This window comes from Canis lupus, chromosome 3 (assembly GCF_003254725.2).
Source record: "Canis lupus dingo isolate Sandy chromosome 3, ASM325472v2, whole genome shotgun sequence".
In the NCBI taxonomy this organism is placed as follows: domain Eukaryota; kingdom Metazoa; phylum Chordata; class Mammalia; order Carnivora; family Canidae; genus Canis; species Canis lupus.
This window is the reverse complement of record NC_064245.1, coordinates 67,093,227-67,165,315: the sequence shown is the minus strand read 5'-3', so window position 1 is coordinate 67,165,315 and position 72,089 is coordinate 67,093,227. Positions and strand designations below refer to the sequence as shown.

Below are 72,089 nucleotides of genomic sequence, written 5' to 3'. Positions count from 1 at the left end.
CTTCAAATTTTTTCTTGGAAATTTCTTCAGTTAATTATCCAATTTTATTGGACTCAAGATCTACCTTTCATAAAATACTAGAACACAAACAATTCACTCAAGTTGTTTGCTGCTTTATGACAAGAATCTCTTTTTTGTTTCATTGTCCAGTAATATGCTCCTCGTTCCCATCCTAAGAACTCACCAGAATGGCCTTGACCATCCGAACTTCTATAAACATTCGGTTCATACTCATCCGTGCATTCTCTCAGGAGACAAAAGCTTTCTTGAAGCTATCCTTTTTCCTTGTTAAATTCCTGTAGGAATCTCTTTTCACAGTCCTTTATGACAACCTGCCTTTCTCTAGCATGCTCCACAAAACCCTTCCAGCTGCTACCTCTCAACCAGTCCCAAAGCTGTTTCCACAATTTTAGATGTTTGTTACAGCAGCACCCCATTCTCAGTACCAATTACTATCTTGGGTCATCTTGGGCTGCCATGGCAATTACTATAGATCATAGTACTGGAGACTAGAAAGTCTGAGGTCAGAGTGCCAGGAAATTCAGTGTCTGATAGCTCTCTTCCTGGTTTGCAGATAATCACCTTCTTTCTGTATCATCACATGGATGAGAGAGAGAGAGAGAGAGAGAGAGAGAAATCATCTCTTTTGTCTCTTCCTATAAGGCCTCCACCCTCATGACCTAATCACCTCTTAAAGGCCCACCTCCAAATACCACCACATTGGGGATTAGGGCTTGAATATATGAATTAGTCCATAGCAGAAGAATTAAGAGAAATGATTGATCTCCACAGTTTGGTTTATATTTATTATTCTCTTAAAAGGTTTCTTCCTGTACACATACTTACACATACATGTGCATATATATTAACATGTAAATATATCTATAGTTATATATTTTTCTTATATTTATTTATTTATTTATTTTTAATTTATTTTCTTACCAAATGTCATGGTTGCTAATATGTTCTATGGTAGTACTGGAAAACCTCGAGATGTATAGAAAATTATTTATCTCAGGTGAACATCAAGATTTTCCCATATTGAATAAGCCACTTTCTGTCACTCCTTATTTGTCAGATTTGCCTGCATAACAATGAGTTGACTATATTTAACACAGCCACCAGAAATATCATTGCTGTATCTCAAATTCAGTAATTTTTATTTCTTCCAGAAGAATATCTGACACAGTAACTCAAGGACATAAAGAAGTGGAGATCTTTTCTCGTCTATTGTACACACAAAAAAATAAAGTCACATAAAGATAAAGTGGGTCAGGGTCTTCAGAGGCAAGTTATATTGACTGTCTTGTTCACCTCTCTTCCCTCCATCCAATACTGGTGTATAATAATTGCTTAATTACTAAATAATGAGTGATTAATTTGTCAATCTACTGATTAATTGTGGAAGACACATCATCCTTTACTGTCACAACTGCTCCTCTAGTTTCTGGTCTGTAAACATACAACTCTATGCTAAGTGCTTTGGTCACAAGCAAACATTGCGTGAATACCGTCACTTAAAGATTTTGAAAATGTTTAAAAAGTATCATAATCATTATCATGAGAAAGATAACTTTGATGTTTTAAAAATTATCATATGTCTTTGAGTTGTCTATAGGTTATGTATGAGAGGAAGGGAATGGGGCCCCATAGTGCTTTGCTATTGTGGCCTCTGAAATTCTTACTTTAGCCATCTCTCCATGTTCTTTCTTCACCAGTTCCTGCTTCCTTTGCCCTTTGAATTGGAGTGTTTGGACTCTTTGATGCCTACCAAAAGGAGTTTTCATGGCCTGGAAAATCTCTGTAAGAACCACCTCTAAGATACCCACTCAAAAACGCAGAAGCTAGTCTGGTCTCAAGTAAGAGGCAGACCTTCACCACAGAGTGTTTATTTTTCTTATAATCAATTAGTGAAGCAACACAGACATTACAGAAATGCTGAGGGCCCTCTCCCAAAGGACCAGCAAGATGAGGTTAGAGAAGCCGGGAGGATCCCCCGGTAAGTCTGGGCAAACTTAAAGACAGCCCTGGGCTTTCTCAACTCTGATTTGAAACCTCAATGGCCCACCATGAGGCCTTCCTAGTGAACTTTGTCCCATTGATGGTGGGCATTACCGGAAGAGACAACAACCGGCTTTAGTACCCTCTATGGCCTGGGAAAGATAGGTAAGTATGTGAGCTACCCAAGGTTGCAAGGACAATGAGCCCCTGCACTAGATGGTCTCAGAATAGACTCATAGAATGCAAGAGGTAAAATGGCAAATGAACCATTTCTATAATCTTTTTCAGTGGTAGTTTTTATCTACTGCTAAATGACTCCTGTGATGTGTCTTACCACTTTCTAATGTTGGAATTATTAAATCAAGTCATTTTAATTGCTAGATATGCCTACTAAAATATAACACAAGGTGACCTTGCATTATTCATTGTTTTGCTCTGTGAAGGAAAAATAAATGGGAACTTTTTCCTACTTTCTGTAAGAAGTCTTAAAATATTTGAAGATAGGAGGCTTACAACCATAATTCTTCTTTTGTCTGGGCTAAATAACTCCATTTCTCATCCTGCTCCAGCCTGGTTTCTACCCTAACTGAAATTTCTCACCATGGCTACCAGTGAACTCGTAAATAATGAATCCTATGAACAGATTTCAGTTCCTACCTTACTGCACTCCTCAGGTACATTTGACAAGCATAATTACTTCCTCCTTAGAATATTTATCTTGATACACCTTTCTCTGTTTGCCAGCCCAATGGCATGTATTATTAGTCATCCTTCTGCACTGGTTTTCTCTGCTTTAACCACCACCTAAGTGTTGACATTCTTTGGGTTCTTGTCTTTTTCTTCTTATCACTGTAGGAACCAGCCCTCAGTGAATGCATCCATACCTGTTCCTCAACTCTTATCTAAATATTGATGATACCCAAATTATACTTCCTTTTTGAACATCACATAACTATATTCAGCTTCACCAAAAAACATCCCGTTGGGATCTCAAACTCAGTAAGTGCATAACTATGATAATTACATTCCTTACAAGAATGAATTCCTCCTCTTCTGTGTCCTTGCTTTCCTCCTCTAGAGCTCCCCAACTTAATAAACTGCCCTGCCATCTATATCCTCAATGACACAGTGAAAAAAACTACAAGTTATCTGTGGCGTAAATTACTTATCTGAAATTTTCCAACAAATGAGAAATCAAAGGTGGAATTTAAATCCAAGATTCCTGCCTTCTTGATTCAAAGTCAAATGGTTTTTCTTCATATATTTATGTTTGTATACCTATTTTGTAATGTATATTACTCAGGTAAATATATGCAAATACAACTTCTCAGACAAAATTTACTATTATATGATGAAATTAATTTCAATGACAAATACAATATATATTTCCAGGGTACCTGGGTGGCACAATTAAGTGGCTGGCACTTGATATCAGCTGAGGTCATGATCTCAGGGTCCTAAGCTTGCAATGGGCTCCACACTCGGCGGGGGGGGGTCTGCTTGATATTCTTTCTTTCTCTCTCCCTCCCTCCTCCCCCCACATGTGCTCTCTCTCTTTAAAATAAATAAATCTTAAAATACACACACACACACACACACACATATATATTTCCATTCCATTTCATATCATCTCCATATAAATACAGAACTTTGATACATCCTACAATTTGCTATGAAGTCTATTTCTGTCAAGGAAAGGTGAGGCAACAAGGCAAAGTTCGTAGCTGAGGCCAGGCACACTTTGCCAACAGTTAACTTCAACAAGGAGAACTTTGACATTTGTAGTAAGGGGAAACCTTTCCGTGAATTGCTGCTTTATTAAAACCTTGCCCAGCAGATGCAGTGTAAGTGGAAAGGGAATTTCTGCTGCTGTTTATAGGACTGTGGGGTCAGATGTCAACCAGGGTCTTCTCAAGCTGGACTGGAATAGCTCGTCTCTTCTATGTCAGCCTCCATGCTTTGACTGATGACAAATATTTAAGAATTAAATACTTCTATTAAGGAAGGCATGACACCTCTCATAGCCTGCACGCCTAAGGGTCACCATGGATGTGAATTTCAGTGTTTCTACACCATTTCTAAATATTTGCAGAGAACCATTTCCTGCTTCAAGAATTACAAAAGTCTAACTTGGAGATTAAACATTTTAGGGTTAGTCAATTATTTCAGAAGAGTTGTACTTTGTTGAAATCAACACTCAAATACGCTCCAGTAACATTGGAGGGTGGCAAGCTTGCCTAATCTAGGAAGATCAAAATAAAGGCTGCATGCTCCATCCTTAGAGCTCTGGGTTCAGGTCAGACAGCACAGTGGGCTGTTACATAGGAGGCCATTCTCTTGAAAGCGAGTGGTGGAAATTGGGCATGAAATCCTCTATTCAGGAGAATACAACTTGGTATTATCCTAAAATGTGCATGATTAGGTGAACACATTCAGATAGAATAACATTTCTTCCCCAACCCACCCTGTTAACCTTCATTCGCCTCTCAAATGATTTCATTATCGAGATTATAAAATTTCACTTATTTGCCTGCTCTTGCTGCCAAAAATTTGCAAACTGTTGCTGGGATCTGCTAGATATTCTGAGGATGAATTGTCTAGTGTCTCACAATATCATATATATTCACTGTGCAGAAGAAAAATAGTTGCTGCCATTTACCAAATGCCTGTCATATGATGTATTCTATATGAGGCTCTTTGTTAACCTTATCTCTTTTAATTTTTATAAGTATTTTATGAGGCAGGAATTATTTTAAACATGTGTACATTATTCCTTAATCCTAAAAGAACTCAAGGCAGAAAAGATGATAGCAAACTTATTCCTTCAAAGAGTGATTACTTAGGTCACATTCTAAGGGGTATAGAGCTAAGGAGCAGCAGAATTGGGGATTATACTCCAATAGGAAGAATTGGGGATTATATTCCAGTTGCAAGGATGATGCATTGCCCACCACACCATCAACAGGCACTACAATGATGAGCAAAATGACTGGTGACCCACAGTAGGACTGAGGGTGACAGGACAGGGCAAAGCACAAGATGGGAGAAGCAGCTATTAGATGGAAAAATGCAAAACCAGGAGTGAGAAAAAACTTCTTTTAAAATATCTGTGGCATTTAGTATCTCACGATGGGAAGACGGTAGGCTTTGGGGATGGGATAGATATTTCTTTATCAGAATTCTCCCCACATTGTAGGATGGTGCCAATCCTCTCTCCAGATACTTAATGCCAGTAGCATCCCTTGTCACTGAGATAAACAAAAACACCCTCTGCATTCCAAATGCCTTTTGGGGTGGGGGTGGGGGTACTGTTCCCAGTTAAGAACCACAGCTTAGAGGAAGGGGGAACTATAATCCTATTACAGATATTATTATTCTCATTTTTCTAGAAGTGGAAACTCTAAGTTCCAGTTCATACCTTTGGAATGGAACCTATCACTGAATGGTGCTAAATGTTATTCTCTTAACCCAATAATACCACTGTCATAATTGCCTGGATATTTCTTTTCTTGCAAAAATCATAATATTTTGGCTAAAGGGTCATTTTGTAAATACATATATGCAGATCATTTCCTAAAGCAGGACACGGTCTTCTACAATCTCCAGAGTGTTCTTCTTATGATATATACTTAAATACTCTGCTTAACTTAATTTTCTACTTACTTTATTAAAGATGAGATCCTAATAAACATAAGTCAACTCTTTTTTAAAATTCCAGTATAGTCAACATTCAGTGTAATATTAGTTTCAGGTGTGCATTTTAGTGATCCAACACTGGCATACATCACCCAGTGCTTATCACGACAAATGCATTCCTTAATCCTCATCACCTATATCACCACGCCCCACTCCCCTCTCTCTGGTAATCATGTTTGTTCTCTATAGTTAAGAGTCTCTTTCTTGGTTTGTCTCTCTTTCTCTGTTTTCCATTCCTTTTGTTCATTTGTTTTATTTCTTAAATTCCACCTATGAATGAACTCATATGGTTTTTCTTTCTTTGACTTTCACTTAGCATTATACTCTCTAGCTCCACACGTGTCATTGCAAATGGCAAGATTTCATTGTTTTTATGGCTTAATAATATTGCATGGTGTATATACACCACATCTTCTTTACCTATTCATCTGTCAATGAGCATTCGGGCTGAATCCATATTTTGCCTATTGCAAATAATGCTGCAATAAACATAGGGATCCATTTATCTCTTTGAATTACTGTTTTTGCATTTTGGGGGTAAATACCCAGTGGCAAGATTACTGGGTCATAGGGTAGTTCTATTTTTAACTTTCTAGGGAATCTCCATACTATTATCAACAGTGGCTGCACCAGAAGGCAAAACAACTTTTGATCCATTACTGCTTGGGAATATGAACAAGAAAGGTTTAATGAAATAAGTGGTAATCTGGTAATACTAATTCAATACTCAATATTAACTTAATATTTATTTAAGATTTAAAGGATGTTCATAGATAGGAAGAGACATTGTGATTGAGAACATAGTAAAGTCTGTGACATGGCAAAGCATTCATAATGTGGTTACACTTAGCTGGACCAAGAGTTCAGATTATTTCCAAGTAGGAGAGTAACTTAGAGTTTCTTCAGAACTTTTGAATAGGAGACATCTCTCTCTAACCAGTGTAGTCTCATCTTTGTCCATTCTTGTCCTTGTCCATAAGTGCCAGAAAATGACCATGTCTTACCTCCAAAACTTTCACTATAGCACATGTTTCTAATGAGCACCCCAAAAAGCATGAACTCCCAGTAAACATATCACAAAAATGCAAACTTCTCAGAATGAGCCAGGTTTCATTAAGGCAAGGAAAGGAATGCTTTTATAGCCTCTCTAGGACCTTTAGTACAAACTGCAAGCATATAATCTGCCATCCAACTTTAACTCAGTCCTTCATTAACACCCAGACCCTGATTTCCAGTCTTTTCCATGCATCCCTTCTTTAATAAAGTCCTCCTTTTTTCTCTCAACTAGCTAGCTTATATCCACCTATTACCACCACCCTGAATGTGTGTATTACCCTTCTTTGTCCCATGTTTCTTCTGAAATCGAACTTCCATGATGGATCTCTCTGACTTTCAACTGGGTACGACAATTGGGAGGGGAGATCCCAATTGCAGAAAAACAGGATAAGTGGAGAGAGTGCTGGAGCATTTATCTCCCATCCTCCTCCTCACTGCCTCCCTGACTTGCTGATGTGGTTCTGGCAGTGGTTGTATTCCTCCTAGACCACTTTCCATAAGCATTTATTCCTCTATGGTCTGGTGCTTAGTGGGCTTTTGAATACTGTTTCCTCTGTTTGGCCCTTTAGACCAAGGGGTAGTAATGACTGGCCATGATTACCAGTCACTGGGTACCTTAAATTTCCTTGCTTATTCCCTGAACCCTGCCCACATCTTGACGAATGGTTCCCTTTATTAAAGTCTCCAAAGTTGAACCATCTGAGTGGAATTCACTTCTGTTAGGACTCCAACCAATGTGTCCTCCCTCCATTGCTATCCATCATGCCCTGGAACTCCCCTCCTGTAATGAGCAAGCTCCTCTTGATCCCTGGGCCCTTCACAGAATATTCACTCTCCCATCTTGCCTAGAAATCTAGCTGGGACTCTTTCCAAGTTCACTTTCTCTATAGCTTTGCAAGTGGAAGATCTGTTATCTCATACCTTTTGTGGCTTAGGAGCAGGACTGGCTCATCATCCAGTTTTCTGGCCATTATCCATTACACACACACACCAAAAGCAAAGGAGCTCCTATAGCTTAAAACAGTCTTGCCATTCTGTTTTATTTTATTTTATTTTATTTATTGTTTTTTTAATAAATTTATTTTTTATTGGTGTTCAATTTACCAACATACAGAATAACACCCAGTGCTCATCCCGTCAAGTGCCCCCCTCAGTGCCCGTCACCCATTCACCCCCACCACCCGCCCTCCTCCCCTTCCACCACCCCTAGTTCGTTTCCCAGAGTTAGGAGTCTTTATGTTCTGTCTCCCTTTCTGATATTTCCCACACATTTCTTCTCCCTTCCCTTATATTCCCTTTCACTATTATTTATATTCCCCAAATGAATGAGAACATATACTGTTTGTCCTTCTCCGATTGACTTACTTCTCTCAGCATAATACCCTCCAGTTCCATCCATGTTGAAGCAAATGGTGGGTATTTGTCATTTCTAATGGCTGAGTAATATTCCATTGTATACATAAACCACATCTTCTTTATCCATTCATCTTTCGATGGACCCCGAGGCTCCTTCCACAGTTTGGTCATTTACAATTGCACCCAAAAGCATAAGATACCTAGGAATAAACCTAACCAAAGAGGTAAAGGATCTATACCCTAAAAACTATAGAACACTTCTGAAAGAAATTGAGGAAGACACAAAGAGATGGAAAAATATTCCATGCTCATGGATTGGTAGAATTAATATTGTGAAAATGTCAATGTTACCCAGGGCAATTTACACGTTTAATGCAATCCCTATCAAAATACCATGGACTTTCTTCAGAGAGTTAGAACAAATTATTTTAAGATTTGTGTGGAATCAGAAAAGACCCCGAATAGCCAGGGGAATTTTAAAAAAGAAAACCATAGCTGGGGGCATCACAATGCCAGATTTCAGGTTGTACTACAAAGCTGTGGTCATCAAGACAGTGTGGTACTGGCACAAAAACAGACACATAGATCAATGGAACAGAATAGAGAACCTAGAAGTGGACCCTGAACTTTATGGTCAACTAATATTCGATAAAGGAGGAAAGACTATCCATTGGAAGACAGTCTCTTCAATAAATGGTGCTGGGAAAATTGGACATCCACATGCAGAAGAATGAAACTAGACCACTCTCTTTCACCATAAACAAAGATAAACTCAAAATGGATGAAAGATCTAAATGTGAGACGAGATTCCATCAAAATCCTAAAGGAGAACACTGTCATTCATTGATCTTCAAGTCACTTCTACTCATTCATTTAAGTCATTAGCTGTTAATTCATCCTTCACAGCAATATTTTTGTTTTTTAGTGACATCAGCATTTATTCACTTATTCAACAGATATTTATGGAGCAGCTATTAATAGACCATGCTGTAGTTACTAGATATACAGTGTTGAGTAAGACAGCAGTATCTCCTACTCTCACATACTAATGTGTGGGAACAAGGGAGAAAATCTATGTGAATTAATCATTTAAACCTTAGCCTAACCAGTGTCACAGATGACTATTGAATGGGGTCAATAGGAATAGGAATTATCCAAGATAGTAGCCCTGTTAGCCCTTTTTTCCTCACTTTCCTTATCTCCAAAGACTTTTCAGTCTGACTTTACCTACTCACTCCCATGTGTCACACACATTGTCACCACTAGAACCTGCATTGCCTACAAAATCTCAAATTTTTTAATTTTTTAAAGATTTTATTTATGTATTCATGAGAGGCAAAGAGAGAGAGAGAGAGAGAGGCAGAGACAGCCAGAGGGAGAAGCAGGCTCCATGCAGGGAGCCCAACGTGGGACTCAATCCCAGGTCTCCAGGATCACGCCCTGGGCCAAAGACAGCGCTAAGCCACCCAGGTTGCCCTAAAATCTCAAACTTAAATATGGAATTCTCTGATCCTCATCTTCCATTCTGGGGTCGCTTTCTCTAGTGCCCCTCCTATACGTTGTTTTGCCTCACTAGACCCTCAGTCTATTGATACTACTTTTTTCTCACTATTCCTTAGTTGTTTTTTTTTTTTTTTCTATTGTTAGGACAAATGGGAGAGCTGAAGTGAGACTACATATTAATACAGAGATTCTCAAGGACACTGACTGGTCCCAGCTAACGGGGACTGATAATACAATACCTTCTCCTTGTCCACCAGACCAAGAGTGGTAGTGTTTTGTGATGTGGTTAGTCTCTGTGCAACCTCTCTTAAACTTGGCAAGTCCACAACCTACATAACCAAAGCCCCGTAATAATATTCCTCTGTTTAAATTCTTTTTTTAAGGTTTTATTTATTTATTCATGAGAGACACAGAGAGAGGAAGAGACACAGGCAGAGGGAGAAGCAAGCTCCATGCAGGGAGTTTGATGTGGGACTGGATCCTGGGACTCCAGGATCATGCTCTGGGCCAAAGGCAGGCACCAAACCGCTGAGCCACCCAGGCGCCCCTCTGTTTAAATTCTTTTTTTTTTTTTAATTTTTACTTATTTATGATAGTCAGAGCGAGAGAGAGAGAGAGGCAGAGACACAGGCAAAGGGAGAAGCAGGCTCCATGCACCGGGAGCCCGACGTGGGATTCGATCCCGGATCTCCAGGATTGCGCCCTGGGCCAAAGGCAGGCGCCAAACCGCTGCACCACCCAGGGATCCCTCTGTTTAAATTCTTAAAGTTGTTTTTGTACTCTTCTTTAGACCCTGACTAAAATACAAAAGGCCAATAACATCCAACTCAATTGTATCAGGAGGAAATCAAAATTAAGACAATATATCAACCAAATTGACAATAAATAAAAAGCTTCTGCATGGCAAAGAAAACAACAAAATTGAAAGGCAACCAGTGGAATAGGAGAAATGTAAATGACATTTCTATAAAGGGTAAGTATCCAAAATATATTAAGAACTTTTAAAAGTCAACACCCAAAAAATAAATAATCCAATTAAAAAGTGGGTAGAAGACATGAATAGACATTTTTTCAAAGAAGAAACACATTAAAAGATACTCTACATCACTCATCATCAGAGAAATGTATCAAAACTGCAATGAGATATCACCTCATACCATTCACAATGGCTAAAATCAACAACACAAGAAACAACAGATGTTGATGATAATAACAAGAAAGGGAAATCCTCTTGCACTGTTGATAGGGATGCAAACTGATGCAGCTACTCTGAAAACCGGTATGAAGTTTTCTCAGAAAGTTTAAAATAGAACTACCCTAGGGATCCCTGGGTGGCGCAGCGGTTTGGCGCCTGCCTTTGGCCCAGGGAGCGATCCTGGAGACCCGGGATCGAATCCCACGTCGGGCTCCCGGTGCATGGAGCCTGCTTCTCCCTCTGCCTGTGTCTCTGCCTCTCTCTCTCTCTCTGTGACTATCATTAATAAAATTATCATTAATAAAATAAAAAAAAAAGAACTACCCTACAATCCAGCAGTTATACTACTGGATATTTACCCAAAGAATATAAAAATACTAATCCAAAGGGACACATGTACTCCAATGTTTATAGCAGCATTATCTACAGAATTATGGAAACAGCCCAAGTGTCCCTCAGCTGATGAATGGATAAAGAAGACGTGATATATATTGACAAAATGGAATATTACTTAGCCATGAAAAGAATGAAATCTTGTCATTTGCAACAACATGGATGGAGCTGAAGCGTATTATGCTAAGCAATAGAAGTCAGAGAAAAACAAATACCATATGATTTCATTTATATGTGGAATTCAAGATCCAAAACAAACAAGCAGAGAGAGAGAGACGGAGAGAAATCAAGAAAAGGACTTTTAACTATAGAGATAAACTAAGGGTTACCAGAGGGAAGGTGGGTGGGGGATGGGTGAAATAGGTGATGGGGATTAAGGAGTGCACTTGTTGTGATAAGCCCCAGGTATTGTATGGAAATGCTGAATTGCTATATTTTACACCTGAAACTAATATCACACTGTATGTTAACTAGCTAGAATTTAAATAAAAACTTTTAATAAGAGAAAAACACCTATATCTTAAAGAAAAGTAGTTGACATGGTTATAGAATTAAGAAATAAATACATTTCTACTGGGTCTGTAAATTAAAATAACAAATTGAAATCGAAAACAATTTACATTACCTTACATTAGTAGACATTTACATATATAGAATTTCTAATTCCTAATAATTAGAGAAACTCTTGCGCTTTATACTCTTATGCAAAGGCTTGCGTAGTATTAACATATTTTTTAAACGTTAGTAATAATTAGAAAGAAAGAACTCCAAATGGCCATTAACAATGGTATGGATGATAAATTTTGAAATATAAATATATACATATGATAAATCATGAAATGTATACAAAAATGGAAAAATCTACCTTAGAGAGTTTTAGTGGTGGCGGTGGCGGTTGTTGTTATTATTATTACTTGGAGAGCGCGTATGTCCATGCACATGCTCATTCATGAATAGACAGGAGGAGCAGAGGGAATGGGAGACAGAAACTTAAGCAGGCTCCAGGCTCAGCATAGAGCCTGACCCAGGGCTAGATCTCACCACCCTGAGATCATGACCTGAGCTGAAATCAAGAGTAAAAATCAAGATGCTTAACTGACTGAGCACCCAGGTGCCCCTCTATTGGTTATTATTTAACTGTTCTATGCCTCAGTATCTTCATTGGAAGAATGAAGAGCTGACACTGCTCTCCTGGGGACTTTTGTGAGGATGAAATCAAATAATTTAAGCAAAGCATTTAACAGTTTGTGGCACAAAGAAACATTCAAAAATGATATTTCCTCTTATTTTATTATCAATAAAATTAATGATATTCTCACATAAAAAGTAAGTCATAGAAAGCATAGTACAGAGATGGTTGGTTGTAGTGCAAACATGACAGAGTTTTTCTGAGATAGCTCCACTCTATGAGAAGGAACACTCATTCATGTATTCAACATCTCAGATAAGCTACCCAAAGGGCATTAATAAGACTTTTTACTGCACAATCATGACCTTTTCCAAAGAATGTCCAAAATGCAAGCAGAGTGACCAGAAGGAAATAGTCCTGTGGTCAGAAATAAAGTTTAAACAGAAATAAATTATATGACATTAATGAAGTTCCATCTCTACCTCCAAAAAGCTGGGCATTAGCTTAGTCTCACTATATCTTAATTTCCAAGTTTTATAATAACGTTAAAAGACTGGTCTCTGCAATGAAACTGCTAGAGATTTAGTCTTAAATCCACTGCTAACCAACTATATGACTTGACTCAGTAAACTCTCTAGGTGTCAGTTTTCTTATATATAAAATAAGGATAATAATACATAAATTGGTCAAGAAGATAACATGAAGTAATGTTTATAAAAGACTTCACCCAGTAGCAGGCATATTCAAAGTGCTCAATAAATGTTTTGGCTGCCATTTATCTGTCTCCATCATGGCAGCTATTTAAATCGTGGGCGTCACTTCCCATTTATCTGTATCACTCTACATCCCCTAAAATCCAATACATAGTGTATGTTCAATCGGTATTTGTTGACTTGCATTCTTGTTGATCACAGAAAACCCAATTAGGTCTTTAGCATCCATGTGAAGCTTATTTGGAAAACCCTTCAGAGTTAATTGGTGCTGTGCTCTCAGTAAAGCATGGCTTCCTTGGTAGCAAGAGGGGAAAAGTCTATATTTTAAAAGGTTTCATGGACTGCCAAGAACTGTTATAAAACAATATTTTGATGAGTTATACAGTAAATGAATCAGAAACATATGAGCTTAATTTCCCTGAAAATACATGTGGGTTTAAAAATGAAAGGAAAGGAATCTTGGCACACTTTGCTATGCCAAACCCAAAATGTTAGAAAAACATTTTAAGATGTTAGGATGCACAAATCCTAAATGCAGCTCAATTTGCTCATCCTTAAGTGGCCTGCTCCCAATGTACCTGTTGAGTCTGGTCTGCCATAGTCATAATGAGGAAAACCTAAAAAAGAAAAAAAAAAAAAAAGCACATTGGCATAAGACAGGAAACCAGGAGTTCCAAGTCTAGGCCTGGGCCTGCCACTGGCTAGCTGTGGGACTCTAGATTAATCACTTAGCCTTCCTGGACCTCAGCTCAGGAAAATAGTCCATGACTTGCAGACCTCACAGAGTTGTTAGAAGCTGTTAGAATGGCAGTTTAAAAATGTGCTAAGCCCCGAATGGTAGGGACCAGGCAAAAAAGTGAGCTGGTGTCCTCAGGGCGGGACAAGTGTCCAGATGAGTCCAGATCAACATGCCAGAATAAAACAGGCATGAACAAGATGAATACGTGACCAGCTACAGATAACTCTTCAGCAAAATTAAGCAAGCATCCATGGCAAATTATCTGAACCATTCATGTCACCAGTCTCCTCAAACCTCTTGCATCTCCTGCCTTTGCAGAGCAAAACGCCACCATCAAGGTAGCTGGAAACCTCAAATGTAAGGTCTTCGACATAAGTTGGACCCACAGCGATCTTTCTCAACTCTTCTACTTCCATTATTTCTATTCTATTTCCAGCTCTGCTCTTTTCCATTATGCTAGCCCCAGACTGATAAGTGAATTCAAACTCTCTTCTAAAACTACCATCCTCTTATTTGCAGCAAATTTGGAGTCAATAAGCATTAATGAATCAATATTATTCTCATCTCTCTATTTATTCTTGTCCATATGCACCTATATTAGATAACTATTGCAGTGTAACATATTACCCCATAACTTAGCCCCTTAAAAAGTGCATTATCCCACAGAGTTGCAGATGGTGGGAATTGAGGAGTATCATAACTAGATACTACTAGCTCAGGATCCATCACATTTTTGTACTCAAGTTGTCAACAGGGACTACAGTTGAGGGAAGACTTGGAGTGGGGGGATCTATTTACAAGTTCCCTTAGGTGGTGGTTGGCAAGTCTCAGTTTTTGTTGGCCCAGGGGCCTCTGTTTTTCATTGCACAAGCCTCTCCATAGGGTTTCTGACAGGTTCTCAGGAATGGCAGTTGGCTTTCCCCAAAACAAGTGACCAGGAGAAAAAGAATACACCTAAGACATAAGTCAATCTTTTATGAACTAATCAAGAATGTGACACACTGTCTTCCCATATACTACTGGCCACACAGATCAATCCTAGTGTAATATAGACAGGGAACAACAACAAGGTGCAAATATCAAGAAGTGGCAATCACTGGGGCCACCTTGGAGGTGGCTTCCACACCACCGACACTCTCATCTGGATGTTTCCTTCAGCCGAGATCTTGGCCCATCAAGTCCCACCTCCTCTGGGCTATATTGTTCTCTGTCATTCTCCTGGTGCTCTACCTGCCCTTGAAATTATTCTCTCCCTGTTTATGGATTCCCATTTCCAGCCTTAAAATGTATTTATAAGTCAATCGGAAAAGGACATACATTATATGGTCTCACTCATTTGCAGAATATAAAAATTAGTGAAAGGGAATAAAGGGAAAAGGAGAGAAAATGAGTGAAAATATCAGTGAGGGTGACAAAACATGAGAGACTCCTAACTCTGGGAAGCAAACAAGGGGTAGTGGAAAGGGAGGTGGGTGGGAGGTTGGGGTGACTGGGTGATGGGCACTGAGGGAGGCACTTGGCGGGATGAGCACTGGGTGTTATGCTATATGTTGGCAAATTGAACCCCAATAAAAAAACTGAGCTATAAAGGTCAAAAAAAGTGTATATATACATATATATATTATACTTGTACTTGACTAGCTACAGAAAAACCCTATGGCACCTCAGGAGATTACTATACCTAAACATCCCCCCTTTTTAAAAACAGTATAAGTTTAACTCTTTTGATAGTTTTAAGGCTTATGTCATTTGTTTAGTAGAAGAATTATGCCACTGTGTTCACAAGTGATTAAAGTAGTAAGTGAACTACACATTCCTGGGTAGGGACTAAACAAGACTGAGGTCAGCCCTATCTGAAATGGCTTGGTGCCAATGTCATCCCAAGGGCCTCCATACTGGTCAGTAGCAAACCTGTGCAAATAAATCAGTCCTTATTCAAAAAATAAGTATTAAATAAATGAAGAGAAGTCAAGTTACCTGGATACAGGGCATAGACCAAATAATGGAAACATGATGTGTCAGTTCCTCATATTTTTCATATATTCAAATCTGCAAACAGGGAACCCAAAGCTTCTGAAGAGCTAAAAAGATAACTTCCCTTGTTTCTCTCATATTCTTATTTCTTATAATTAGTATCCCATTGTCAAAGGGAATCTATGCAAACATAAAGTGCCTGATTTTCCCATTCCAATAAATAAAAAAGTACCAGTAGTTTTTCCTATTGCAGCATTCCAACCATACCTCTACTACCTTCTTCTTTAGTCAAGATGAACTAAAGAAACTATTTCAGCCTCTGGACCTAGACTACCCCCTTCCAACCCTTCTTTGTGTAGAACTACCCTGTGACCCATCAGTGTTCATATCTTCTCTACTTACTCATACCCTATTAGTTTTGTTCCCGGATTATTTACAATGATGTCTCCATGCAACACAGGATGAGTGACATGTTGGGGGAAAATATAAGCCATGGTGACTTAGCCAAATATAGACTTTGACTTTTGCACACACAAAAAAAGAAGATAGGTCTTCCATGGCCAACTGGCTAATTTAGTACCTTTCTGTGTAAGCATCATTGAGTGTAGTTTTTGTCCTCATGCTTGTGAGTGCAAAAGATTGTAACTGATTGCTTCAAGTCCAATATTGCATCAGTGTCCTAGGCAGTAACAAGAAATGCAAGGGTAAAAGGCATGTGGCATCTGTGTCTACCCTATTTAAAGAGTTCTCCTGGAATCTTCACTTAATGACCTTAGTTACATTTCATTGACGAGAACTCATTGCCATCACTACTGATTACCAATCCCAGCCACCTGTAAAGGAGTTAGGATATATATTTTTGAACAGGGAACATTACCTCTCTGAACAAAATCAGGCCTCAGTTGGTACAGATGAAAGAGAAAAATAGATATTGAGGGATTTCTCCAGTTTCCATTTCAAAGAATCCAGAGCAAGACAGGCACCATGGTGATTTCTATCGTGTCAATTTACCGAAGCAGCAACCGAGTATCCCAGAATCTCCTTTCCTGTAAGGTTCTGGGCGAAAAAGGACAATTTGAATCAGATTACAAGGTAGGAGTGACACAACAACCATACTCTTTTTATGCCTGTGTGGTCAGTACAAAACACCAGGAGCTGTCGTGATCATGCATGTTGTTGATCTGCTGGCTTGTCTTGTGACCATGAGGCAGCAGCTGGGCACACAGCTCCTCTTTCTTCATGTCCTACAGATTTTATTTGCAGCACCAAACACAGAAGGAAAGGCACACATCAATGTTTGACCTACTTACAGAATTATATTAGTTCAAGTCCTTGTGATAAAGTTCATATTTTGAATCGTTCTTAGAGGTTCTATTTCTCTTATCAAATAATGGCTGATTAAAAAAAATTCTCCATTTGGTAGATGAAGAAACTGAATTATCTGATGACTTCCCAACATTGAAGCACGTAGAAAGCATCCTACTCGTAGTAGAAAAAAATCTTCTGTTACTGATCAGCATGGTGAAGAACAAAGTGCCATGGATACCAAAGTCAGAGAGTCATTGGTTTATGTCCCAGATATGCAACTTCCTGGAGGTTTGACCTTAGGCAATGCAACCTCTTGAAGACTTGGTTTTCTTATTTGTAAGACAAAGCTAATTGTATACCTATCTTTCAGGATTTTTGTAAGTTTTATGAATAATATACATAAAAGCCCAGCACATTATTTAATAAAAAGTAGATGTTTCTAGAAATCCTGGCTGCTAATGAACAGTTTCCATTATACCAATGGAAAATAAATAAAAATATCTTTTAAGTGTTGTAACAGAAGGAGCCACACATCATAAATGCAGGAAATCAACAATGAATTGTATTAGATAATATAAACAGGAAATTTGTCTGATGATTGATCATTTAAGACAGAATTGATGCCTTCTTTCCCTCTCTCCCCCCCACCACTATCCCACTGCCATCTCAGTGTGGAGATTTAGCAAATAACTTGCATCTTTTCCAGTGCCATTTAACTGCCTTAAATATAATTTAAAAAATGTTTTGATCCATTAATAAACAGACAAATATCTAGGTAGAAAAACAAACAAAGAGCATTAGTGAAAAATTGTCAGGAGAATGAATGGTAATGGCAAAGTCATATATTAAAATATATTCATTCTGGGCAGGAAATATACAAGATGAGCCTTGCAGAGCACTGGTTTGCAGAGCCCAAGTAAGGGAATGCTTGAACGAGAATAAGAAAGAGTTGCAATGATAAGGATATGTCACAGTGACACAGGAGCCACTAAAAGTGCTCCCAAAGGTCAAAGCTGGAACAATCTGAGAAATCAAACAAATAAAGCAGTAATGTACTATATCCCAAAATATTAAATAAATATCCATGAGGTCATACTGATATAAATAAATGAGTGGATGATACATAGGTAGATAGATGATAGATAGATAGATAAATAGATAGATGATAGATAAATGTATAATAGAACAATCTCCCATGCAGAAAAATTCCAAATAATTTGTGTAGTTAACTGACCTAAAGGAGGTGAAGGATAACTTTGCTCCTTGAGTGCAGGACACACAAAGTGACTTTCTTCCAATGAGTACAGTATGGAAAAGGAGAACAAAAGAGAACTTTCTAGCAGAGGAACTGACAAACACTACTTCAGCCAAGTGATCAGGTCAACATCAGCATTTATAAGTCATTTGATAGCATATACCATAGACATAATGTAATAAAAATGGCACTTCACCTCTGTTATCTTCCACATAACTAGAAGTATAATCATGAAAGATATCTCAGGAAAACCTCAATAGAGGAATATTCTACAAATACCTGACGAGTACTCCTCAAAATCATCAAGGTCATCAAAAACTGAGAAAGTATGAGAAACTGCTGCAGCCATAGAATGTTATAGAGGCTATGTAATACAATATCGTGAATAGGATTCTGAAAAGAAAAAGAACATTAGGTCAAAACTAAGTAAATCCCAATAAAGCACTTACTTTGGTAATAATAATGTATCAATACTAGTTCATTGATTATAACAAATGTATCACACTAATGTCATATATTAATAATAGAGGTAAAGGTGTATAGGAGTTCTCTACTACCTTCACAATTTTTCTGTAAATGTAAAACTATTCTTTTGAAAAAAGTTCTAAAGAGATGCTCATTATCATTTTAAGAAATTAATAACTTTTGAAGGGTACCATTTTTTCATATGTTTTACTGGCAAAGAAATTCGGTGTCAACCAGAAAATAGATACTCAAACTCTGGAAGTATAAACTTATACAACTTTTCTAGAAAGCAATTTGTGTTATAAAACAGTTAAAAGCAGAATACACTTTGATTTAGCAATCTCATTTCTAAAGTGTATTCCTATGATGCTCACTTACTGTATAAGTGGGCAATTGTACAAGGATGCTTCTTGAAGCTAAATGCTTATCAGTATGAAACTAGTTAAGTAAATAGTGCTGCTAGTTACTAGTTAAATAAATAGTGCTTATCCAGCCACTAAAATTATGCACTTGGAAAAATTATGCTCGTATCCAAGTTTTGATTAAAATTTTGCAGTATGGCCCTACTTCTATGAGTGTAGTACAATATTACATGTGTAAATTTACACACAGACACACCCACACACACACACAGAGGTTAAAATATTAGCAGCAGTTAATGGAGAATGTGGTATATAGAGATATCATTTTTCTATTTTTCTGTTTCTTATTGATGTTTGTAAAGTATAATAAATCTATTTTATATGGTAAAGCCATATGATATCTGTTTGTTTTTAATTTTTAGACACCTAAGGAACACCTTACCTTGGTGAATGAGTCCGTAACTATGAGCCCCCTTCTGCCCTAAGTTGATGCTCAGAAAAAGAGGTTCTCAACTCCCAGTCCCACTTTCTAAGTGAAGCTCTTTGGATCTTAACCAGCTAGGGGAGTGGAGAGGGCTGGAAATGTGAACAAAAGGAAACTGAAGTCTTCAGTGGTTCAAAAACTTGACCAAGGTCCCACTGTTAGCGAGAAGCCTCAGCAGTATGCATATACTGATCTGTTTCATTCCAGAACTAGTCTTACAACCAATTTCCAGAAATTGTTTCAATTTTGACTCTACTATGTCTTAGCTGTGTCAATACTGAACAATTTAAGTAATTTCTCAGACCTTTTCATTTATCATCTGTAAAACTGAGGTGGCTACACCCAGTTTGCAAAGTAATGTGAGAAAAGGATGATATTGCCAAAGTAGGTACTAAATAAATATTTCTTGAATGAATAGATGAATGAATGTCAGGACAATAAATATTAGCTAAACAGAGTATAATGACCATTTTTGTCGACATACTAGTAGAATAAGAGGTTCCTAATTATAAAACATCCTCTACAGGAATTATTCATCATAAGATACAAAACTGTGTATACTTTATTCACCACTAAGTAGTTTTTATCACTTTGATCTCCTTCAGAAGTGTCCATTCTTTCTCAAATGTATACTATGAACTCTTTTAAAAGGTGTTTATTTTTAATTTGGAAAAAATACTACTTGCCAAAATAATAAATATGTTATATATACATAGGTTTTTAAAACTATTGTATTATATTATATTAAAATAATTTTATTAATTTAATAATTGGAATATAATACATTAACAATAAGGATGTTTTGACATTAAGAATCTGTCAACATGATATCTAGAAAGATATTATAGATATATAATATATATATAGCTGGAAAATTTCTATAAAATCTAGAAAATATAGAAAAATTTGGAAGTGAAGCTATAGTCCAAACATTGATGCCTCTCATCAGCTAATTGAAATTGATATATATCAAGAATTACCTCACCATCAGGGTTATGTTCCCCCATTTTTTGTCAGTATTGGTCAATTATATGATGGCAGCATAAATACACATATGAAAGTTGATCTTCATAGGTTTTTTAAAAAATATGAATGTAATTTTTCTTTGACAATTGCTTCTAAAGGTACATTTCTTAGAAAAAAATAAACTCCAGTTTGTTCTCTGTATTTAAGAGTCTGGTTTTTTTGTTTGTCTCTTTTTATTTATACATTTCCTCATTTGTTATTTCTTAAATTCCATTATATGACATATAATATTATATAGTGCATATAATTGTATAATATTTATGCACATGTGATATTGTATAATGTACTTAATTGTATATTATGATATACACATATAAACATATAATTTATTATATGTAAATATAAATTATGTAAAGTAACATACAAAATATTGTAAAATACATAAAAATGTACAACATAATCTAAAGAAAAAATAAATGAATAAATAAAATTCACACTATAAAGTAAATGGCATCTTTAACCCCTTAAAAATAAATAAAAATAGAAAGATACTAAATAAAATAAATAAGTCCTCTTTTGAAAAAGAACACAAAGCTGAGAGACAAGAAACTGAATTAAAACTCCTTAGCATTTAAACTTGCCTAACCCAAGAATTTCCACAGGCCTGATAGGGATGAGCTCAAGCTCTGTGGTAGGAACAGTGCTGTGGGTTTATCGGCAACAACGATGGTTAAAATCCAGGACCTTTATGACCTGCTCAGTGGTGGGTTTACATTGAAACTGTTATAAATTATTACAGAGGTGAAGCCAAGCCAAACAGTCCAACATAAATATATCTGCAGACACACTGGCTACTATATATTCTAAACACTGTCAGTAAATGAATAAACAGAGGTTTCTAAATCATTTAAGAAAATATATTTATTCATAAAATCAATAGTTTTTACTTTTCAGCTTGAACCCCCATCAAAAAAAAAAAGACCTATTATATCAAATATTTTGGAATCTGTAAATCTCACGGACTCCCAGGTGGCTCCTTTCCTGCAATAATGGCCAGAACTTCATGTGTCTCTGAGCGATGTGTGAATGTTTTTCAGTTTGTATACTTGACTAATCACTACCTGTTAAAATTGTTCCACTGCATTACACAAATTAAATATTTGATCTCCACAATTTCAGCAGACTGACTCTTCATCTGTGTAAAGGGACAAAGAAGTATAACATGACAGTCTGATTTTCCTGGGGTTTTGGGGAAAGCAGCAAGACTGCTGGCTTGCCCATGTGGGTGAATCATAGCCAACCAGAGGAGACCAAATTTTGTGGTCTGCTTTTATTTGCCTAGTCATATAACTCAGGGCTTTAAGTCTGCACATTGTTGACCAAAACATTAATTGTGGCAAAATAGTTTGTGTCTGTACCGACAGAGTAAAACCAAAGTAACCCACATGTACGACCATGAATTAGCTTAAACAAGGGGAAAAAAGCTCCAAACCTCTGAAGTTAAAGTCATTGAGAGGTCTGCTGTTTTCAACAGCTTCAACAGAAATGAGGAACTTTTGGGGGCCGGGGGGAGGGGAACAGGGTTCGGGAGCTGCCTGTGGAAGCAGTAGGGATTGGAAGTCAAAGCCTTCTGGTTAATATTTCTTTCTCTCTGTGCTCCAGTATTAATCAATGTAATTGTCTTTCTCTGTCATCTGAATTTCCTTATCTATTAAACAGAGCCAACTTGTGATAGTCTGCAGCCCACTTTTCCTAAGAGTAATTTGCTTTTCCCTTTAGTGATAGGTGGTATCTATGAAATTTTGATGTAATCAACAGAAGTTGGACACTGGGGAGAAAAGCAAAACCAAAAATGTCAAACCGGATGTCATAGGATGTGAATGGTTTCTAAGGAAACTATGAAAGGAGATCCCCTAAAACAAACACATTTGAGTTTAGGATACAGGTCTGAGGGTGAGAATGAAAATTAATGCTAATTTTTTTTTTTGTCATTCTACCCTAAGAATGTCCACTTTGAAGCTAAGCTGGAGACAAAACATACCCTATTCCCAATGTCTTCATTCCATACCAGGCCAGCCTCCAGACATCAATGCAGTAGTCTAAGTTCCTATGAGTGAGAGATTTTTATCTTCTCTTAAACAGCTCCAGGACCCCATAGGGTGAAACTGTTTGCCAGGGACCTGGCAACAATAACATCTGATAGTGGAAGATTATAAGAACTCCTGACTGATGGGTGATGGGAATAAACTTCCAGATCTCTAAATGCCATCCATCATAATGGGGCGGGAGAGGCTTTATTTGTTGGTTGGTTGGTTTGTCTTTGACAGAAAGTTCTTTAACATAGGAGAACCACCTTTATAATAGCATTTACAATAGAAATTGATGTCTATCCCACCCATGTGTCTTTCGAACAAGCTTGTTACGTTTCCTAGGGCTGCCATAGCAAAGCACCACAAAGTGGGTGGTTCAAACAGCAGAATCTGTTCCATGCTTCTCTTCTAGCTTCTGGTGACAACAGGCAAGTCTTTGCATGGTAAAGCACTTCAGCCTCTGCCTCTGCTGTCACATGCTTCTCCCTGTTTGTCTCTCCCCATTTCTAATAAGGACACCACCCAATTCCCAGATGATCTCCTCTTAACTAATTACATCTGCAATAACCCTGTTTCCAAATAAGGTTACATTCTGTGGTACTAGAGGTTAGGACTTCAACATGTGCTGGGGGAAACAATTCAACTCATAACACCAATCTATTTATATATCATACTTCTTCCAGTTTATAAAAATATTTCAGCCTTAAATGCTCATAACTAGCAGTTCTCAAAGTGTGGTCCTACAATCTGTAAGACATTCTCAAGGAATCTGCAGGACCTTCTTAAGGAACCTGTAAGGTGAAAACTATTTTCCTGATAATACTAACAGTTATTTCCCTTTTATACTCTTTTTTTTTTCATGACTATACAGCGGACTTTTCCAGATTCTTTACAATATGTGATGACATCATCCATCTGATGACTAATAGAATGAGTGTGTATTATCATGTTTTTCTAGAATTTTCTAATGTTATAGTTTTAGAGAATAAATGTGTACATTTTCTGAGATTAACTTAGGCTTATTCCTAGTACTTCTACTGTACTTGTAGCTTTCTTTGGAAATATCTGCTTTAATCTCTGTATTCCATTTTTATCTAAAAATCATTTGTTTGAAATTCTAAAATTTCCCTGTACCAAGGGGAAGAAGAAATAAGAAACAAAAAGAAATAAGCACACTTGTACTTATTTTTACACTTGTGTCTTAGGCTTAAAAAGGGAGAATGGAACACTTGTTCTAGCCCTACATATGTCACCTTTTACATTTGAATATGTAACAGGGGCACCTGGGTGGCTCAGGAGCATCTGGGTGGCTCAGTGGTTGAGTGCCTTCAGCTCAGGTCATGATCCCAGGGTTCTAGGATCAAGCCCAACATCCGGCTCCCTGTGGGGAGCATACTTCTCCCTCTGCCTAAATCTCTCTCTCTCTCTCTCTCATCCGGCTCCCTGTGGGGAGCCTGCTTCTCCCTCTGCCTAAATCTCTCTCTCTCTCTCTCTCTCTCCCTCTCTCTCTCTCATGAATAAATACATAAAATATATTTTTTTAAAATAAATAAATATGCTGAACAATTTGCTGAAAAAATATGCTGAAAACTGTAATATGAGGAAATTACATGGAAAATTTTAAAAATGAGAGTGAAAAAATATTTTACTTGATCACATCTCATGCAATACAACATTCTTTAACAGTATTATGGTGCTGGGATGCCTGGGTGCCTCAGAGGTTGAGCATCTGCCTTCAGATCAGGGCACAATCCCGGGATCTGGGATAGAGTCCCACATCAGGCTCCTTGCACAGAGCCTGCTTCTCCCTCTGCCTGTGTTTCTACCTCTCTCTCTCTCTCTCTCTCTTTCTCTGTGTGTGTCTCTCATGAATAAATAAATAAAATCTTTAAAAAATAGTGTTATGGTGCCAGTTAAATTGAGATGTTATTCTGAAATTAAACATTCAGAGTTTGAGAAAAAGAAATTGAATATTTTAAATAAAGGCATAATGAACCCTTTAAGCCAACAATTGTTTGGTACAATTTTTCAAACTTAAAAAGCCATTGAAGCATGTTGTAGGGCATGTTACATATTGCCTTGGCTAAAGAAGAGCAATCAATAGCTAAGAGCTTAATAAAACCTTGCCTAGGGATGCCTGGGTGTCTCAGTCTGTTGAGCATCCAACTCTTGGTTTCAGCTCAGGTCACAACCTCAGGGTCCTGGGGTGGAGTTCTGGGTTTGGCTCCGCACAGGCGGAATCTTCTTGTTCCTCTCCCTCTGCTTTTGCCCTTCCCCTTATTTATGCGTGTTCTCTCTCTCTCTCTCTCTCTCTCAATCTGTCTCAAATAAATAAAATCTTTTTTTAAAAACTTAAAAGTAAATAAATAATAAAAATTAAAATTAAATCTTGCCAAATTGACATTTCCCAATGTCTGCTGAATGAAGTCAGTAAAAGAAATCACAGCACTGCCAGTTTTCAATGACACAGTAACTTGTCAAATGAAAGATGTAGCTGTAAATATGAAGACCTCCACTGAAGAATTGAACTTAAGTTGTTTTTCACCATTGTAGATTTGCAGGAAATTTTTTTAAGTGAACAGGAAAAGTCAGTATTACTTAAGAACATCTTTAGTAAAGAACTATAAGTTACTAATGTTATTAAATATCACCTCTTGATGACAAGTCATGTTTTAATATTTCATGTGGTGAAATGGGACATATCTATAATAGTGCCTCTGCTTCAGAGTTAAGTCTGATGGTTATCTCCAGGACAAACACTGATGCAATCAATTGAATTAAAAGTTAACCTACTATTGGTGGGTTTGTTTTTTGGGGGTTTTGGTTTTGCTTTTGTTTTTGCTTTTTCATGAAATACCATTTTTATTTAAAAGAATGACTGACAAACTATGTTTGTTCAAACTTGATTATTAAACAAACATTTCCTTGAACACTAATGAAGTGAGACTGTCTAGTCAAGAAAAACAACATACTGCAGTTTTTGCTGCCAAGGATAAAATTCAAACTTAAAAGTGAAAATTAGGGTTTTGGAAATCTTGCATCCTTCTCTGTGAGATTGACAGTTCTCGATTCACAAACTTTTCTGTTAAGATTGGTGGTGATATTAACAAATGCAAATATCAGTATTACTTTAGATCTAGATAATTCAGTGACCTAATATTTTTTCAAATGACCATTACGCCATGTTACAAAATAGGTCAAGATGGACCAATGGATTTTAGTGTAATAGAAAACCCAGTTTATTAATATGGTTTCAGATTACACATTGCAACCAGCCTGTTAGAAACTGCTACTTAGCAGTTCTATCGCAGTGTCTAGGAAGAAATCCACAATTATCTGAAAAGCTGATTACAGTGCTCTTTCTTTGCTCGTACACCTGTGTGAGACTGGATTATCTACATATATTTCAACCTAAACAATATATTATAAGAACTGAATGCAGAAGCTGATAGGAGAGGACTTGTCTTCTAGTAAACCAAACATTAGAAATGACAAATACCCACCATTTGCTTCAACGTGGATGGAACTGGAGGGTATTATGCTGAGTGAAGTAAGTCAGTCGGAGAAGGACAAACATTATATGTTCTCATTCATTTGGGGAATATAAATAATAGTGAAAGGGAATATAAGGGAAGGGAGAAGAAATGTGTGGGAAATATCAGAAAGGGAGACAGAACGTAAAGACTGCTAACTCTGGGAAACGAACTAGGGGTGGTAGAAGGGGAGGAGGGCGGGGGGTGGGAGTGAATGCGTGACGGGCACTGGGGGTTATTCTGTATGTTAGTAAATTGAACACCAATAAAAAATAAATTAAGGGATCCCTGGGTGGCGCAGCGGTTTGGCGCCTGCCTTTGGCCCAGGGCGCGATCCTGGAGACCCGGGATCGAATCCCACATCGGGCTCTCGGTGCATGGAGCCTGCTTCTCCCTCTGCCTGTGTCTCTGCCTCTCTCTCTCTCTCTCTGTGTGACTATCACAAATAAATAAAAATTAAAAAAAAATAAAATAAAATAAATTAAAAAAAATAAAAAAAATAAAAAGTTTTGCAAAACAATAAAACAATGACAATCTTCTCACGAGTAGATTTTGTTTCCAATATAATATTTTTGCACAAAGTATGTAGGTTAGCACTTCATAATTCATTATTACTTTTAAATGAATTAATAAGAGTGAATGGGTGACGGGCACTGGGTGTTATTCTGTATGTTAGTAAATTGAACACCAATAAAAAATAAATTAAAAAAACAAAACAAAACAAAAAACAAAACAAAATCACCATCATTAAAATAATAACAAATCTGAGTAAATGATGGTGGCATTAATGAGTCAAACAAGTTTCAATTCTTATTGATTAATTGGTGAAATGTATATCATAAGCACTGCAAATCTACCTTAAATAAATGTAAGAGTGGAGAAGGGAGCTGTGGTTTTTATAAAAAAAAAAAAAAAAAAACATTTAAATAAATGTAAATAAATAATTAACATCTCTTTGGGGTTCTCAATATTGTTAATACTAAAAGAGATCCTAAGATCATAAAGTTTGAGAACTGCTGATCTAAATAATCACTGAGGGGCATCTTGGTAGCTCAGTCGATTGAGCATTGACTCTTGATTTCAAGTCAAGTCATGATCTCAGGGTCCTGAGATCCAGCTCTGCATTGGCTGTGGCTCAGTGGGGAGTCTGTTCTCTCTCTCCCTCTGCCCTTCCCCTGACTCCACCCCCCCAAATACATACATACATATATACATCTTTAAATAAATAGAAAAATTAACAATCACTGATAATCCTTCTTTACCTATCTCCTTGCTCTTTGAATCCAATTTGCTTTAATTCAGTTCTGTATTCTTTATCTCAAAATCATAACTCTAAGCCCTTGCTGGTATAACCCTGTGAGGGAGAATCACTGTCTCACTCTCCAGAACACTATATTAAAAAGAAAGGGGAGAAGAACAAAGGAAAGAGAAGAAAGAGGAAGGGGAGTAGAGGGGTATGGCTGGAGAGGTAAACATCCTGTCTCATCCTCGCTCTATAACACAATCCAGAAACTAAGGTGTTAATACCTGGGCAGCAAGGAGCTTCCAGGACCCAGACCCAACACTAAAGCATCATCTGTTCTCACCTACTGATGCTGTGTTCTACTTGCTATTAAATGTTTTTAATCATTCTGACACAAAACTGCTAAAAGGATTAAGTAATACAACATATGTAGAGGGTTAGCACAGTGCCTGAAACATAATTTGCTCAGTCAGTGTTAGATGTTGTTATAATTAAAATCTCTTCACCCTACTCCTAACACTGCCTGTTCCTTGACTTGTCTCTTGAGCTACAACTATATTTTGCCCTATCTTTCCACAATAGGGCATCATCAGCCTTAAATTATTCAATAAGGATTGAAAGAATCTCCAGAATATTCCAAAACAATGTTTGCTTTGGGATGCAACCCAACACCTTTCAAAGGAGCCTGAACAAAGTGTTCAGGGCATATGCATACCTTCTAAGCATTGGCTTTAGCTGCCCTTTGACAGTTGCTAAAGGAAAAAGAGCAAACTTGCAAAAATACCCCTGAGAGACTTCTTGGTATTTGAGCCTGGCTCAAGGCAGAAAATATGAAAAGCCCTGTGTGAAAACCTGTCTCTGGTTAGAGACCTCTGGCCAGCAAAGACTGACCCCAATACTCTTCATAAAGCAAACAAGCCTCTGCAAACCTGGCCATTCACTCCCAAAGCAATTCAAATTCCAGCACTGGGAATCTAACTTATTACTAATACAATTTCCTTCATAAGGAGATGTTGGACACAGAGTATATCCCAACTAGGGCAATTCTGACCCCCAATCCTTCCTATTTTACTTAAGCTGTAGGTGTATTTACACAAAAGTCTGGGCAGCATTAAACCACAACTAGTCAGAGAGGTCCTGGACGCATGGACTAACTCATCCTTCCCCACTTGAAAGGCATCTTTTGGCCCTGGAATTAGCCAAAGGAGTTTCCGGTTCACTGGGAATCCAGGACTCTAGCACAACATGGCTTTTGGTTTTGTTTTGTTTTGTTTTCCTTTCCCTACCTGTTCAACCAACAAGCAAGCTAAGACATTAAGTATTTTTCCATGGCTCTCCACAAATGCAAATGCTGCTTCTGCTCACATATAAATGAAGCCTTACAGTTTATAAAGTGCTCTCTTACCTGTTTCCTCATTTTATCCTCACAGAAGCCCTGAAAGTGAGGCATTGGAAGTGCCAGTCATTGTGGGGTAAAATAAAAACAACTGCATCTGGAGTCAAGACAATTGAGCGGAAAGTTCAGTGCTGTTAGTAACTGGCCATGTGATCTTATATCAGTTAAGGTTTATATGAACCTTGAGAGACCAAAAAAAACACTAAAATAATAGTGGTTCAGGTCTGTTTGTCATATAACAGAATCCAGAATTTTACAGTCCAAGGCTGGTAGGGTGAAGCCTAAACTTTTATTATTCCACCATTCTTAACATGTGGTTTCCACCTCATACTTTAGGACAGCTGCTTTGACTTCATCCATCCAGCTCACAATCCAGCCATCACAAGGGAAGAGAAGATGAAGAAGGGAGCACAGGGTACATAACATCTATCTCCATGCTGCCATATCCATCTTCTACTTATCTCTCATTGGTTAGAACTTGGTCATATGACACAGGGACCTACCAGCAAAGAAGACTGGGAAATGTAGTCTTATCTTATTTCAGATCGTGTGGCCAACTAAAAATCTCATTGGCAAAGAATAATGAGAAAATGAATTTTGGAGGACAACCAGCAGGTTCTGCTATTACCTTAAGCAAGTTATGTGTATTCTCTGAACCTATTTCTTCATCTGAGAAACATAGAAACCCTTAATTCACAGGCTTGTCCTTAAGCAAAGCTGCAGCAGCTTCCTGGTCATGATTCACCAGCTTTGAAATAGATGATGCCAGAGTCAGAGACTTTATTCCTATGATATGTGAGCTTCCACAACACTAGTGTGGATTCAACAAGAACGTGGCAGGAGAGTGGAGATCTCAGTCCAAGCACAGAGAAAGAGATATTTTTGGGTGGGATGGAGATGGAAGCAAAAGTCAGCACTAAGGAGTGCTTTGGTTGAATTTATTTAGTATGTGTCAAATTGCTTTATTCAGTCATATCTATGGTGTTTGATTTGCAAGCAACTCAAAACAAAGGTAATGTGATGAAGTGGGAAGGAGAAGAGCTTATGTGATTACTCAGAACTACAGCTTTTTAGTAGCATTGGATATATTTTATATGTGTATATTAGGTGTTTATAGGGGTATGTTTCTAGAAGAATTAATTCAGTTTTAAGGACTATGGTCAGTGTAGACAATGATAAGGGTTACATGAGAATACATGCCAAACAGTTTTGTGAACTATTTATTATCACTCGAATGTAATAAATGCTAGTAATATTATAAATAACCAATACTATCTTATCATATTTTTGTGATTTTAAGCTACCATGAATCTTCAGTGTCCAAAATGAATGGTTCTGAAAATGAGATTTAGGGCCACTATAGGCCAAGGACCAAAGAAACTTACCCTTTGGTTGAGAATACAGTTCTCAGCTACTCCCCAATCTTAACCAAGAGATAGCTTTAGAATGGAGTAGAGGAGACCTGGTTTCCTGATCCAGTTCCACTATTTACTAGTTTTGTGAGCTTTGGAGGTAATTTTGCCAAACTGAGCCTCAGCATACCCACAAAATGAAGTGATATGTGAAGCAATACGTGTTTATCCCAGAGATAAAGTTCCATATAGATCCTGTATCCACATATTAAGCAAATATTAACAGAATAATTTCTCTGTGTCACAAGCTTTGCTAGAAGCTAATCAGCTCTAATGCACTAAAGTAAAGCAGTATTAGGCTATGATTAGGAGTGTAAGTATGGGAGGCAGACTACCTAGGATTGTTCTGCTTCTTGCTGGATGCATGATTCTGGGCAAGGCACTTACCCTCTCTGTGCTGAAGTGTTCTCATCTGCAAAAGGAAGATGATAGCAATGCGTTCTTTACAGTACATGCATGCAGATGCATGTAAAGTGCTTCTAGAGTAGTTTCTTTTTTTATTTTAAAATATTTTATTTATTTATTCATGAGAGAGAGAGAGAGAGAGAGAGAGGCAGAGGGAGAAGCAGGCTCCATGCAGGGAGCTCGATGTGGGACTCGATCCCAGGTCTCCAGGATCACACCCTTGGCTGAAGGCGGCACTAAACCACTGAGCCACTGGGGCTGCCCTAGAGTAGTTTCTGTATATAACAAATGTTCAATATATATTAACTAGTATTATTATTGATGTTGTTGTTGTTCTAGCAAAAGCAACTGCTTAGTCCATTCACATGTACTTCTTATCCTTGGCTTCACTATCCAGATCCTTCAATGGATGTCATTTTGGGCAACTTCTACAGGACCAGCAATTGACAATGACTTGGAGATCCACTATCTATTTCTTACAGGCAGCCCTAGAATTGTTCCTGTTGTTATCAGAAGAAACTCATGCTTTGTCTAAGCTCACACTATTGGTAAGTAGTAGACCTGGGATCTGAATGAGGTTTTTCTAGTTCCAATGACTGTGTTTTTTCAACCTCAACCTATTTTATTTTTATTTTTCTTCTCGATATTTTCTAATTATTTGTTTATTCCACCTCTCTGATTAGAAGGAAAAGGAATTCTGCTGAGTTCACCCCTGGATGCTACCTACAGCATAAGGGCCCTGCTGTTTGGCATAACACTCAAGGCCTCCAAGGCCTGATCCTTACCTACTTCTCTAATCTCTCTTCTCATTCCCCTTCACTGCTCTGTCATTGATATACTTCCTTCCTCTTATTGAATTTTCTGCAGCTCTTTGGAGAAGGTTTCCCTCCAATAACCCATGTCTTTGATCTTGCCACATATTCTACTTTCCATGCTCCTCTTTCCTCTGCTCGTGCTATGTGATAACTCAGCCTTCTTCTTTAAAATTCACCTCATAAAAGGCACATCAGGGGTGCCTAAGTGGCTCAGTTGGTTAGGTGTCCAACTGGTGATTTTAGATCAGGTCACATAGGAGTCCGTTTGGGATTCTCTCTCTCCCTTTCCCTATGACTCTCTCTCTCTCTCTCTCTCTCTCTCTCTCTGTCTTTAAAAAAATAAATAAATAAGTTTTTAAAAAAGAAAAGGCACATCATAACTTATAGAGGGAAGGGATAGTAAGAGAAGGCTTCATTGAAATCCATTGCAACTGAATATTTATAGCATCCCTCTACTTCTGTAGAATAGGGGTAAGATATGCATTTCCTTCATTTCCTCTAAGATGTAAGCTTTCCCCTAAATTTCCAACTGAAGTCTCATTCTTTTAGACATTTATTGACCTCAGACTCTATGACAAACTCACTTAGAGAGAAGCTGACCCTCTGAAGGTGCAGTGTACACTAACCACATCCCTAAATATATGCAATTATCCCTGCTCCCCAAATGTAGCCGGGTATTTATCAAGATAATTTGCAATTTGAATCAACGCCATAGATATGACTGAATAAAGCAATTTGACACATACTAAATAAATTCAGCCAAAGACTTTCTGTGCATCCTAATTCCTAGTTTGAGCTCAGTTTTCTCCAACTGCTCTTGAAAGCATCAGTTCAGCTGCATTGCATCTCTTGGGGCTGAACTGTATACATGTGCACATAATTATTATGTTCTAGTTTATGACACATCTACTCCAAATAATCACACATGCCTGACCTCATGCCCACTCTGGGAAAATGGGACAATGGCAGTCAGTGTATTTGCATTATATGTCCTGGGAGTGAAACAGACAAGAGAAGACAATTTTGTTAATTCTCTGACAAAGACTAACTCTTCAAACTCTTGAAGAACAATAATTTTTAAAATACCACATTAGAGTAATACCTTATCAGAGCTGTACAAAGAACTTTGTGAAAAAAGGGTTTGTATTTTAGTTGTAGGAATTATCCTACCAGCTAGACATGTAAATGGGCTCTAAATAAAATACAAGCTTTGTTGGTATTGCAGAAAGAGCACAAGGATGGAGTTGGAACTCAAGACAAATTCCAGCTCTGTTACATGTCATGTAACTTTGAGCAATAACCTTAAACTCCACTAAACCTTGATTATTTCGGCTATAAAATTAAAATAGTAATAATTTCTAGTGCCTGGAAGTGCCATAATCATTAGTAGATTATCTATGCTACTACTTGTCTTGGAAACTAGAGCCTTAGGGATGAATGCAGGCATAAATATAAGGACTTCTTACAGAGAGAAGAAAGCCTGTGCTGTGACTGAAAGTCCAGCTAAAGCTGAGTAACCTCCATTCCTGAGTCTAAGTTTCTGCTCTGAAATCTCAGCGATCTAGTCACAGCAGCCCCAGAGATGATCAGTTTTAGAGAAACCAACCAAAATGCACAGCAGATGATGAAGGTAGATCACAGAATGTTACTATAACTGGAAATCTGAATTTGAACCCTATCTTAAAACTACATTAAGAAGTTACATAGCTATTTATCCAAAAATGGAAGTAAGCCCACATCGGTAGTTATTGCAAAGCTTAACTGAATTATGAATAGGCACTAGAGAAAGCTGAGATCTCCTAAAACTAAAATAGGAAAGTGTGTGTATGTGTGTGTGCATGCGTCCTGGTAGATCTCAGAAGGAAAGAGTGGGGAATGAGGAAGAAGGATGGCAAAGAGAGAACTGACTAGAGAAATGACTTTTCAATGACTTGTTGGAAGAAAACAACTATAAGGTTTATCTTAAAGTTATTTGTGCTGATCTAATATGCTGTTATCTCAAAACTGCAGAGATTGTTTCCAGGCCTACTCTGGCCTTGTGCATATTGTATATTTTATGTTGTTATGAAAGAGAGTTTGAGTTTCCTGGATCAATGGCAGATGAAAGATAAAGGAATAGTCACAAAACCCCAATGAGCAAAGATAGCAAATTAGGGCTAAAAGTGACCCCAAGAATGTGAACATGCCTCCTCTGCCCCACCATGGAAAACTCTCAGAAATATTGGGAAGAATATTGAACTCTTCCACAATGACATGGAATGGGGGATTGCGATGATCTTACCTAGAACTTAAGGAGTAGACATACATGCCATGTTTTCAAAGAGGAAAAAGAATGAATCCGAAGAATGAGATTATATGAAATCTTTACGAGTGTCTGCTCTCTCTGCCGTTATGCTCCTTAAGAATCTGTTTTAATCAGAAGTATACTTAGAGGAGTGGAAAGTCAAAATATAAAAATGTAATGATTTTTTTTAAGTAGGTTCCACATGCAATGTGGATCCCAGTGCTGGGCTTGAACTCACAACCCTGAGATCAAGACCTGAGCTGAGGTTAAGAGTCAAACTTTCAACCAATTGAACCACCCAGGTACCCCATTAATGTAATGTCCTTAAGTAACATTCTTTTGTAAGATTCTGGATTTTTCACAAAATAGGGGTGATCTCTGAAAATTAAGAATAGCCTCCCCAACTTCTATTGACCAAGATGCCCTCTCTCCCAGGCAATGTTGGGACATATTGACCATGTCTTCATTTACTTCTCTCTTGGATGTACTTTTCTGATTAACTTCAGCTGGTGTTTTTTCTCTCTCTTCTTTTCATTAATAGTATTGTCTACAACTCAACTTTATCATGTTCTTATAGCCCAAACATTGCTAGCTACCTCCAGAATGGAATAACCTCTTGAATGATTCACACTGCCATTTTAGGCTTCTTCTTTCAGGATTGGTTAATTTTCCCCCACCATGTGCTGCCTTTGCAATTTAGATTTTGGAAAGTAATCTTATTGTTTTTGTTCCCAACTCCTTAATAAATAAGGAAATGTAACCTTGTGTAAGGAAAACTAGTGTCATGAACTTAGCGCCCAGTCAATGTTCAATACATATCAATCTCCTTTTTTTCCTGTGGGGGATAGAAGACCATCACAATCTATTAATGAAAAAGCACTTCATAAGAGCTAAAAAGAGTTGTGAGTTAATGACAGAAGCTGCCGTGAAAAAATATATTGGCAAAGTCAGTTAACAACTGTAATGTCTTTCACACAGGAAACTAGTAAAGTGGATTATAACTTAGTTCCAATGGTATGGTCGAGATTGAATGAGATTATTGATTACCATTTCAATAAAACTGGGCAAAAGAGTTTTGATTCTAAATTTGTCTGGAAGTTCACACAAGTCAGTATAGACTAATAAAATTAAAAAAATCGTTAAAAGTGCTCATGCCACTAATATAACATATATCTGGCAAGCTTATCTTTATATATCTGTTTTCTCTCCTAGTTTGTGAAATCCTTTAAGGTAACACCTGTGCCTAATTAATCTTCTAACCCCTAGTAATGCCTACTACACAATAGTATATAGATATTTACAGAATGTGCATTGATTCCACAACTGATCTTTCCACTTATGAAATAACCTTGTCCATGGAATAACCATATGTACTTTAATGTAATACTTTGTAAACATTCAACCCTTTTGCTGCATTTCTTTCCAAGGGCTAATATTTCTTCTCTATCAGTGTAGAGCTTTTGTAAAAGAACGAGAAAATAAGAATGGAAGATTGGGGTGAGGCAGAAGTTTTTCTTTGGGGTTTGGGTTTTTGGTTTGTTTCATTTTGGCAGGACTACTCAAAATTTTAATACTGAAATATTTGCCACTTATCAAAACAACCCCTCCAAAGATGGGATGGAAAGAACAAAATAAGCAAATATGTTTGACTGCTACAGAACTCAGAGAATCTTCACTTCTCTCATTGTGCATGCTGATGCTGCCTGAACCTCTTGGCCACTGAAGGAAAAAAAGCATATCTCCCCATGAGTCATGGACTGGCTCTAATCTGCTAACAGATGAAGGAAAATAGAAAACAAATATTGGGTTCCTGGAAGGGGATGAGTGGAAGAAAAATGAATTGAAAATGTGTTGTGGGTCTACTTTGCACCACATGTTATGGGTAGAATGATTTTCTATGGTTTGTACAGTCTCATAAGAAAGACAGAATATGGTTACCATTCTAAAGATATGGGAACTGATGCACTCACAGTTATATAGCTAGTAAGTGGCTGGGATGCTTAAGTAGGTCTTTTGGGTTCAAAGCTTCTATTTCTACTAAACCGGTATTTTCTTTGTACTTTTGAGTAAGAGAATCACTTGGAGCACTTGATATGATATATGTTTCCAGGTGTCCATCTGGACATCTTGACTTGGTAACTCTGGGATGAGGGTAAGCGAGTGAAATGTGTCAGTTACACGACCTAGCAAGCCTTGTGCCACCTGCGGCATCACAATATCTTCCCATAGACACCCAAAATATCAAAATATCCCAGAGTGTCAGAATAGCCCAAGATGGATAAGAAGCTAAAGGGCTTTAAGTATCTCCATCATCCCCCTTCCCTTCCAGTCTTTGTCTATCCATTCCATTTAATGAACAAGAAAAATATATTCATGTCATGTCACCTCAGCTTAAATCACCGCTTTCCACAGATTGATCCTGCTAAAACTATCCTATACAAAAATTTAGAAGTCCACTCTGGGAGGGCACTTAGTTTGGACAATGTCATTCTAGAAAGTCTAGGCAAAAAGGAGTAAGTCAAATGATTGTTCACGTTAATGTAGTTTAAAGGGAAATTTCTCTCTCTTTCTCATCTCTGTTTTTCTGTCTCTGCATCTGTTTCTGCATCTCTGTGTCTCTGAAACATGGATGGATCATCTGTGAATGCCTACCTCTTGCCACTAAGCTTTGAAGTATTTATAAGCTCTCATTTATTAAATGAGGTTTCTATAACCCTCTCTACAACATTATTTCAAAGGAATAAACAATTAAGCTGGTGTTTGTGAAACATTTCCTTTGAAGTGCCCCAAATGATAGAGAAAAGTTACTTGGGCTCCTGGGAGCTGTGAACAAAACCACATCATCCTACAAAAAGTGTGAAACTCATTTAAAGTTTCCCCTTTTCTTAAACTTTCATATGCACTGAGCTTTCCAATATTTAAGAAAAAGCACTTCATACTTAAATGTTAAATATCTTAACTAAATATTAAATGGATTTAATGAAAATTTAATTACTTTAATTGAATAATAAAATTATTTAATAAAAATTAATGAAATAAAGTAAACTTTAAATATTTAGATTTAAATATGGGCTTTCCATATTCAAGATACATTTCTATTTGCTTTCATTAAAAACTATATTTTCCCAGTATGAATAAAATTGAATCTTCATGCATATTATATGTAACACATTTAGATATATGTATATATTTTTATATTTGTCTTATCTAAAGGCTTTGTCATCCCCGTGCACAGATGAAGACACATGATATTTATCTGTGACTATGTATTAACACTTCAGCTTACTAGATCAGCTAACTTTCCCAAGACAGTGTGATTCAAGATGGTAATCCCTTAAATAGGAAGTGAGAAAGACAAGCCACAAGCAGTGGTATGAGTTTACCCTGATGTTGAGTGTTAAGTAAAAGATAATCTATTAGTCAGTAGGAGTAGAGGTATGCCTTGGCGTTAGTCAGACCTGCTTTCCAAGTCCTCTCTCCCTTGACCCCAGACTAAGTAGTAGTGCCTAAATTATTTTCCAGATTACATGTTGCTTCCCCATACACCATCACATTCAATCTTTGTATTAATTTTACAGAACTCACAAACCAGAAACTGCAATAAGAAGCAGCAAGATTATGACTTGCCCAGAAACATAAATAGTCTAGTCTCTCTTCACTCTTCTACAGTTCTTTCACTCCCAGCAATATCTTAGACCTTGTCATAAACATAAGACAGATTTAGTCAATCATGATGGAACTGAATTTGTTATCCCTATTTAACAAGACTGTGAGTGCAAAACTTAGAATTACAGCTCAATCTTTCCATACTTCTGAATCTGGGGTCATTAAAAACCTCATGCTGTTTGCAAAAATGCTAATGATAATTTGACTCATATTTGTGCACCTCCCCACAAACCAACTTTTAGATTATAAATATGGAACTGTGCACTGCCCAACCAAAATGTCTCCTTCTGAGTTATTGCCGGAAAATCAAGGGACTATATTTTAAGTTCCAAAGGGCTAGACTGAAGTCAATATTTGTAAATATTATCTAGTGTATTTTTTCTTCTTAGTGGTCCAATCTTAGTGGATAACAAATAATCCAAATTGGATTGGGATCTGCACTAAATAAAACCCTCCATTTACATGAAATGTGGTCTTTAGCAGAATGGTGGTGGTATAAAAAAGAGGCACAGTTCATCTCAGAAGCTTTGACTCTTTATCATCCATCAGTCAAGGTGAAAAACTCTCTAAAACTCTAATGAGATTAGATTTAACATAAACTTCCTGAGCTGAATTTCATTATTGCCAAAACAAATAGAAGGAAACTATTTAAATATTTTCCAGAATGCCAATATTGGGACCTACTCAGCTTTTGACTAACAGAATTTTCAAGAGTTTATCCTCTCTCAAAGTATCAATAGTCACTTAAGTTTTATATCTAATAAGGACATTAGGGACACCTGGGTGGCTTGTTCAGTTGGTTAAGCATCCGACTCTTGATTTTAGCTCAGGTCATGATCTGAGGGTCATGAGATTCAGCTCCAGGTTGACCTCTGTGCTCATCAGGGAGTCTGCTTAAGATTTTCCCTCTCCCTCTGCCTCCTTCCCTCTCTCAAATAATAAATACATCTTTAAAAATAATTTAAAATAATAAAAAGGACATTAAATAAGTGTAATTGCAACTTCTCCACTAATGAAAGATATCCTGTTAGAACTGAACCAAACATTGCTCCAAATGTCCAGTAATTGGTACCGTTACTTCCCAAGGAACATCATTCCACTGTTGAACATAAAATTATGTCATTGGATACAACCAAAGTGAAATGAAATAACTGTAAGCCCATACCGTAGCCCCCAGACAAGGAAACGAAATAGTGATAAATTTATTGTATTCTTACAGCCAGGCTTGATATGGTTATGATGAAAATAGTTAATAGTTGAAACATCTGCTAGAAATCTCATTCAGTTAAAAGAAAACATGCAATAAGTTCTTAACTCACTAGTGATTATTTCCATTTTCAGGATCTAGAGAAAAAGAAATACATGTGGAGATTTTTTTTGTAAGAAGTAATTACTAGTTATATGGAAATGATTTAAACTTAAAAAAAGGATTAGTACATTATATTAAATTTCACATAATTGAGAAAATCAACTTGGTACAAAATTGGACATGAAGCAACTATCAAAAGGCCAAAAATAAAAACTCGTTCAATCTCATGATATCCATTCACTTACCTATTACTTTTCCACTATTTGGCATTTATTGTGCATCTACTGTGTGCCATTCTCCGTGAGCAATAAAGGGAATAAAGATGGAAGGAGCTGGCAATCTAGAAGATAGCTGACTGAAGGAGCTGGCAATCTAGAAGACAAAACAAATAATTCCAGGATGCAGGCCTATGATCATAACTTTAAGAGAAAAAGTTGTGTTCTCCCAGGTCTCCAGGATCATGCCCTAGGCCAAAGGCAGACTCCAAACCACTGAGCCACCCAGGGATTCCCCTGAACAAGGAGCTTTTTGAGTCTCCTTATAGATGTGAGCACTTAGATCATTAGTGAGAGAGTTTGTTCCTATCCTTATCTTAAACGGTTTTAAAACACCTCTAATGACATTCTAGGAATAAGGTAGGGTAAGAAGGAGAAAAGTAAGGCAACTAACACTTTTAAGTGCCTAATAATATTAGTCATCATTACACTAGGTGTTTTATTTTTTTATTTTTTATTTTTATTTTTTTTTTAATTTTTATTTATTTATGATAGTCACACACAGAGAGAGAGAGGGGCAGAGACACAGGCAGAGGGAGAAGCAGGCTCCATGCACTGGGAGCCCGACATGGGATTGGATCCCGGGTCTCCAGGATCGCGCCCTGGGCCAAAGGCAGGCGCCAAACCGCTGCGCCACCCAGGGATCCCTTATTTTTATTTTTTTAAAGATTTTATTTATTCATTCATGAAAGATACATAGAGAGAGAGGCAGAGGAAGAAGCAGGCTCTCTGCAGGGAACCCGATGTGGGACTCGATCCCGGGTCTCCAGGATCATGCCCTGAGTCAAAGGCAGGCGCTCAACCACTGAGCCATCCAGGGGACCCTACACTAGGTGTTTTAGATTCAATATCTAACTTCACCAGAAGAAAAATAACAGGGAGCTAAGTGTTACTTTATCAATTTTTATGGCTCAGGGAATTAAAGCAGATTCTATCACATGCCTAAAATCACATTGGCTTGGGTGAGCCATGGTGAGATCAGATATAGATCAAGAGAGGGAAACTGTAAAGGGTGTTTCAGGTTTGATACCAATAGTTCCCGTCAGCATGTGATGCAGGGCCACACAGGTAAGCATTGAGGTCTGCCATGAAGAAGGTAGAACTGTGGGTGGTGCCTTTATGTACTTTCCATGAGAAAAAGTGGGCAAGGCACAGTTAGCAAACTTAGGATTGGATAGTTTGAACAACTCCAGCAGGTTCTAGGCCACGGGCTGTTCCTGGTTGTCTGGCACCTGACCCTGGGAGTTTTAGGGGAGGTATACTAGTTATCTAGATTATGAAAGCCCAGAACAGAGGCAGATAGGGATTGGATTTTATCAGCTAATCAAGAAGGAGAAATAACTGGCCTATAGTGAGGGTCCCAAAACTGGGTCAAAAGAAAGATTTTTAAAAATTATTGCACTGTGTGTCATCTCAGACACCCCAGACAACTCCAACCATGACATGCATGTGGTGTTGTAATTAATTGTTGTTTATTGAGTTTATCTTTCCCACTTGATTAATCTGGCTCTGTGAGGGCAAGAACAAGCCTAGCATCCTAGATTTAGGAGATGTCTGATACATGGTTTGAATGAACGGTAATCGCATTTCAGTTGTGTTTTGAAGGATTAATAGGAGATCTCTAGGAGCAAGTTGAATTGGGTAGAAAACTTTGACAAAGGAAAGAGTAGACCAAAAGCTTCAAGATACACCAGGAAGTGTTTACTGAGAATGACAAATGGTGTTAGGTTTTTTAGGTTAACATTCAGGGAGAAATATCAATATGTAATGAGAATAGAAAAAATGACTTTAGGTCTGATTAAGAAAAGCTTTCTAGGGGCACTTGGGTGGCTCAGTCACTTAAAGCATCTGCTTTTGTCTCAGGTCATGATCCCAGGACCCTGGGATCAAGCCCCACATTGGGCTCCTTGGGATCCTACTTCCCCCTCTCCCCCTGCCTCTCTCAAATAAATAAGTAAAATCTTTTTTTAAAAAAGAAGCTTCCTATATTAGGCTAAGAAATTGTGATTTTATTTTCTATGCAAAGGGAAATCAGCAAGCCCTAGCACTAGAAGATGACCAGATCAGCAAGTATCATGGGTAATTTCTCAGTACAGAAAAGAAATAGGAAAGATAAAATGTGTCCTACTACAATAGATGTCCAGAGTTCAACTGTTTTAAATAGAAATGCTTTTATCTCTATGGTCAGCCTCCCCATTCAGTTCACAGCAGGGTCCGTGATGAGATATAGTGTCATGTGTTGATGAACCCCAAAATGAGCTACAAAGAAATCCCTTAGCTCCTATTACCAATAGATTACATCTTGTTTTTCACCTCTTTTCCCAGTGTGGTGTGAATAGATGAAAAAGAAGCCTACGGAAGTATAGATAGTGCATATTTCCAAGTAATATGTAATGTGTAATACATAATTGCTAAAGTTCTAAAAGATCTGATCTCTAGGCAAGTTATATTTATCTAATGACTGTCCAACTATCTTTAAATTACTGTTTAATAACTATCCTGCTCTCTTATTAAGGGAAAACCATACTTGGTGTGATATTGTGCTATCGTTTATTATTTTTATTCAGACACAGACATGACACCATAACATTAAGAAGTCATGTCTTTGGCCATATTCAAATAAATAAAATACACTAAAAGCCGCAATCTGTGAAAGATCGCAGAGTTTCCATGAGAACATGAAAATGTAGATGCAGACATCTGATTTGCTCAGTTTCTTCATGAACCCTTTGCAGCCTGCTCCATGTGAGACACAAAGGGCTTTTGTGACGCATATGCTGTGCATCACAAATGGAGAGCCCCAGCCAAAGAAAATATACAGTTACCAGAAGAATAAACCCAGGATGAAAAGCACAGAAGTAGCATCAATAGACGTCTACTACGCCATTGGCCCCATCTGGTTAGAATCACATCATCAAAATTAGAGCTGGAGTAGACCTTCCAGGTCATCCCCGGAACACCTTGCCAACACAACAATCATCTTTTTGAGGACCAGGTCCAGTTCAATTTCATATGTCTCAAGAGACAAGAATTCCACAGATTCTGTGGGCAAGATATTTACCATATTTAAAGAGGCAAATATAGACATAGTAGAGATTTCAGTCAGTAACATAATTTCAGTCAGCCTTTGAAACATAGGCATTGGCTCTTTTTAAAGTAGGTATTTTCCTCCATAGAAGACAAAGAGTTTGGTGCCTGGAGAATCACAATTGGGAAAGAAAAAGGAATTGCTGTAAGCAGTCAAGGTTTTAAGGTAGCCTCAGAGCCACGTGAAGGGATCTCCTAGAATCAATCCAAAGAAATTTTGTCAATGTTCAGTCCTTTTGTCCATGATACAGAAAGGACTGGCACAGTTGTGACCAGGAACCAGCTAAGGTGATGCAAAAAGACATAATCAGAGTTATAGGTTCTGACTGTAGATAATAGAGGATACCTGGTCTTTTTTAGGAGATGGTGGGAGAAAGGAGGGTGATTGCATATTAAGAGAAATCCTATGTGAAAAGCCAAGAGGTAGAGTCAGAACATATGTCCAATTTTCAAAGATCTGAAGGTAGGATCAAAGATGTAGCCTGTGGAGTCAAGAGTTTGAAAGTAGGGAGATAAGATCTAGTACAAACAGTTTGGGATCAGAAGGAATGAGGTGGTCTCCTAAGTGATTATATTTGAGTCATTTAAAAATTATTTTTAAGTAGTGAAAACCTTTGTTCAAAAGAAGTGTTATGTGGCAGCTCGATATGTGCAGCACATATACAACATAGAAACACCAGCCTTTCTCAGTGAAACATGACATGATGTCGGATAAGCAGAGAATGCTGGGGTCTTCATGCCCAAACCTACCTTTTCCAGTGGAGAACCTTGCTGTAGAACCCCTGGGATTGATTTAGAACACGAAGTTGCAACAGTAGAGTTAATAATTGTGTTGAATATTCTGTGGTGGGAAACACTAAAAAGGAGGAGGTATAACTCTTTAATAAAGAATTCTACTGGGGGATCCCTGGGTGGCTCAGTGGTTTAGTTCCTGCCTTTGGCCCAGGTCTGCTTCTCCCTCTGCCTGTGTCTCTGCCTCTCTCTCTCTCTCTCTCTCTCTCTCTCTCTCTCTGTCTCTCATGAATAAATAAAAATCTAAAAATAAATAAAAATTAAAAATAAATAAAAATAAAGAATTCTACCCATGGAGCTTAGAGCTTGTTTTATTTAAGGCAATATCCTATTACCTCACACATGCAGAGTAACATGGGCTGATTTTGTAAGGTGAAGCCACACTTTTATCACAGAGTTCAAGTCAACAGCTTAAATGTTTATGCGTATTGGACTGACAGGGACCAAGTGGAAGAAAGAAAAACTTTTGGAAAAACCAAGGAAAATAAATCAATTTGCCTGTGATCTCCTTGAAGACAAGCACCACATTTTCTCTATTGTTGGGTATCCAGTACTTAGCAACATGCCTGGCATTTGGTAAGTTCTTTATAAAAGCAGAATTAAGTAATTAAATGAGACTAGGGATCTGGTAAATAATATCTATTGTTAGTTTCATCTAGGCATTTTCCAGTTGCTTAGGGCATATCTGAGTAGATAAGACTAAGCTGGTACCAAGAACTAAATCTTTTAAGAAGCAAGTGTGCTGTCTTGATACTCTCCATTAACTGTTCTGCTTATGGTATATTTGAGTAGATAAGACTGGGCTAGTACCAAAACCAAAACTTTTAAGAAGCAAACGTGCTGACTTCATTTTCTACATTCACTGTTCTTCCAACTAGATGGGGATGGCAATGAAACTCTAAAGAACTCCAGTCACAAGCTGGTAGGTACCTGGGTCTGTGAATTACTGTGATGAAAGATTAATGCCAGCCAATAATAATCTCCAGTTGAGATTGCTTTATTACATATTATGCCATCTTTTTGTTACTATAGTTTAGCCTACTTTAAATCATGTAATTTGTCCACACCCATTTGGCTCAAAAGCACAATACCAGCTTTGTCAACATCTCAGGATGATAAGGGAGAACTATGTTTTAAAAAGTTTTCAGTGAAAATGGATGTGCTTTATAGTTTATAATGCTTTGATATACATTGGTTTGTATGATCCTCCCAACAACCCCATAAAATAGGCAGAGTAGATATTCTTTTCTCATCTAAGTAGTAAGAAACTCAATGATCAAGAAGATTAAACAATTTGTCTAAATATACTGAGTGCTAGGTTTAGAACTCAAGAGTAAATCCTTTTATTTCAAAGTCTTTGCTTTTCTCATTGTAAATATGCTGAATGTCTGCCTCTGTACAAAATATTTTTTTGATGGATAACTTTATGCAGAAATTCTCCCAGGGGATTAGAGATTATTTTAGGAGATTCAGCTCACTTGAATTCTAAATGTGGAATTTAAATATGGAAGGATTTATAATTCCAGAGGATTTAGCAATGAGGTTGGCTCTACCGCAGACTATTTTTCTTTGTAGATTCTCTCACTGCCTCAGATTTGGACTAACTCCCATCGAGGTTATTGACTCATTCTCCTTCCCAAAAAACAAAAGCTTCTCTGGCACATCACTGAGAACAGGTCAGCCTCACTACTTGATCATCTCTAATGATAGAGTACACATTGCTTCAAAAGCTTTCTCAACCTACTGTTAGAATGGCCAGCTTGTCCTCTTTTCCAAGAACATTTCTGGCTTCACAAGTGAAAGTCCTACATCTTGGGAACCCCTCAGTTTTGACCAAACTGGGAAGGCTAGTCACCCTATTATTGCTGAACGATGGAAATTATTAATTTCCAACTTAAATGAAATGACATGTGCCTTACTATAACTTCCAACTAGTTTCTATTATTCAACCAAAATTGGTTTCTTGGTGATATTTGATTGTCTCTGGTTTTCTACAGCTACCAAAGTCTGAGGCAAAATACTACCATAAACTATGAGATCAATAGATCATAGACCTAAACTTTTCATCTTTGGGTTAGACAGGGTCTGATGACACTAGCAACAATTCATATCCCCTAAATACATTATTTTAATAATAAAATATAAGTATATAGTGTTAGCCTTTTGAGATTGTTTTCCTGGTTTCCCCAAGTTGAGTTTTATGATAGAATTAATAACAATAAAAATAAAAGTACTATTATAATATTTAATGAGTAAAGACAATTTATTAATTAATGATAATTGATTCTTTTTTTGATAATTGATTCTTAACAGAAATTATTTTCCCACTTAATGATCTTGAGATCATTTCACCATTGAGCGTAATGTGTCTCTGAGAATTGACTTTTTTTTTTTTTAAATATGAGTGAGTGCACCACTTACTCTTTGGGAAAAAGAACAGCCTCTGTTATTGGATACTGAGGGAACACCAAAACCAGGAAATTCATGCTTTATTAGTTTTCCACAAATCAAAGCAACAAGGTTATGGTCAACATCATCCAAGGACCCCAATGGGTACTTCCAGAGAGGTGCCTTTGGGGGGCAAACGAAACTTTCTGCAGTGAAAAGCATATCCACTTCATTGCTTTCTTTCCTGCTGAAAATCAAGACTGGGTTCCTAAGAGCCCATAAGGCTCTGCACCAAGCCAGACAGGTCTCTTTCAGCTGTCTTGACTTTTTTGCTACTTATGATATCTGTCACCCGATAAAACACTTCATAAACCTAGTTCGTGACTGTATACTTTCTATACATAGCAAAATAAAAGCTAAAAATATGAATATTATCATAACTACCATGATGAATCTGAGAATTCTGAGAAGTAAATATTTCTAGAGAAGATTTAGGTTGACAATACTTTGGGAAGGTTATAATAATATAAAGTGATAAGGTTAAAATAATGTAGTCCTATAAGTAGGATAGGATTTATAAGGGCTAATTTTTTTAGTTATAGGATGATAGAATGAAATGGGACTTGGGATATCATTTAATTAAACCATACCCATTTTGCTGATGGGAAAATTGAAGTCCAGAGAGCAAGATCATCATGCTTATGGTCCATGGTGGATTCTGCAGACAACCAGTCTGACTTCCATTCTAATTCAACAAGTTCAACAGTGGTTCTCTAGGGTAGTGATGAAGCCCTTTGAGAACTGGATTAATGTTATGGAACCTGCCAAAATGCACAGTCACTCAAGATTTCTCATGTAATTTCAGGAGATTTATATACCTTATGAAGTTTGTCTTGGATCCCCTTGGATCGTGCTCTTAGGCCATGGAAGATTTTCCAAGGGAACAAATCAGAGAATTCCTGAATGGCCTGTATATTTAATGGACACTTAGAATTAAGAATTTAATTATTTGAAATTCAATACATTTTTAAGAGAAATAAATTTTTAGTCATTTTTTTACATTCAAGTTAAGGCTTTATGCAAGGTTTCTCTGAAAGAATTGTTTAGATGTTAGAATTAAAAATCAGAAATTTACCTCAAGGATTAGTAGGGCAGAACCTGGCACTGTTACTCAAATGAACACCTTAGACTATATAGATATGGTTTTTCTAAATCTGTGATTCAAGCTTTTTATAAAAATTTAGGGAAAACAACTTACACGTTTTTCCCCCAATTTTAGTATGACCTACCTCTACACTCCAACTATACTTACTCTTTGATAAATAAACAATGATAAATAACTAATACTAGCAACTAATATTTATTGTCCTCTCACTTTATACCAAGTGTATTCTAATGAGTTTATGTTATATCTTTTCATAACCATATAAGTTGGGTTCTTCATACATATTTTTAACAGTTAAAAAGAATTCCACAGAGGTTTAAATATTCTCTAACGTCACTGTTAGTGCCATGGTTCTCTTCCCAGGGCAATTACCTCCCTTTCTATTCCATTCTGTTCTCAAGCCAAGAGATAGTTGGCAATATCTGGAGGCATTTTTAATCATCATGACTGAGAAAGTGATACTCATATCTAGTAATTCAGGCTAGCAATGCCACTAAACATCCAACAATGTAGGACAACCCTCCCACACACAACAAAGAATCACTTGGCCCAAAATTTCAATGCAACTGAGGTTAGGAAACCCTAAACTGGGATACCTGGGTGGCTCAGTGGCTGAGCATCTGCCTTTGGCTCAGGTCATGATCCCAGGGTCCTGGGATCAATTTCCACATCAGGCTCTTGAAGGAGACTTGCTTCTCCCTCTGCCTGTGTCTCTACTTCTCTCTGTCTCTCATAAATAAATAAAATCTTTTTTAAAAAAGGAAACCCTAAACTATTAAATATCAAATTGAGGATTTATGCCAAAAGAATATGATTCCAGAATGAACCCTCAATATTTGCTCTCAAAATACAGTTTAGTATTGTATACTTTTTTCAAAATAATATCTTTCATTTTGAAAAATGTTGTGCTCACCTGAAAGTTTATAAGTCCCAGTAATTTTTAAGATGTAAAACTGGGGAATTCGGGGTAGACTATGACAACATCATTTGCATATGTGTACCACAGGAGTTGGTGAGAAGGATGGAACCTAAGACAATCTCAGTGGCAGGTCCACCCTAATAGGGTGTTAATACTTAAAGAATTATTTTGAAGATCACATTTGGGTCACATTTCATTGAGGGAGATGCTTTGTAGAAATTGACAGAACTAAAATTGAGGAAATCTGTGTGCTCGATATTAAAGTATTTCCCCAAGCATCTTTTGTACAGAAAGTTGGAACTGGTACAGTTCTTAAAGTTATAACTCAGGGTCTGCACCCAGAAGGATGTCATCCAGGCTGGCTGAGCTCAGGTCTTCAGCTCCAAGCTGTATCCTGAGCAGAGAGCAAACTGCTGCATCCTGTCCTCATCCAACACTCCTCTGGGAGGTACATGTCATACATGCCCTCAGAGGCCAGTGGAGAAATTATGACTTTGTGAAGCCAAAGCAGACTGTGGACAGAACACTCATTTATCTTGGTGCAAATATGCAGCCTTTGGTCCTAGGCTAATTCCTTTCGGTGCAATCAGTGATAACCTTTAATCAGAAAGGAAATCCTGAGGATCAGGATCTGCTAGCACACAGCCAGTCATGGATCCCAGACCTCACTTACCATTTGCATTAAGCCAGTAGAGCATTAGGGTATGTATGGCTCTACTGGGATATAGAAACAACTCCTTTGTGCAACATATTCAGTCTACATTAATTTCCTATGTATTTCATGAGTATTTGGTGTTAACCATACAACTTTTTCACAGTACACACACTGGTGAAACCAATAAGGGTATAAGACCATTATTATGCTCTTGGAACTTTTAGTCTAATTAGAAAAATAAAGAAAAATATTGTTAGGAATAATAAATGCACTTTCCAGACACTTAAAAAACATCACACATGAGAAGACAGTCCTTTCTCTGATTACATTATTATTAGTGTGTCAATCTGTCTGGATAGTGTGACACACCACCCCTGCCTCCAACATGTCCAATCTCTGGGAATCCCACCTCTTATTTCTTAACTTTGGCCACCATTCACACACCAAATCCTGTCCATCCAATTTTTCTTAGTATTTCTCAATCCTTCGCACTTTCCTTTCTCCATTTATACCACCCTAGTTCAAGCCTTCATCATCTCAATTTCTAATTTTGGAAGCCTGTTTTATTTATTTTAATAGGAAGATGAAATTAAATATTAAGGTGAAAAAACAAAAACGAAAGGTGGGAGCTAGCATGTAAAACAAGTACATGTAAACCTTGTGCCAGGGTCTTCATACATTACCTAATTTTTGTCCTGACAACAATCTCATGAATTCAGCTGACACATCAGAGCACTCTATAGAGAGAAGCTAAGATGATCAACAATTATTTTTAACGTTACATAGCTAATAAATGACTAAGCATATTCTTGAATATAGTATCCTTTCTACAATCAAAGATTTTAAGAATTTTCACAGTAATTACCAGTTCATCCTTTAAATGGCTAATCTGCATTCCAACTGCTTTACATAAATCTCTTTTCATCGTTTTCTTTGCCTGATCGACACAGGGATGAACTGTTCCCTGTCACTCATCTATTACACTTTTATACAGTTGAAGCTTGAGAACCTCTCCTAATTTTCTAATTAATCAATCAATCTTTCACACACTGAGTTCAGTTTCCATTGAAGCAGTAGCCACAGATTGCTTCACCATCCTTGGCACGGGGGTCAGGAGGGAGGGAAATGACAAGTTCACTGCCATTGGAGTACTTAAGTCCAATAGAAGTTTGACAGATGACAACCAGGCAAACCAGTTAAGTGCATTCTCTGAAGTCAAGTCCTGAAATAAATAGGAAGGCTGTGTGTGAAATGAGGCAATAGTCCAGCAGCCCTCTTACTCAACTGAGCAACCTCTTAGAGAAATAAACAGCATCCTTTTAACCATCCAGACAGGCTCATGGTTGAGTCGATTTATCTGTATCATCTACAAACAATATTTAACTTAATCTAAGGCAGAACAGGAGCACAAACATTGAGGTCTGGGTCTGTAATCATTCCTCCAGCACCGCAATGTTTATGGGAACATTCAAGGCCAAGAAAGAATATGTAAGTTCTCAGCAGACATTGCCCTCCTTGCTGGATGCCGATTTCTTACTTATTCATATAGCATGTGCTTCAGAAGACCTACATTATCCAACAGTCCTTTGGGACAGGGGAGAGGGGTGTGAAGTCAAGAGTTTGTGGTTCTGGGCTGAGCTGTGCTTCTCGCTAGTTATGTAATGGTTAGGAAAGTCACTTAGTTCACTCAATCTCAGTTTGGTCAAAAGTCCAAAAAGAGAGTTGGGCTAGATTTCTCTAAAGAGCTTTTCCAGCTTCACAATTCAAGAGTTTCATCTAAATGAGGATTTTTAAGAGAAAATGGGATCAATCCTTCTTATCTGGTGAGATATAGAAGTAATCTAAATAAAAAGAGGGTCTTCAGTCTCCTTCAATCTCTAAGTCTCCTGTGTGTGTGATTGCCATTGTCCATCAATGCCAGCTAGGAGTAGACTGCCGCTTTCTCTTAATCCTACATGTCTGTCATGTGCACATTCCCACTAACCGACCTGCTATAGATCTGTCTTAGGCTTAGCACACTATCATTTCCAGGTATCACACTGTGTGTCAGAGAGGGGGTATCAGGCAGCACTATGCCAAAATATAATCTATGGAGTCCACCTGTGAGATGAGAAGGGGAAATTTGGATAAAGGCCATATAAGGAAGCAACTTGAATGACTTCCTCAAATAAATTTGGGTCTTCAAAGGATGTATTTTTGTTGTTTTTACCAGGCCACCATTCATACCCCTCCCTTCAGTAAATGCAAACCAATTTCTCCTCTACTCTCAGGATATATGGTTCTGGAATAGACATGGGCCTTAACTAACCACATGGTCTATCTCCTAAATACAATAACTGCCTCAGTGATGAGTACATAACCTACCTGGGGCTGGTAAGAAGTTTATGAAGGTTGAAGAGAGAATTCTCCTCCTAAAATTACCCACAGCAAGGATGATAAGCCTTGAGCTGCCATGAACTATCACATAAAGTATGAAAAAAAAAGCCAAAATAAGGGAAAGCAGAACTCAGAGATAAAAAAATAAAAATGAGTCATGATGATACTGACAGAGGCCTTTGATTCAACCATGCCTGAAACTTCTTTTTTCATTTATGCAATCCAGTGGAGTCCCTTTTCTGTTTAAGCCAGCTGGGTTTTTACCACTTGACCAGAAGCTCCAGGACTTACAATTGAATACAAGCATTGGACCTTATATTTGCATATTAAAAATTTCAATAAATGGTTTGACAGATTCAATTATCTCTAAGATCTCTTTCCAGTTCTACCACTTGGTAGTTATTGTTTTATAACAATTTATAACTAATTTATTGTTATATATATATATATATATATATATATATATATATATAGTTTTAAAACTAATCTGTCTGAGGAAAGCAGCATAGTAGAAAGAGCAGGAACTGTGAAATCAGGTAGACCTGAATTTGAGTCCTAACTTACTCACTGTCTCATTCCAAAACCTACTTCCTTAGCCTCTACAAGCTTATATGTTTCTGTAAAATGGGGAGTAGTAGTATGTGTAATTGAAATGTTCTTCCCAGGATTAAATTAAAACACTGAGTACTGAACACATTGCCTCCCACATAATATGCCAGCAGTGGATGACAGCTGTCATTACCTTATTAGTTTGTAGAACCAGAAGCCAGATCAGGTGGTGTCCACTATGAATGCAATAATGGTACTTCCTTACAACTTCAAGGCTTAATATAGTTTACAAAATATTTTCTTACCCACCAGTTCATTCCTCCTACTCTCTAATACTCAGAAGTTGTGAAATTGGGTTTGATAACTCCAACTTTGTAGAAGAAGAAACCAAGGTCTTGCAGTCAGTAACAAGCAGAGTCAGGAACAAAGTCTCAGCATTTTGACCCCAAGCTCAGAGTTCTAATTTGTCCACTGTGCAGCCCCACAGACCTGATGCTGAAAACATGAGTTCTCTCTGAATCTCCACTGATAATTCCCTGAGTTGCCTATACTACATAGGGTAATAAAGCTAGAAAACTCATTGGAAATTCCAACCTCCATCCCTGAAAACTTCCACTAATACTATAGTTAAAAGTTTAGGATGGAAGGTAAGAAGATTAGGGTTAAAATGCACCAATTTGAGGCATTGTGGCCTCAATGTATATAAAAAAAGTCCTGTTGAGCTATAGTTGTCTTACTGTAGAGGTCCTAAACTGTCTATCTCTTCTGCTTATAGAAATAATTAAATGGGCATATACTGTAAAGCAATTAGCATAATACCTATCACATGGAAACTCTGTGAATGGCATAAATTATCTAATTACTTTTTGTTACAATTATTGTTATTATTATAAACCCACAATTCTGAACTACCAATGTTTTTTTCCACTCTTTATCTCTCTATACTATACACTTTAAGAAATATATATATTGCACTCAGGCTAGAGGCTCTCTCCATTGCCTCTGTATCCCAAATCAATTCATATTTCTCAAATGTCACGTGTAATGAATAATTGCCATGTCTTAGCCTTCATTCGAAGTATTATCCTAAGGGAATAATTAATTTTCTTTGAATTCCTGGAGGGCTTCTTTCCCTTCTCACAAGGAAGAAGACTACAGAAGTTGATGAAGGTGAGGAAGGTCAAATAATACATTTCTGTTCTTTCAAGGGTTGTTTCTTTTTGCGTTTTTTTCATCTCTGTTTACCCCTTGCTTCTTTACACACCTGCTTCTTATTCAGTCAGGGATAGAGGGGCTGGGTGTGAACCCCATTAGGGAAGATTTGGGCTTTATCCTTTGCTTGTGTTCTCCACTTGTGATTTGTATTAAATTCACTTTGGGACACATGCTATAAAGTACAAGAGGCCTTTTTGATTGAACAGTGAAAGAAGCCTATTAGAAATGTGAAATCATAATTTCTGGAGGTTTGGGGACTTAAAAAAATGTGGACAGCTGTTGGCTAGAGAACTGAGAAATGTTTAAGTCAGGAAAATATCCTAGGTAATGGAGCCAGAGAGCCTAAATCAGTGGTAAATACTGCTAAGCCATCATTACACACTAAATAGTTATTAGTCATCTCTCTGTTTTTAACAGAAAGCTTAAGGGTCTGAAGTCCCAGGCTTAGACTCTATTCTCTCTAACAAATCAAAAATCCCATACCCTCCAATAACAGAAATCAGCCAAGAGAACATTAAAGGTCAAGCTAAACCCACAAAAGCAAAGCTATGCTGATTTCAAAGACTCTGAATGGAAAAATACAATTAAAAGTCACCGGTTCATTCTGAGTAGGAGAAAAGATTGAGAGCTTGATTTAAGGTCAGGAGCCCAAGGGGCAATGGTGAAGGGAAGCAGGAACCCCAAGCCAAACCATAAGCAAAGTGGCCTGGAAACTCTCAAACTTGGCGGGAGCCTTTCCCTTTCCAGCCCCCTCTTGGGTGAGTGGGTCACAGTGTGGTTGGAACATTGAGTTGCCCCCATGGGACCTATATTGGGAACTGAATGTGAAGACCTGGCCTCCAGTGGGTAGGCCTGTGCTATGGACCTGGCTCTGTCCCAACTCCACAATGATTTTCCTGCATTACCCTACACAAGTCATTCACCCTGCCTTGCCCTAGTTTTACCTAATTACAAAATAATTTCTTCTAATGAGGCTAAGCTTACCAGTAAGCCTATATTTTGTGGTTTGAGGGATGCCAAGAAGTCACCACTGGGACTTGAGGCCCAGCTTTATAATATTCACAGCCCCCATTATACGTCTTCTCCAATGCCTGAAATACCACGATTTATAAATATACTTACTCTAAAAAAAATCTTTTGGATGCCTACACATTTTTTTCATGCCAGACATTGTACTAGGCACTAGCATACAAGAGTGAATGAAACAAACATGGATCTTACACATGGTCTAGTTGGAAAAGAGAGATTGAATGAAATAGGTAAATGCACACATACATATGTGAAAATTGAGTGTCCCCTGTAAAGTTACTGAACAAATTACTCTGGAAAATACTGGAAGCCAGAATTTTAGTGAACACCATTAGTGAAGCCACTTAGAGGGTGATCTATGACTTGAGCAACAAGTGGCAAAGGCATTTCTTGGGAAAACCTCTGGAATACAGATAAATTAGATTATTGGGCTGTAGACTGAAAAAGAACTACCCCAGCCACCCCAGACCTGTGCATGTCAATGTCATAGTATATGCATATGGATACTAAGTTTGGGGGATAGTTAATTCTGCAGCATTACTGTGTCCATAGTTAGGTGAGGCAGGAACCATGAAATTCAAGGGAAAATTATGCATTCCATTTTGAAGTATCAAACTCGAAAGAGCTGTGAAATACCCAAATGGAATCCATTAGGAAAGCAGAACACACAATGCCAGAAATATGCGATAGAGTTCTCAGTTTAACTTTTTGGAGCCACCAGTCTAAAGATTATATTTAAAATCATGGTATGGGGATCCCTGGGTGGCTCAGCGGTTTCCCATCTGCCTTTGGCCCAGGGCGCGATCCTGGAGTCCCGGGATCGAGTCCCGCATCGGGCTCCCTGCATGGAGCCTGCTTCTCCCTCTGCCTGTGTCTCTGCCTCTCTCTCTCTCTCTCTCTCTCTCTCTCTCTCTCTCTATGTCTATCATAAATAAATAAAAATAAATCTTAAAAAAATAAAATAAATAAAATAAAATCATGGTATGGATGATACCATTCAGTAGAAATATAGAAAGAAAGATTTTAAAAATTGCTCATTTCCTATCCATGGAGTCCTTCAATACATAGATGTCCTAAGAAGGAAAATCCAAAAAGGACCAGAGAGGTGAAAGGAAAACAGGAGAGCATGGGAGCACAGCATCCAAGAGAGGAGGAATTTTTAGAAAGGAGACAACAGCCACCTGTGTGGAACATTAATATGAGACTCTGTCAGTTTCCTAGTGCTGCTGTAACAAATTACCACAATCTTGGTGGCTTAAAACAACACAAACTTATTATCAACAGTTTTGGGGATCAAAAATCCAAGATGGGTCTAACTAAGCTAAAGTTAGAGTGTCAGCAACAATGTGTTCCTTCTGGAGATGGCAGGGGAGAATCAGTTTCCTAGCTTTTCCCAACTGTCAGATGCTACCCATATTCCCTGTTTCCCTCTTGTACTTAGAAAAATCTTCATGATTACATTGGGCCCACCTGAATACTCCAAGAGCATTTTCCCATCTCAAACTCAATAGATCAGCAACCTTTGTTCTATCTTCTACCTTAATGTCCCCTTGCCCCATGTAATATAACATACTCACAGGTGCCAGGGATTAGTAAGCACACAGCTTTGGAAGGCCATTATTCTGCAAACCACAGACACTAAATAGGATGAGCTTTGCTTTGTGAGAAAATGAACAGATGTTTCTAGAAAAGTTTAGAATTTCTGGTGTGTTTGTTAGTTTTCCAGAATTTTAAAATGATATTCTCTTATATACTGAATGGTAGAAAGACACTTGAGGAATCAGAGAAACAGATCTAACCATAAAGAAAACACCCTTCAGCTACTTAATTCAAACAACTAAGGATTTCCAACCTTGTGAAGGGAAAAAAAGAGCACAAAATGGAAAAATCAAGGTAAACAAAAAGAATGCTGGAACAGAGATAACCCATAGAATGTGAGAACAATTAAAATGACCCTAATGAGGATCCCCAGAGATAGCTGAGAAAAGGTCACGTCAATAAGCTAAGCATAAGTCAACATAAAAGGATTGATCAGGAGACAAGAAGTATTCGTAGAAATTTAAAACATGATGGCTGAATTTTGTTCTTTAAATTTAATAATATGATCTGAAAAAAAAAATCCTAGGACACAAAAGAGAAAGAAGAGAAAAACAGGATAAAAGTAAAATCTTAAAGGGTCAACCTAGAAGGATCATCCTTTTCCAGAAAGATTTCTAGAAAAAGAGAAATGAAAACATGAAGAACTTCTTTAAAAATGCTGCAAGATACAAGGGCAATGGAATATGTTATTTTGAACTCAGAATTCCATACCCTGTCATAATACTAAATGTGAGAGTAAAATAAAGGAATTTCTAGACATGAAAAGAATCCAAACATTTGTCTTCTGCAGGCTTCTGGGGGTAAAAACAAAGAAACAAACAAACCTGATTATATATTCTGACAAAGCAAAAGAATATACAAAAAAAGGAATGTCAGTAGAGGCTGGGTTCTCCATCTCTCCCTAGGCAAACAGTGGATCCATTTCCTGGCCTTCCTCTAACCAACTAGCCGTCTTACTGTTACTATCAGTGGAATATGATCAGAGGTCATGTGCACCACTTCTAGCACAAAGAAATTAGAAGCACACATGCCTTCCCCATTGCCAACCTGCCTGGCTGACTGCAGAGGAGATTGAGATCTACAAGATAGTAAGACACCTGAGGACAATGTCTCTTTTCCAGAAAGTCTGCCTGAAACAGACCTGCATTCTCTTCTTAGTTGGATTGGGATGTGAGTGAAGAATAGATTTTAAGGCTCTGAAATCTGGAGATACTATAGCTCTAAATCAAACCTGAATAACATAAGATATAATGGGGAGAATTATGGAAAAGTGGCTATGCAGAAGGCTTAGAAAGCACTAAATCCAAATTTGAAGAGAATTCAAAGCACTTCAATAGTTTTATCTTTAAGAAACAATAGACTTTATTAAAGAATCTGATTAAAAAGCTAAGAAATGTGTAGATATGGTAAACAACGTGGATGGTTCTTCTATCAGCAAGTAAAAGAAAGCAATTAGAAACACCACGAAAAGTAAAGGATATAGGGACGCTTGGGTGGCTCAGCAGTTTAGCAACTGCCTTCAGCTTAGGGTGTGATCCCGGGGTCCCAGGATCCAGTCCCACATCGGGCTCCCTGCAGGGAGCCTGCTTCTCCCTCTGCCTGTGTCGCTGCCTCTCTCTCTGTGCCTGTCATGAATGAATAAATAAAATCTTTTTAAAAAATAAAGGATATGTAATATTTATGGTTAAAGTATAAAGTGAACTAAAATGTAGCATGATACTGAGCAATTAGAATAGAAAAAAAAAGTCTACACTGGCTTGCTGTGGGAGGGGAGATAGGCAGCAGGTCCCTAGGCAAGAATTTTCCAAACTTTATTAATCATATATCTCATCAGTGAAAAATTTTTTAAATAAAATTGAAGATAAAATAAAGAAAAAAAGAGTCTATTGAACTTAATTCTGTCAGTCCTAAATGACATAGAATTACTTTTCTTTCAGTCTGATTTCAGAACCACTTTTGCTTCTATGGTACAGTTGTCGCTGTTACATTGAGATCACCATAATACTGTTAAGGCTAATTGCTTGCTTTCAAATTTTTAGAATCAACTTTAGAAAAATAAAAAAACAAATATAATCATAAAACAAATTATAAATGTCAAAACTCTGATATTGGATAAGTAATCATACAGCTGACATCACTTGGGAGATTCGGGAGGCACAGAGGTCAAAAGTCTGCTGAGGCTCTAATTTTCTTATTATAAATGGTGGAGCACCGAGAAATCCTCTCTGGATTTGGTGGAACAAGAAACACGGTTTTAAATACAACATTTACCAAAACTGGAAGTAGTGTATGTGACCTGATGGCCTAATTTTCACTGCAAAGGGTCAACAGAAAAATATGTAAGTTGGTTAATATTACTTTAGTAACAATTAGAAGAAATAAAAACATAAATAATCCTACTATGGAGTTAGACTCTGGAAAGAGGATAGGAATGGGGAATGATGTTAATTTTTTACTTACTACTGACATTCTGCTTCTCAAAGAATGTGTGCATATGATTTTTATGGTGCCATTAACCAAGATTTTGAGGAAGCTGAACAAGTGTGTATGAGAATGATGGGAGTAGGAGTGGATGAGGATTTCAGTTGAAACTTGTTGAGTCATTTATTTTACATCTTCAGATCAAACACAAGCATTTACTCTAAACTCTCTGAGAGAGGGATTACAGAAATACACTGATCCACAATGGAGGGCTTTAGTGTACTCACTTTGAAATTCACATTTTTATTTTGGAAGGAATTTTGTGTTCAAAGTTCTTGTTTGTTCTCAAATATATCCACTTCTTTGACTTAGAGTAATCACATTTCATAAAACCACAACACCAGTAATGGTTCTATCACTCATCGTAAAAATATCATTTTAATTCATGTTTTCCAATGTCTTCTTAAGTGCTTACATTACCATTACTGCAATAGTTTATAGAAAACACCAGAGTTTTTCAATTGGTACATTTCCTACAGTTCCTAAAGTCATGTATCAGGAACTTGGCTTGTCATTCAGTTAATAGGCTCCTTCCTAAGTCCCCTCCTCATGAGTTACACAGCATGAGGTAATTTGTTGGTTTTATTCAAGGAAAAATGCACAACAGAGAGGTGTACACACGTGTCCAGACCTTGGCAGAAACAGAGAGGTTAGGATGCAAGGGATGTAGCTGGTGGTGATTAAAATGCTGACAGCGCCAGCCATGGACTTGAGATGAAATTGCCTATGCAAAGAGTAAAGGGAAATAAAATGAGACATAATGGCAAAAGTCAGATGATCCTCACACACCAAGATGCAGGCTTAACAATAAAGCATGGAGTGAGCCATCCCTGGGTGGCTCAGTGGTTCAGCATCTCCTTTTGGCTCAGGGCATGATCCTAGAGTCTCGGGATCGAGTCTCCCATTAGGCTCCTTGCATGGAGCCTGCTTCTCCCTCTGCTTGTGTCTCTGCCTCTCTCTCTCTCTCTCTCTCTCTCTGTCTCTTATGAATAAATAAATAAAATCTTAAAAAAAATAAAGCATGGAATACCTGGGTGGCTTGAACATCGGACTCTAGGTTACTGCTCAGGTCATGATCTCAGGGTTGTGGAATCAAGCCTGGCATGGTGTTCTTTACTCATTGCCGGGGTTCAAGGGGAGATGTCTACTTGAAGATTCTCTCCCTCTGCCCCTTCCCCCCCCCCCCCGCCTCTGGAATAAATAAAATTTTTTAAAAAGAATAAAACACAAAGATTAAGGTGTAATTAGAAGGAATAAGATGCAAACTCACTAGACTATGAATTACTTTAAGGCAAAATTTGTCATCACAGACCTTTAATTCTGGAATCTTCCTCTCCCTGATCTATTAGAAACACTTCTCAAATAATAATTAAGTGAGAAAGCAGGGGATGAATTCAGAATGGGTGAAGATGAAGAGAAAACTTCTGGCAGGCCCAAGAGATAATAAGTGTGCTGAACACAATTGTGGTTATAAGGTAGGACTTTGTCCCCTTAGCACCAGCAGCATAGAGCAGCTTTGATATAGTGAATGCTCAGCAGAGGTGGAAAGGATGAATAAATGAAGTACAGGCTGGGACAGACACAAGAGGGAAGGGAAAAGATGAACAAGTAAGCCTTTTCGACTGAGTGAGGGAACTAAACAGACATGTAAAGTCCGTGTTTTCCTTAGGCCCTCCAGTTGGAAGTGATGAATTATTAGCACGAATACATTTACTTCACCTCTTAGGTGCTAAAGCCAGTTTAAGAGTATACAGGGGAAACCTGCTTTCATTTCTCTAATTCTGTATCACGACCTATCAGTGTGGATCAAGCTGCTTTCATATCAGAAAAGCAGAAGAATATCAGTACTGTATTAACCACAAAACGACTTGGTGCTTTTTCTTTCCAGGAGAAATGGGTTCATTACTGACCACAGGTGGGGCCTGGGAAGAACCACTACTGGTCAGAATTCTCCAATCTCCATCCCATCAAGGTAAAGATACTTCTCCTGGAAGGATGGGCCATTCCTAGCCAGCTAGAAATGTGCAGTCTACATTCCCCTGTGGGCTCTCATCAGTTCTCGGCGCGCATGCATACATGGATACATACATACATATTGAGAGAGAGACAGAGGGAGCTATCACTCTTACATATTCCTGACTCTTCCAAACCCCAACCACTCTGTCTTTTTCTTGGGAGGATACAAGTGACAGTATAGTAGGTTCTCAGTATTTGCAGTAGCTGTGCTCCATGAAGTCACCAAAAGGATTGAAGTTAGTGAATACTGAGCCATTGCTCCTAGAGGAAATGTAGTGTTAGGTTTTTGCAAATTTCTGGTCACAAAATTTTTATCACACAATCAATACATATCCATGTTTAGTATGTGTCTCATATCCATGTTTCGTATGTGTCTGTGATCAAAGACATCTTACTTAATATATAAGTTAACTCATTAACATTGAATTCACAGCCAACAGAACTATCACTCATGTCTGCGCAAAGCCAATCTAACACATGCATTTTCTCTGTAAGCCACATCACAATCTCCTTGCACTTGGGGACACAAGACAACACTTCAGGACTAAGACTGCGGGGGGGGGTCATTAAACCTTTGAAAAAGCACAAGAATGTGAAAAACATGGCACTAAGTAGATACAGAAAGAGATGCTCATTTACAGTAAAAGAGCCAGAATAGGAAGGCAGAGGATCACCTTGCTTCACCTCAGAGCAAAATGTGTGTGGCAAGTCACCACACATGTCCAAAATGACCATGAAAGCACCATGAATGTGGATTTGGGTGCTACAATAAATTTTAGCAGTAGGTCAATTTGCAAATACAGAATTCATAACTAATGAAGATCAATCGTAATTAAAAAAAAAAAAAAAAGGCTACCGTCTATTGCTCAGGCACTGCATGCCAGGCACTATTCTGTACTCTAGGTATTTACCCCAGTCAATCCTCACAAGAACTCCCTGAGGTGGGTACAGTTCCTATCTTCAAATCACAGATAAGGAAACTATAGACGGAGCATCTCAAACACCCAGCTGCCTGGGAGAGGAGCCAGCATTCAGTTCACAGCCACGCGCCTCAGCACCTGCACTCAGAGCTACAGTCCCGGATGCAGGGCACGTGCACAGGACTCCTTCGCAGGCTGGCCCACCCAGTAGTGAGCTTTCCTAAGGAAAAAAAAAAAAGATATTTCTGGACTTAAATTAATTTGAACACCCCCTGAAGGGACAGAATGAGGCTAGAATCAGTTTTTGTTTTAAATGGCACTTGTTTCCTTCTTCTTGCCAAATACAGACAACTGTATTTGTGCAAGGCACTGGCATGGGGTGGGGGAGGGGGCGGTGTCTAGGCATGTGAGAAACCAGCAGCTGCAAAGGTGATGAAAGATGCTGATGCTGAGACCCCCCGGACCTCCGTATGCCCCACTAAAGAGATGCAATTCAAGTTGAATTCAGTATATTTACTCATCCCACATCCCTGAGTACATGGAGATGTCCACACCAGAGTGGTCCTGTGAGTCCAGGGAGGGGGAGCACCTACTGACTACCTCTGTGTCACCATGATGGAAGGAGTGGCATAGAGCTTCATGGAAGGGTATGACTCCCCCTCCCCATGCTGCCCATGCCCTCACTACCATATTCCATTTGCCCAATTTCCTTCCTCATGCCCATCCCCACTGCAACGCTGAACACTGAACAGATATGAATATCCTATTCCTAAGAGAGAAACCAAATGTTCTGGGCAATCATGACAGGATGGTAAGGAACAAACATTTGACCAAAGGAGAGGCTGACCTTGTATTTGTGAATGTGCAATGGTTATGATGGGATTTTGCATGTAATCCTCACAACATCCTTGCAGAAAAGGCATTACTTTCTCAATTCTGCAGACTAAGATGCCAAGTCTTGGAAAGGGTTCGTGATTTGCCTCCAACCATCTGGCTGATAAGTAACAGAGGTAGAACTGAAATCACTTTTTCAGTCTCTTGGTCCAGGGTTCTTCTTGTTGCATCAGAGCACCCAGGGCAGGTAGCACGGCACAGGCAAAGGCGTGCATATTCCATGCGCTGCCACCACAAACAACTGCTGGCTGTTCTTCATTTGTTCCCTTGGCAGATATTTATGAGCCTGCAATACACCCTAGAAATACTAGAGCAGTGGACAAAACAGACACAGTTTCTGGTGCCATAGAGAGATGCACTGAGCTAGCCATTCAAGGTGAGACAAGACAGGCCTGGAGATTAAGCAGGTGTTAAAAGAGCAGGTAACAGAAGTTCCCATCATGCCAGGGAATCCAGGGAATGCTGGCTGAAGAATGACATTGTGGCTGATATCTAAAAGCGGTGGCAAGAAACAGCTGCTAGGCAGAGGTACAGATACAAAAGGCCAAAGGCAGGAAAGACTTTGGAAAATCTGAGAAGCTGGGAGTCCAGAGAGGAAAAAGAAGCATAAAGAAGAGGGGGCAAAAGACATGCATTGAGACTGGGACAACAGAGCCAGATGTTGTAGAACCCCCTACCTCAAGGACCCAAAGACCTCAATACTGTGGGCTCGCCAGTGGGCCTCTCGGCTGTCAGGGGTCCCTGGCTGGGGGAGGAAGTCAAGCCCATTAAGCTCTTTAATCTCTCCCCCCTAGGTCATTTCCTCCAGCTACGAATGAATCATACAGTTTCCTTCTCCCCGTCCACATGGCCTGGGTACCGAGGCTTGGAACAGGGGTCTGTTTTCCAGGTGCAGTCTCACCAGTGCCATATAAAGGGGGATTATTCCCCTTCCTGCAGCTTGACTCCTCACACAGGCCGGCCCCAGCAGGGTTGGCTTTCCTCACGGCCAGATCACATTACGAGCTAATATCTAATTTGTAAGTTCTCTATCAAACCTCAGTTTCAAGGCATCGTGGCTTCCAAGTGAACATTCACTTCTTCCTCTTTCAAAATTAGCTGAGTGCCCTACAATGGGAGAAGGAGAATGGAATGTACAAACGGTCAAATAACACAGACAGACCTCTAATTGCTATCTGACCACAAGGATGTAACTTCATCCCTTAGTTAACAATCTGTAAAATGGGGTCTTAATTCTTTCACCCATTACAGTGCTGCATACAATCCAAAATCAAGTGGAAAGTTTAATAGGCTGGAATTTTCTTTCTAATACCAGCTTTTCTACCAACAATCTCTCTTGTTTTCAGCTTTCCCATCTGTAACATAAACAGTTGGAAGTAAATAGGCTCTAAGATCCCCCTTTAAATAAAGCAGTCTTTGCTAGACTGTGTTATTAGTGGCTAAAAGATTATTCTGAGAGTTTTTAAATCCTAAGAATTAATATTGCTAGGGTTATATTGCTGTATTTTTTAAGCATCGAATTACTAGGATGTTTTGGAGAAAGGGGAAGAGGATAAGTAAGGATAAACAATCTTTTAGCAGAGTAGTATAATGATCCCAGTTCTCCCCACTCGCAAATCGGTACCATGGAATGACGTTGTACATCCCACTATGGTGTTATCTGGGCCTTTTATTGGAACAATGAGATATTGGTGAATATGATATAAGCAGTCTCAAAAAACTTATGTACTATTAGGGTTGCTTCTCTTGTCTTCTGCTACAACCATGCAAAAAGACATGCCTAGGCTAGACCCTGGCCCCAAGAGAGGATGAGGCACATGTGAAGAAGAGTCAATATACAGACATGCAAGCAAGCCCAGCAAAACTGTAGACTCATGAATGAGCCCAGAAAAACCCTGCCAAGCCCTTCCTAGATGATCTGATCCCTGTTGATAAACTAGAAATAAATATTTGTTGTCATATACCACTGAGTTTTGGGGAAATTTGTTACATAGCATTATTTTAGCAGATGATATAAATCTGAATCTAAGTACTTTGTAATTTCTTTAATTTACAGAAAAAGTAATCTCTAACTCATCTGTCTCAATTACTCTGTCTTCCATTTTCCTCCTGTCTCTCATGAAGGCATGTCCCTGCTCGGAGCCAATATTAACCCTACTATCTCTACTCCAATTCCCTCTCTCCAATCTCCTTCCTAACACCACTTTATCCATCCTTTCATGTCTCAGAATATTTCATGTACTTCGACATCTCTAAGGATGACTTTTCTCAGAGAGGTGAATATAAGAGAAGACGTTGTCTGGAAGCAATTGGTTGCAACAATCCATTTTGTTTGGGGGATTTAGGAGAAAAGTGTCCATCCTCTGATGATCCTCTGAGGACAAAAAAGATAAGCATTCTAGAACTAATCTTGACAAGCTCTACTGGTCTAAGGCTTATACCCTGGGAAGTGGCTCAGTAGGAAGACTTCAAATAAACAGCTGCATCTAGGGCTGGGGTTGAGGAGGAGAGGGTTGGGGGAGGGTGGCCAATGTGGAAGCTCTCTAGTGAGGCTTAGCATGGAGGGAGGAACAGAAGTCCCCTCTTAGAAATCATCTCAGCCTGTGTAAGGATATGTCCTCACTCATCAGCCTAAGCTGTTACAGAAGACAAAAGCCTTGAGTAGGCAGTGAATTGGTCCAGAGATGTGAACCTCCTGCACTTGCAATTATCACCCAGAGATTCAACTCAGTGGAAGGGAGTTATCTATTTTCAATAAGTACTATTGACTCTTACTCCAAAACAATATAAACGATGAAACTAAATGTATCTTTTTATATTTTTGCTGTTGAGATTTATTTTTCAGAAATGTTAAGTATGCTTGTAGAATCTTCTTCAAATGACTTTCAACTTGGGATTCTCTTAGGGCCTGGAACTAGAGACCAAACCTTTAGTATACTGCTTTTATTCTTCCCTTCATATAGGAAACCCTATGTCAAAGAAATTGGAAATAAAAGTAAGAGTTTATAAGAGAGATCTAAATATCTTATGGGAGGTGATAAGCACATAAACAATAGGTGATATTTATGCCTGTAAGTAATTGCATATGATTTAAAACAGCAAACATTCAGTAAATGTGCATTAAAAGGTACATGCATTGCCATAATATTATCTCTAGAATTCTAGTGTTGATAGATTATAAACTCCATCAGACAAGACGCCTTCACTTTTATTTATAACTGTATACCCAGAGGGGTGTCTGGGTAATTTAGTTGAATGTCTGACTCTTGATTTTGGCTCAGGTCATAATCTCAGGGTCATGAGATAGAGCTCTGCTACAGGCTCTGTGCTTAGCAGGGAATCTGCTTAAGATGCTCTCTCTCCTTCTCCCTCTGTCCCTTCAGCCTCGATGCAAGCTCTTTCTCTCTCTCACTTTCTCTCTATCTCAAATAAATAAACCTTTAAAAAATAACTATATACTCAGTACCTCTAGTATAAGCTCAGATATTTGTGGAATAGATGGATAGATGGAAGATGAACTGATGAAATATATATACATATATATGTTAAAAATAAGTTGGTATTATATTATATATGTTGAATATCCACTGTGCCAGGTATGCTTTCAAGCTGAGGGGATACAAAAAAAAAAAAAAAGACCAAATAGAACAAAATGGTTTTTTTGAAGATCTTCAGTTATTTGGTTCTGATCATAATTCACAATTCAATAATCAGGCTGCTCTAATTTATGATGGAATATAACATATATATTTAGACCAAATGTGCTTTCCCCTAGAACAAAAACACCTCATTATGTCACCTTGACAAAGCCATTTTTTAAAAGATTTTATTTATTTATTCATGAGAGACTCAGAGAGAGAGGCAGAGACATAGACAGAGGGAGAAGCAGGGTCCTCACAGGGAGCCTGATGTGGGACTCGATCCCCAGACCCAGGATCACGCCCTGAGCCAGAGGCAGATACTCAACCACTGAGCTACCCAGACATCCCAACCACGCCATTTTTGATAGAATATTCTTCATTTATCTATCACTGAACTTACAACCTATGTCTTTAAATGACTATAGCTCCCCTTCAAATAGCACATCTTTGAGGATAAGAAAAATATTCTATTCTCAATTGGTGGCATGTTACAGGTAATTAATAAATATATGTAGTCATAGAATAACCAACTGGATCTGTGTATGTATTTCCCAAATTTAAATTTTTATGAGAACAAGTCTTCTCTTTATTTTTTTAATTTTTTTAAAAGATTTTATTTATTTTTTCATGAGAGAGAGAGGCAGAGACACAGGCAGAGGGAGAAGCAGCCTCCACACAGGGAGCCCGATGTGGGACTCGATCGCGGGACTCCAGGACCATGCCTTAGGCTGAAGGCAGGCGCTGAACCGCTGAGCCATCCAGGGATCCCTCAAGTCTTTTCTTTAAATCTTCATCCATAAAATACAGAAATGAGTGAAAATGAACAAAAGGTTCATGATCACATGCCTATTAGATAATTCTTTCAAAAGTCTACACATCACCTTATTTTTCATAGCTATGTTCTGGGAAAGGATGCCATGAGGTATAAATATGAAGAGACCAGAATAGCCAGGTCAAAGAAGAGGGGATGGGGAGGATGTCCTCCAGGAAAGATGTCTCTTTCCCACCCCAGTGTGAAGTAACTGTGCATAAAAAATAAAGATTTGGGGAGATGGGAAATAAAATATTAACTTTATTCCTAGTAAGAAAGACTAGGTCTAGGAGAAATTGGAGTTCCTTACAAGAAACCTCAGAATTACACAGCCATCTATAGCTCACCACAAGCTGTGCTTGGTCACCGCATGGGAGGCAAATCTCCACAAGAACTGCCCTGCTTAGAGCAGAGAGAGCAAGGTCTCTCTGTGGGAATCTGGTTCCCAAGAGCGAAGGGGGAGAGAATGGAACCAGGCTATGTGTGTCCAGTTCTCCTTCATAACTCAATAATCAGAAAAGCCCTCAAGAGCCACCGAGTGAGGCAATATGGGAGGCCAGAAGTGTTACTCTCATGGACACTCTCCATACAGAAGAACATACACAAAGTGGTGAAGCATCCCTGCTAATCAAATCTTAGTCCTCAGAGGAGAAAGGAATGGGCAGAGCTCCAGATCAAGCAGCCAGAGGGTCACTTCTGAAACAGGGTGAACTGGAGAAATAGGGTCAATGGGCAATCCAAGATCAAAACTATCAATGACTTGGTTGACAAGAAGGCTCAAAACAAGCCTGGAATGTCGAGATCTCCCAGATAATTTCTGCTGCTCCAGGCACCTTCTACACCGCCCCCCACCACTTCCCCTGAACCATGACATCGTATATTCCCTCCCTTCTCTTACGTCACAGCACTCCAAACTAAATCATTTTCCCTGTTCTTTCATAATCAATTTCATATCCCTGCATAGGATAGACATACCTCTTGGTTTTAAATGTTAGAATTTCCTTCCTTGTTTTTTTGGATATGCATGTGTTAAGTGCAGGTCTCAGTTTTCAAGAACCTCTTTAATTAATGCTTAATTTACTGTGTGGCAGACAGTGAAGAAAGGAGCATATATCTTCTTGTAAAGTCAAATGCTGCCAAGGGCAAATGAAAGAAAAAAAGATATTAGGCACTTCCAAAGCCCCTACTCTGAAAGTCACAGCAGGTTGACATTGATTAAAATACCACACATTGTAAAATGTGTGAAAGAAGGTGAACCGGGGCCAGTAAAAATATTTTGTTCCCTCAGGTGAGTAAAATCTTGTATTACATGATTTTCATGTATTTTGGACCTAGTTGGAGGTTATCCTAATTTGAACAAGGCATCATCTTTCCACCTTGCAACTGGCACTCAATTGTATAGCTCATGTCAGAACCACCAGGAATGGTATATCTAGAATATGGATGGTCTTTTCTTAACTATAGCACTGGGCTCTCCAAGGTCATGTGTTTCAGGAAATCATGTGCTTAAATTGCTTTGTTCTGTACTAGGGAAAGGAAAAAACATTTGTTAAGTATTTAGAAGATACATATCTATGTATCTCCTATTGGTTCCATTTCTCTGAAGAGCCCTCATGAATACAACAATCAAACAAAACCTAGGAGTACTTACTGCTTAGAGTGAAAACACCGGCTTTCTTTATCTTTTTTCTTCACATCTTTATTGAGATATTACTCACTGCTATAAAACTCACTCTTTCAGAGCAAGCACACCAGTGATTTTAGTATATGCAGTCATCACCATGGTCTAAGTGTAGGATATTTTCATCCGCCTACAAAGAAACTTCGCACCCCATAGCCATTACTTGCCACCTCCCACTCCATACCGCTAGCCTTTGGAAACCACTAAAGTGCTTTTGTGCCTCCATAGATTTGCGTATTCTGAACCACACAAGTGTGTTTTCGTGGGATTGGCTTCCTTCACTAAGTGCAATATTTTCAAGATTCACCCATGTTTTACACTTTATCTGTACTTTGTTCCTTCTGATTGCTGAATAATATCTCATTATATGTAGATAACATATTTTGTTCCTCCACTTATCAGTTGATGTACACTTAGGTTGTTTCCACATTTTGATTAAAGATTTAATTTATTCATAGAGACACAGAGAGAGAGAGAGGCACAGACACAGGCAGAGAGAGAAGCAGGCTCCATTCCATGCAGGGAGCCTGACATGGGACTAGATCCGGGGTCTCCAGGACCACACCCTGGGCCAAAGGCGGTGCTAAACCGCTGAGCCACCCGGGCTGCTCCACATTTTGATTATTTTGAATAATGTTGTTATCAGTATATGTATGCAATTTTTTGTGTAGACATGTATTTTCATTTCTTTTCCCCATGTGCCTAGGAGTGGGATTGGTGTCTAATTCTCTTTTATCTCTGAGCAAAAGAAGTAATCCTTATGGGGGGTTGGGAAGAAAAGTGGAAAACTCCTACAGTTAGCACCAAAACCACTGATGGTGCCATATCAGAGTATACATGAGCTTCCTTTTGCTGCTATAATAAATTACCACAAATTTAGGAGTTTAAAACAACATAATTTCTTTTTTTTTATTTTACTGAAATCCAAAATGTGTCAACTGCACTGAACTACTTCTGGAGACTCCACAAAATAAGTTCCCTTGCTTTTCCCAGTTTATTGAGGCAACTTGCTTTCTTTGGCTCGTGGCCCCTTCCTTCATGTTCAAAGCTAACAGCGCAGCATCTTCAAATCTCTCTCATACTCCCTCTCTGTCTCCTTCTCTCTGCAGAAGACTCTCATAAATTGTGAGGTTTTTAAATACCAGATACTTTGAGGGTAGCATGTCCAGTACATTGATATAATAAACTTGAACTACTCAAGCATAGAAATTAGAATTAATTTGGGTTTTTAAAAAATGAGACAAATACATTTTCTATTTTCATTTAGACAAATAAGAATCTTAGTGCTACAGAAGTACTTAATCAAAAGGGTTATATAAATAGGTCCTTGGATTAGACCTCTAGGGATCAAACCCTAGCTCTCCCATTTACTAGCTAAGCGGCTTTGGCAAGTTATTTAAACGTTCTGTTCCTTAGTTTCCTCATATATTCAATGGAGGATATAAGAATGTTATTTCACAGAGTTGCTTTAAGGCTTAACTAAGATAATAATACATGCAAAATGCTTAGAATTGGCCTGAAATATAGTAAATGTTAATATATGCTTATGACTGTAAAATTACTTAAAACATTTCTAAAGAGAATCAGTTGGGGTAAAACCATATGAAGCAATGAAAATATGTTTCTTAAGGAGAGATAAGTGATTTACCAGGAAAATCTCCAGCTTTGTTTCTTTATAGGAAACTATTTTCCAGGTTACCAGTTTCTAAGACTGAGTCAAGTTGGCTGTCCTGGTGCTGAAATATTTTGATATTACTAGAAATCCTAAGCCTTATAACAGAAAATGAGGTAGGGGTCTTTATCTAATGTCCCAACGTGGCTTTACTTTACCCCAAGGCACAATGGTCATAATTACCATATGGTGGTTAACATTTCTGAGGACCTACTGTGTGCCAGGAACTGTTCTTGGCATTTAATAGGTATTAACTCATTTATTCCTCACTCCAGTCCCATAAGGTAGATCATAATCTCCACTTTATAGAAGTGAAAACTGAGACCCAGAGAATCTAAGCATCTTGTTCAATGTTAGACCAGCTGGTAAGAAGCAAAGGATGGTAAGCTTGATCTCTTATTCTTAGGGGTGTAGATCTTCCCACAAGGGAGACGGTGAACATGGTGGGTGGGAGCCATCTCTGGAGCCAGCCTGCCTGGGTTCAAAGTCTGGCTTTGTGATGTATAGAAGCTTGGTAACCTCAGGCAAATCGCCTAACCTCTCTGTGGCTCATCTGTAAATAGTGGTGGACATAACATCTACTTCATGAGGTAGGTAGTAAATAACATTTACAACATTGCCTCACCCACAGCAAATGCTCAATAAGTGCTTCCAAATCAGAATTGCTTTCTTTTGTAATAGATTCTGCCTTTTAAATATCTTCAAATGTTAAAGAAAATCAGTTCTAGTGTGTACACTCAATCACATTCCCTGATATTTGCTTATACAATCATGTTTAGTCTTCAACAGTCTTTCTGTGAATTTTCTTACTCATCTACTTGTTCATTCTTATTTCTTCAACAAAATGTTTTGGGCTTCCTGCATGAGCTAAATCCTGTGTCATAGATTCTCACCCCCAATCCTTATAAACCGCCCCCCCATGCAAATGATAGATTTGCTTCCATTTTTTAATGGGAAAATGGAGACTCGGAGATGCTAGGTGACAGTCCCAGCTAGGAAACAGAGACTCTCTCACCCATCTTGCTGATACTCACACTCTGTGGGGTCATGGGATGAACACACTGAGCAGCCACAATTGACCATGAGGTCTGCTTTGGCTGGTTGCCAATTGTTGACCATCAGTGGTGTATTTGATCTGAGATTCTCCATCCAAAACAGAAACCATAGTACCTACTTTCCAGGGTTGTTGTGCAAGTAGCTCAATTTGTTAGTACACATACATGAAATCAGGCGTCCCATTAATGGTTACTCTTTGTTATATCCATTTATTAATTTCTTTGTTAAATTTAGCCTGCTCTTTCTAATGAACCACTAATGTGATTTTTATATAGAATGCATTCAGGGCAAACTTTTCATCTAAGTTTTTTTTTATTTTATTTTAATATAAATGATGAAAAGGTAGCCTGGAACATTTTACACATCTGTTACAAAACCCCTGGGAGTTGACTTGAATCCAAAGCAGGTGGCTGGGCAGGACATATTGGTCTGTATGTAGAGCTGGACGTCCCTCAAAAGCCCACGAACCAAGGAAAAAGTCCAAGAGAACTGTGAGAAAACAGTAATTAATAACTACAAACGTAGCTTCTAGTCCTCATGATAAAGTTCCTGTGCAAAGCCATAAAGAGATCAATTCCACATTTCAAACTCTTGCCCTAACTCCAAAGCATCATTAACCAACAAGAATGAAGCTCTATTAGCACAGAGTACCAGCCAGGAGTCAAATGTACTAGGCATTTCATATGCATTATCTTGTTTTTTTTTATCCACAAAACAACTGTTACGGGTTGAATTATCCACCCCCCTCCAATTCATATGTTGAAGCCCTAACCCTCAGGACCTCAGAATGTGATTTCATTTGGGTATAAGGTCCTTGTAGATATAATTAGTTAAGATGAGGTCATTTAGGTGGGCCCCAATCCAATATGACTTATGTCCTTTTAAAAAGAGGAAATTTGGAAGAAAAAAAAAAAAGAGGAAATTTGGACACAGACACACACACACATAGGGAGAACATCATGTGAACATGGAGGGAGAGATTGGGGTGATGCTTCTACAAGCCAAGGGATACCAAAGATTGCCAGCAAACCCTCAGAAGCTAGAAGAGAGGCAGGGAGCAGATTTTTCCTCACAGCTGTCAGAAGAAAGCAACCCAGCCAACACCTTGATCTTAGACTTCAAGCTTCCAGAATCATGAGACAATAAATTTCTGTTGTCTAACCCATCCAGCTTTTGGTGCTTTATTATGGCAGCTGCAGGAAACTAACACAGCAACCCTCAGAGAGACGTATTGTTGGTCTCACTTTTTGGAAACTTACATTTAGAAAGTTTGGTGTCTTGCCCAAAGAACCACTGTTGGTAGTTGGGTAAAGTTGGTGGGACAGCCTTATTCTGAAGGCCCTATGCTGGGCTATGTGGGTTCCATCATCCACCTTCTTTCTAATCTTTATGTTAAAAAAAAAAAAAAAAAAAGATGTCCCTTGCTCTGTTTGCATTGGGTGACTAAACTCTCTCAGAAACCAAGTATGTTTGGGGGGAATCCCTGGGTGGCTCAGCAGTTTAGTGCCTGCCCTTGGCCCAGGGTGTGATCCTGGAGTCCCAGGATCGAGTCCTGCATCAGGCATCCTGCATGCAGCCTGCCTGCTTCTCTCTCTGCTGGTGTTTCTGCCTCTCTCTGTATATGTCTCTCATGAATAAATAAATAAATAAATAATCTTTAAAAAAAAAGAAACCAAATATGTTTAATAAAATAACTCATTTATACCCATAAGAACTACTGACCTATCCCATTGAGAAACATCACAATCCTAAAGAATAATGGCAGACATTTCAACAGTACTTTGTACACTTAGTGGTGTTGGCTTAGGTTTTCATAGGAATCCTCATGAGCAAATGTCACCATCTCAAAGGGGGAACATACACAAAAACACTGTGGGATTTGCCAAAGTGAAGCAATGAACATGTGCCCAAACCAGCACTGGAGCCAGTTCCTGGTCCATCATGTTGTTTTGACGCCACAAACACAAGCTTAACCTGCTTCTGCATCTGATATATCTGCTTCTTAGCTCCAGTCAGGCAAAGTACTAGGCAGGCAGGGTACCTATTAGAAAAAAAAGCACCACCTTTGAAATGGAGCACATGTGAGTTCAATTAACAGTTACCTTAAACAAGACCCTCCA

The 72,089-nt window shown here is 38.2% G+C and overlaps 3 long non-coding RNA genes across 5 annotated transcripts in view; 1 reads left to right on the top strand and 2 right to left on the bottom strand.

Moving 5' to 3' along the window:
- Positions 1-12,486: 12,486 nt before the first annotated feature.
- LOC112654095 (uncharacterized) lies at positions 12,487-39,122 on the bottom strand. 2 transcript variants are annotated; one of them, XR_007409926.1, is made up of 3 exons: positions 38,994-39,122; positions 16,633-16,811; positions 12,487-13,659 (listed from the first exon to the last, which is right to left on the bottom strand). It is a non-coding gene; the product is annotated as an uncharacterized LOC112654095 (long non-coding RNA). The 2 variants fall into 2 exon arrangements; XR_003132737.3 differs by lacking the exon at positions 38,994-39,122 and adding an exon at positions 28,867-29,282.
- A 2,751-nt stretch (positions 39,123-41,873) lies between these two features.
- On the top strand, positions 41,874-44,996 carry LOC112653792 (uncharacterized). Of its 2 annotated transcripts, XR_003132535.1 has the most exons (4): positions 41,874-42,018; positions 43,343-43,478; positions 43,781-43,824; positions 44,478-44,996. It is a non-coding gene; the product is annotated as an uncharacterized LOC112653792 (long non-coding RNA). The 2 variants fall into 2 exon arrangements; XR_007409649.1 differs by lacking the exon at positions 44,478-44,996 and having other exon boundaries at positions 43,781-44,449.
- A 25,313-nt stretch (positions 44,997-70,309) lies between these two features.
- LOC112653891 (uncharacterized) overlaps positions 70,310-72,089 on the bottom strand; it is a 2,667-nt gene continuing 887 nt past the window's right edge. Inside the window, exons 3-4 of the long non-coding RNA XR_003132602.3 lie at positions 71,831-72,010; positions 70,310-70,458 (exon numbers count right to left, since the gene is read on the bottom strand). This is a non-coding gene — a long non-coding RNA (uncharacterized LOC112653891). The remainder of the gene's footprint in view (positions 70,459-71,830; positions 72,011-72,089) is intronic.